The following is a 60,264-nucleotide window of genomic DNA, read 5'->3' on the forward strand; positions in this document are numbered from 1 at the left end:
AATCTGACGCTGACGGCGCCACCGCCGCTCCCTCGGAGTTAAACGCCAGGATTTACCGTGCGCCCTCCTTCTCCCACGCTTTGACATCCTTTTGCATTTGCTTCCTGACAGATGTCATTTAGGTCACGGCGGAGCGGATGCTCACTCATCTGTGAGGCTCAACACGTGGCCTGTTTAATGTCTCGCTGCCCACCGGTGTTAGCCGTTAGCCGTTAGCCGTTAGCCGTTAGCAGCGTCGGCATGCGTGCCTTATCCCCCTTGGAGAAGCGGGTCCAGCATCCACAGACAGTGGTCGCGTCTGTCACGATGTCCCGGTGGGTTCTGCTGGAGCCACCACCCTTCATGGTGAAGGCTTTTAATGCGGAGTGCTGACAGTAACGCTCATGGAGCCTGGCAGCTCGATGGCGGCGAGCACACACGCCTTTCAGCGGCGCTCCAAACGCTCCGTGCACGTATACATTTATTCAGAGGGTCTGGCCTCGTGCAGATGAAGGTAAAGTATTGGACCAATACAAACTGCAGAAGGGGCTCCGGCCACACTCGACTGGATAAAAGGGCCGTATGGAGCCGGGGACTTGGCTGTGGTTCTGGAGGTTCTGGAGGTTCTGGAAACCCAAATATGGATAAAAAGGCGGGCGGTGGATGAAGAAATGTCCACTCTGGGCCTGGATGGCACCCAGACTGAAACAGCAAAAACTCCCTTTAAACAGGAAGAAACCCCGAGTAGGCCCAGGCTCCTCCGGGGGAAAACAACCTGCTCTCCGGGATTCCCGAACAGGGAATATTTTCATGAAACCAATTAAAAGTGAGATGATCACACGTGTGTTTGTGGTGTCTTTGCTCCTCCCAGGCTTTTTTGGCAGCTTTGCTCCCAAGTCTTTCCTCGACGACGCGCGGCGATGACCCAGTCCCCGCTGGCAGCTGCTTCCCGCGCTTCTCCCAGATAATTAAGGTAGAACGACGGGACGGTTCCAGGCGCCGTCCTCCCGTTTCTCCCGGATTTGTTCTTTTGCTGACAGAATTTTAATTGACTGATTATGACTCTGAACCTGCCCCGCATTTCCATCCGCACCTGTTCACATAGCAACGGCTTCCACGCCGCACGTTTGAGACCAGGACGAGGTTCAGGCCCAGAACCCACCAGCCTGGCAGCCAATTAGCTCCCGCCTGCCTGTGGCTAGCTTCTATAGCTTGAATGGATGTTTCTAAATCGAGCCTTCAAAGATCCATTTCAGAGTTACCTCGTCTTTAAATGAAAATCCATAAAAGTGGACACTGGCCTCAACTGCTCCACTTTAAAGTAAGTCGGAGCTTAATTATGTTCCTCAAAAAAAAACCTGTTAAAGTATTTTTGGGGGGAATGAGAGAGCTTTTGAATAAATGAAAACTGGGAGGGTTGACATCAAGGCCAGGAGAGAAGGAAGCAGCTCGCAGTCGGAAGCAGCTGCGTCCTCACACGAGCGCGTCTCTTTGATGGGGTTTGCATTTTTTAAGACCTTCTCAGTCAGGGAGCCTCTGAATTCATCCCCGGGCTTTAGCCCGCTGCTGCGTGAAATGTCAGCCCAGAGCTGGCGGCCCAGGTTCCCAGGAAAACTCTGCAGCGCGGCCGGCGGGGGCTCGCGGCGCGTGCGGACCCTCTCGCGGTGGACGGCGCCACTCCCCTGTCTTTGATGCAGCTGTCCTCGGGTGTCTTGTCCTCCAGCTGCTGCTCTGATGCGACAGCTTCGTGGATGCCAGTAATCCGCCGGACGGCGAGGCCTTAATAAGAGCCTCGCTCTCATTCTCTTCTCATCTCCTCGCCGGATTTAATCCTCCCACCTGCAGCCCAACACAAGAACCACCATTTTCTAATGACTGTCGGGGAAAAGATGCAATCTTCCGCTAACGTCTGACTGGTGCTGCTCATGGTTTTTTGTCACAGGCGTCCTGATGGTCGGGTTCGATGTTTTCCTTCGACGGTGACCCAAACCGCTCCCGACTCAAGCTGTGAGGGAAGAATCGCACCATAATAAGCTGCTGATATTCGAAAGATCAGGAAATCGGCACTGAACCGCATGATGTTCTCCATGTTCGGCCTCTGGTTTCATTCATCCAGGGTTATTTTTCAGCCTTCATACATGTTTTGCATAAATAAGTTCATTTTGATTGACAGGACCTCGGACCTGATGGTGACGTTAGCTCCCTCTTCATCAGGATGTGGACGGACTGAGAAGGATTTATACGTCTGTGCACATCGGAACTGGACGTTGATATGAGCTTGTGTCCACTGAGAGACACCAAAGTGATTTATCGGACGTTTTGTACCCTCAGAAAAGAGTGTCGCCCCCTGCTGGTCAGTTACAACCCTCTGAGTTTCTCCTGCAGCCGTTGGTGTGGAATTGATTGTTTTCGTTGGTAAAATTGTAACTTCCTGCCACATTGATTCGTCGGTGATCCAGACCCATTAAATCAAGGTGTTGCCATCGGACTATGGATGTTCTTAAATCACAATAATCCAGGTTCTGCTGCTCCTAGCGAGGAGTTTGAGGGGTGATGCCCAACAGGCCAGTAAACTGAGGCAAATCAGCCTCTTAACTTCCTCCTCGGGGACTTTTGGACATCAGTGATTTGTTTTGACTCTTCTTTCATGAGTTTAAGTTCTGACTGAGTGCTGATGTGAGCGAGATGAAAAGGACCTGGTTTAAAGAGATGCGCCGCGATCGGAGACACTTTTCAGAGGGTGAAGCGCCGCGCGGACGCTAACAGGCTCATTCCCGATTCAAAAGAACGCGTCGTTCTGCGTGTAGAATTCCGATTACAGCCGAGGAAGATGAAGCGCGCCGCCGTCCTCCCAGAGGGAAACAGCCTCGTGCTTTTTTAACGGTATGCTCGACACTTCCAGGAAATATGGCCGAATTCTCATCAATCCCAGAGGAAAAGTCACATCCTTCTTCCCTGGATTGGACGTGTTTTTGTTGCAGCGGCACCAGAAAAATGACCCACCATTATTCCTGCAGGCGACGCAGTCGTTGCCATCTGTCGCAGAGTTATGCTTTATATTTTAAATCGTCCATCGCGGCTCAAAATTAAGCTCTCATATTCTTTTTCTCTTAGACAATGTTGTCAAGGAGACGCATGGAAACGGGAAACACACCGGATAAGAAGCCATGCAGGCAGTTCTATTTGGATTCTTCCTGGATTCTTCATGTTCTACAGGTGAGCGTGATGCGTCAGCGTCGGGCCTGACCTCCAGGATCTCCTCGGGATCCGGCCTGTGAGTTTTTGATCATCTAGGCCTGAGAAAGAAACGGAGCAGCTCCCCTGGAGGCGACTCCCTGCCGAGGAAGCCAAATTAGCAACTACAACTGTGATATTTGGAATTCCAAATGTGCTTCCTGGTGGTGTCGATGTCTCCAGGGCTGGGAATAATGAATACAGAGAAGTAGGCAGAAGGACACGGCTCATTTTAAGAAGGGAAAATTTAGCTTTGGGGGTTAAAAATAACAGCTTTATTTGTCCATTAGCAGTGAATTCTGCATGTTTGAAAGGAAAAGTCCCACGTAAACCTTTGAGGGTCATTCCCTCCTCGTTCCCGCTAACGTAGAGCTGCTGCTCGCCCAGCTGCTGGCACGACTCTGCTGAAGAACCCGCTCGAATGTGGCACACCAGGCTGCAACCAATCGCTTATTCAGCCAGAACAAATGGGCCCTTCCTGCAGCTGCGCCTCCCCCAACACCGCCCACGGAATGCTGAAATGAGAGGACAAACGGTGCCGCATTCTCCCAGGGATGAGGACGCACCTGAGAGGTTGAAGACAGAGCGCCGTTTGACCCTTTGACCTCCACTGGAGCCGCCGTGCAGGAGGCTCAGGTGCGTCACAGAGCCGCTTTAAATGCTTTGAATCCCTGATCACATGGTTGTGCTCCCTCCGCAGTGCATTGTGGGATGCGGAGAACATGCAGAGGGGTCAGCTAGAGGTCAGCTGGTCGGAGCAGCGGGTCGGGAAGGTCACGTAGACCCGCTGAACCCGAGAAGGTCAGAGTTCGCGAGGCGTCAGCGAGCGCCTCGTAACCCTGCGGATTAATATTTTACACAAATGAGCCTTTATGTGCGTCTGTCCTCTTCGCTCCGTCTTCCTTCTTTGGATTCGTTCCGCAGCAACATCAGATCATCGTTGTTGTTGTTGTTGTTGTTGGGATTCACAAATTATTCATGTGGAGAAAACGCGGTGAGGCATTCATCATCATCAGCAGCATATAAGAGGACAAATCTTCCACTCCACTTCTGCATTGTTGTTCTTGTACAACCATCTCTCCCTCCCTCTATCGCTCCCCCACTCTCTGCCCCCCCCCCTCTGTAATGCTCTGGAGGCTGCGAGTGGTCACATGATGCACCACACACACGGACGCCATGACAGTCGCTCTGGTTGATCCCCCCCCCCCCCCCCCCACACACACACACACAGATTCCTGTAATAAAAGTCAGAAAAACATCAACTAGATATTTTTTTTAGTCCTTTGACATTCCCTTTAATCCGATGATGGACACAATCTGTTCCTGCGACGTTCCCCTTTCCAGTGGACGATAAGGTGGGTCCCTCTTTAATATTTAATGGCGGAGGAGATAATGCGTCCCGCCGCACCGCCGCTGCTTCCTGCCGCTGCTGCAGGACGCCGTTTGTCATCAATTCCCAGCGTTCCTCACTCCGGATGCTCCGGTTCTCCATAAACACAGAGGGCGCCACCAGCTCCTCCGGTGGCGACAGTCTTTGAACCTGATCTATATTTCACCGCCTGATTCAAAGAGAATAACTTGTGTGTCTGCGGGGGCCGGTCGGCGGTCAACGCATCGATCCGTCCCACGTGGCCCTCGTTGGAATCATCCATCGACTGGCCGCGTCCGAAGATCAATAGCGACCGCTGGAATCATCAGCGCCGCTTTGGTGTTAGAGGAGGACACGCCGGAGACGCCGACGGCTGGAGACGCTCCGGTGAAGCCGCGGGCTTTGTTCTGGTTCAGATCCCGATCTGATCCGGGGCCAGTTGGCACCATCCCTGCCCTGATGTTTCTGAGCGGTCGGTTCACCAGAACACCGTCGGCTCTGCGTCTTTGATCTCTTCACGCTTCACCTCCACCCGCTTCACGGGTTCAATCTTCTGCTCCTGCATTCATCTCCGCAGACATTAGTGGGTAATAGACGGGGCTGCAGCCATTTGTGGGGCTGTTTCGTGCCCGTCTTGCACGGCCTTCGCAATCAGGACGCCTGTAGATGTTCGATTATCCACAACACGCGGGCTTCTTCGGGGCTGGCGGAGCACAGGAAGCTCCATCAGAGGGAGAGCGGCGCCGTCATTATGTGGAGAGCTCGGCGTTTCAGCGGGGAAGAGGGTGATTATGCTGCAGCCGCGTCTTAACGATGTTTACCGACTCACTGGCGGTTCCAATCCGAGACGTTTGGAGTTCGCTTTAGGTGTTTAGGAGAGGAGGACCTCCTGACAGGTGGTTCAGGTGGTTCAGGTGGCCCCTCAGCCGGCGTCCTCGTTCTCCAGTGGGGATCCGTTTGGGGTCAGGAGTAGACATGCTGCCCACAGGAAGCAGAGGAAGCCTGGAATGGTCCCGGCTGGGATCACTGCGGTGCTGATCCATTTCTTTCTTCACCCTCGCTCCGTGAATCTAGAGTTTCATCAGCCTGTTGCCATCCCTCAAATGGAGGGTGTCACACCCCCAGCGCGCCTCTTCTCACCGTTTCCTCTGTTGATCAGCTTCCTCCTGAGGGTGGAGGTGGACCGGCTCTGCAGCCGTGGATCCCGAAGCGGCACCGTCAGCTGGGGAACAACGCCGCGCCGCTCATTAGCCGCCTGTAAACACAAACGCAGCTTTATGGAGGCTTCGGGAGCCCCGCTGGTCAAGTTGTCCCTTCATCTCTGTCAAGTGTGTTTTGGCCAACGGCCGTGCTGCGCTGAGCCGATTAAAAAGGGAAATTCCTGATAATACGATACGTTTTAGTCGTCCTGGGCTTTAATTTCAGGACGTTCCAGTCACACGTTGGGCTTTTGTGTTTAATCCTTTGTTAAATTGTCCAAAATGACGGTGTGAATGTAAAGATGTGCTTCCAGGGGAGGGGTGAAGTGAACGCTTTGTAGTTCTTTAGCCCCCCACCACACACACACACACACACACACACACACACACACACACACACACACACACACACACAGATTGGTGCTGCCTCGCCAGCAGATTATTGGCGTGTGTGGGTGTTTCTGCTGGACACGGAGGTCTGTGAGTCTAGCCAGGAGCTCAGGTTGTGTTCGGAATTCAGACCCTGCAGAGGGAAATGAACCCACTACTGCTCTACACACACACACACACACACACACACACACACACACGCTGCTCATCCCCCACTCCTTCACACCCTCTTTACATCCCAAACTCACGCCTTCAAACTGAAGTTCTCAAACAGATAATGAAGAAGTAGTGGGAGCCCACAGGATGAGCGGAGCCACAGACGGAACCCCTCGTGCCTAGAACCACTCACTCACGAGGTTCTGTCACGTTCCCGCCCCACCTGTCACATTCACCGACTCAGCCGGCATATTAGACGGCGCTCCGCTTGGCAGGAGAAGAAAGGTGGAAGCCGAGGGAATCTGCCGACTGGAGGATAAATGAGCGCAGCATTAGTATGCAGAGCAGCGCCGGAGCTAAAATACATCAAGACGTTCCAACAAATGTGAGGAATGATTGGATCCGACCCGAAATGTGTCACGTTTAGCACCTTTATGTGTGAGATTTCGCAGGTCCGAGCCATTTCAGATGTAAGCGGGGGGACTTCAGGCTGTATATCAAGAAGAACCGGTTTCTTATTGTGTGTGTGGATCACCATGGAGACGACTGTCCACACAGCCTGAGTTCAGTGGCCTGACGTTACTTCCATCAGCTCTATGAGCCGTCGTGCTCGGGAGACACGTGCAGCTCTGAAGAAGGAAGGATTTCTCCCGCTTTTACAAATGTCTGCATCCCGCAGGAGCGTTTCCACACGGAGAGAAGGGTGACGCGATCCCGCCAGAGGTGCCGGCGCCGCCGCCAGACGCCCGGAACGCTGTTCTGACCAACAGTAATAGCATAAGACAGCCCAAACAGCCAGGCGCCGCCGGATTCTCCATTATCGGCCTCTCAAATCTTCCCGATGTTCAAACCAGGCGTCAATTTTCTCCCAGAAAAAGGTTTTTGATTACAGACGGATGAGGATTGTCAGATTACCTCCGGGGCTTCACTTCTCCTCTTCATTTAAATGGAGTTTCCATTACCTGCTCTTCAGATTACTGCTATTTCATCCCCAAGCGTTGGCAGAAACAGGGATCAGGCTGGAGTCTGGGATAACAAGCGTGTTGTCTTCCTTTACAGTCAGGTTTTCACTCTGGACGATTGTTCCTGCAGCCCGGGCCCCCGCCGGAGAGCCGGGTTGCTGCTCAAACAGGCTTTTTCATCCATTATAAACGTCCGTCACGCAAAAAAAAGGCTCCATCTTACTGAAGAGGCCAAAGCGAAAGAGCCCTGGGCTCGTTAGAACAAAGGTTTTTGAGAGTTTCCTTAAAATCCCCCTGAATTTAACAAGAATTTGCACCGTTTTTGTGCTGGGTCAGAAAAGTCTGGATTTCCAGGTCACCTGAACCTTGACTGCTCCTAACCAACAGGTCACCATTGGGAATTCACCTGGAAAAACCTGGTTTTTTTACAGCGTTTTCCCCGAGAGCACCTGTGAAAGTCGTCTTCTCGCCCAAATAGATCATCTCTCTAAAGTTCTCCCTCTGATCCATCCCAGAATAATCCCGTCCAGTTTCCAACGGCCTGTGCGGGTTTATTAAAGACGGGAAGACTTCCGGCATGAATAAATGATCACGTTTAGACCGTTTGAGCAGCGGCGGCCTGATCGCCAAACGTGCGGCGTCGGCGACTTCGCCTCGTCCTCGGGATGCGTCGGATTTTAATTCGTGCCTTTCCTTTCACGCCAACTCTCCCTCATTACTCCCAAACAAACGTGCGCGTCCTCCGAGGAGCCCGGCTGGCGTTTCAAAGGCTCTCCCTCCCGGCCCGTCCTATCGCTTGGATTCTGCACCGCGGGGATTTCGCTCCTCTCATTTCCTCGCCGTCGCCGCTAAACCAAAGGAAATCTGCCTGAGCCTGAACTGAGTGCCAGCCGTAATGAGATTTGAGGGACTTCAAAGTGCGTCTCCTTTGAGAGGGAGCGATGGATGGGATGAAAAATAGGCCTGAAATGCTAATGTCCCACTGTGATGATGGGGATGAGTCAGCTTCGGCGGCGGCGCGGCACAAAGGCGAGTTTGGGCTGATCAGAAGTTGGCTGGTGGGTCCGCGTGTTGCCACCGCGTCCACGTATAAAAAAGGCCGGCGGGGGGGCGTCCGCGGGAGAGGCGGACTCATTAGCATCGCCGTGCACCTGGCGGAAGACCGGCACAAAGGTATCGGAGTCCTTCACCCCTCCTGAGGTCGGCGACGGATTTCCAGGCCGTTCCTCGTCCCGTCGGGCGGGATTAGAGGGTCTGGCTGGCCAACTCTCACCTGAACGTCAAGGTCAACCGGAGCGCTGTTGCCCCGGCAACAGGGAGCCATCGACGAGGCTCTCCACTTCAACAACAGACGCGCTAATTACGTTTATACTGCATAAATTAACTTAGAGGATGTAGAGTCTGCGTCCCTGACCTCGTTGACCTCTGACCTCCCTCAGAGGAAAGAACCTTTAGATCCAAAAGTAGGTTTATGCCGGGCTCCTAAAGGTTAAAGGTCAATCTGACCCAAAGCGACACCAAACCGGGTCCCAAACCCCCGAAGCCGTCGGAGAGAGAAGGCGACAGGTTAGCGATGCTAACGGCCACGACGCAGACCACAAATATTTGTTTGCTCGTTTGTCTTCTCAGCGACCCAGAACAGCCCGCGAGCTTCAGTCAGTCCAGAACTCGGTGCCGCCGGGTTATTTTAGGTTCTCGGATCATCACCGTGAAGAACAACTGCTTCGTTTTGAGTTTTACACCCCAACAGCCATCAGCTCTTTAGACTTAAATGACTTAAATGTCAAATGGGTCGGTGCCGTCCGGGTTCTGCATTTATACTCAGCCTGGCTTGTTGCTCATTTGTGAACGTGGTTCTTCACCGTGTGGACGAGCGTCACAGATTTAACGAGGGGCGAGAGTCCAGAGCCGCGGGCGTGAAGATCCACCTGAGGTTTAAAACCCAAAATTAGTGCCACTATTGTGCCGGGCTGGAAACCCTGGAGGAGTTTACGGACCCCAAGTTCTGCCAGGGCGGAGGATGAAGGTCGGATGAAGGTCAGTCTGAATCCCTCACAGCGTGCACGGGTGTCAGTGGACACGTGCACAGCCGGGCAGCATCTTGACTGGGTCCAAAACAACGGAACCAGAGTCTGTTTCAGTCGTCTGGTGGAGTCATATTGGGTGGGAGGGGGGAGGCGGGGGAGGGAGGGGGCTCCTCGTAAATAAATAAGAGGAGCAGAAGAGGCTCCGGCCGCGCAGGAGGCTGGGTTTGCGGTGCTGACATGTGTTGTGCATGTACAGTGCGTGCTTTGCGGTGGCGCTCCTGTAGAGAGCGGTAGACGGTTTGCAGAGCTCGGGCCGCTCTACTGTACAGCCGCGGAGGGAGGAGCGAACCGAGGGGGCTTGCTTTTCGGTTCCTTCCCTCCTGTCGTTGCAGCCTGTTCAAACGCTCCTGGAAGACCGCGAAGGGGGAAAACTAGTCGTTTCCACGCGGGCAAAAACAGAGCTTGTTTGTCGGTTGGAGGTCGTTTGGAGCGGAGGGAGATAATCCGAGACCGAGAGGAGCGGCAGCCCAGCGGAGGAGCACCGGGCTCGGAGAGGAGGACCGGGGGAGCCGCTGCCGCTGCACTGCTGGAGTACCGGACCACCATCCCGCCTCATTTCTGCCCCGATATCCCACCCGAACTGGAGTCCGCGCTCGGCTGACGGTGAGTGTGATTCAGCTGAAGGTTGCGTGCGGTGCGTGCGGTTGTTGGCGGTGCTGGCGTCGGTCGCCGGAGCTCCCGTGACAGGTCAGCCGCGGCAGGAGTGAACCGCGCCGGGCTGCTGTCGCTGACGCCCCCCTTCCATTTCCAGGCCGTAGCCACGCACGGCTTCATCGTTAGGAACTGCGCACGGGCCCGAACTTGGTGTGGCGCGCGCGCGCGCGCGGTCCAGTCACGCACGCACGCACGCGAACTTCTGGTTCCATCGCGCCGTGCCAGCTGTGCAGGCGCAGCGCTGCCCTTTAATGTTCTTTAAGTGTTTGCCTCACGCGGACGTGCCTCTTTGATGACATCACGCACCTTGACGCTTGACCTCTGACCTGTTTCTTCACTCCTGGGATCCTGATCTCAGAGGAGGACTGTCTGAAAGCTCCGCTCCTGCAGGCGCAAATGTGCATTTCATTAGAGCTGTCAGGGCCGCGGATTAAATTACCGCAGATGTTGTGCAAAAATTCTTATGCCGAAGATTTTTACAGTAACGTGGAGCAAAAGATCAGAGCAAAAGATCAGAGCAAAAGATCAGAGCAAAAGATCAGCGCGTGCCTCAAATCCTGGCCGCCAGCGGCTCCTCTGATGCAGCCTGAGGACTTTAGAGCTGCCGCGTGCCCGACGGCAGGAGGCTCGTTCCAGGTCAAAGGTCGAGGCCCTTTCGTGTCACCGCGGCCACAGTTGCTGAGGAAGTTCTCAGGGTCAGGTGGATTCAAGCTGCAGGTGTGAGCTGGAGGAGAAGCTGAGGAGAAGCTGAGGAGAAGCTGTGGAGAAGCTGGAGGAGAAGCTGGGGAGAAGCTGAGGAGAAGCTGAGAGAAGCTGAGGAGAAGCTGTGGAGAGCTGGAGGAGAAGCTGTGGAGAAGCTGAGGAGAAGCTGAGGAGAAGCTGTGGAGAAGCTGAGGAGAAGCTGTGGAGAAGCTGAGGAGAAGCTGGAGGAGAAGCTGAGGAGAAGCTGAGGAGAAGCTGGAGGAGAAGCTGGAGGAGAAGCTGGAGGAGAAGCTGAGGAGAAGCTGAGGAGAAGCTGAGGAGAAACTGTGTAACTGGAGCCACTTTCCTCTGCAGAACTAAACTCTTCTGCTCAGGCTGAGGTTACTCTGCAGCTGCTCGGTCATGTTTAATTTATTCACACAAAATCGATCTCCTCTCTCCTCTCCTCTCCTCTCCTCTCTCTCCTCTCCTCTCCTCTCCTCTCCTCTCCTCTCCTCTTCTTCTGGGGCCCCTTCAGGGGGGCCTAGAAGTGACCTTCTAAAGTCCCTTCCAGCAGCGACCTCCCCAGCGGGCCTCTTTTTCAGACTCTTTCTGCTGGGGCCTCCTCTCTTCTTTAGCCTTCTTCCTCCTCCCCCCCTTCCTCCCTCCTTCCCTCATCTTCCAGCCCTCCTTTGCTCCTCGTAGTTTGGCAACGGCGCTGAATGCATAGAAATGTAGAGCATGCGCTTATATAACCTTGGCTGTGCAGCTGACGGCCACCTCTGGATCTGCTCTGCTGTGTGATGATGTCAGAGCTGCTTGCACAGGCAGAGTGCATGCTGGGTAGGCCGGTACGTCGGGAGCACTTGCCCTGGGATGTTTGCCCATTTTCAGATGTTCTTCTTAGACCTGCAGGGATGGGAAATAGCGGCACATGCCCCATATTTGTTCAGGATTAGCAGCAGTTAGCTTCACGTGCTCGCTCTCTCCCTCCCCTTCGACCTCGTTGGGCTCTTTCTGCGTGTTTTTGGCCCCAGCCCGCGTCCGCACCCACCGCCGTCGCCTTATCAGCGGCCTCCCGCCGATTGTGACGTCTCAGCCGGCGACCTGTTGCAGCAAAGGGGGCGCGACGCTCCGCCGCTGATAAGCGCGTTGTCATGGTGAAGGTGTCAGGAGATCAGAAGCTCCTGTTGTCTCCCAGATACCAGGAGTCGTTTACAGGCTAGCAAACCACAAACTGTCTAAGAGGAAGCATTCGTAACCTCACGGTCGTTAATGTGGTGGTTTCACTTTGTTGCCGCGGCTCCCAGAAACATCAGCGATAATAAAAACTCATTAAAAACAAAGTTTTATTGACCAGAGGGAAAACTGAGACTGTTAAACTGGGCGACACCTCTCACTTGGCTCTGGCCGACTACAACCGGGGCCACTCACCGCTGGCTCTTCATCAACGGGAACTCTTGGCACTGTCGCCCGGGAGGATTATTTTCACCGCAAAGCAGCGCAGCTCTCCAACGGGGAGTCGCCGCCGTCGAAAAGTGAAGCCGGTGCGCGTTTGCAGAGGAGTTAAAGTGTCCCAGACGTTTCCCGTCGTAAAGCGATGATGAGGAGCGCAGAGAGATTCTCTGGAAGACGAATACCATCACACAAAGCCGTTCCTACTTCAGCTCCTCTGAATTGGGAGGCGTAAACGTGGGGGAAAGGTCGCGCTCTCTCGCTCCCTGTTCCGGATAATGTGGGTGGAGCGGTGCCAGCGGGACCTCCACCGCTAGCGCCAAATCACTCTTCTGGGCACCAAAACCAACCGGAACGTGGATGTTTTCACCGGATTTTCCACCTCGGAGCCTGGTAGAGTCAGAAATGGCAGCCGAACTTCACCCGAGACGTCATCGGATTTCATTTTCGTTCCGATTTGGCGCTTTAAACGCGTATGCTAGTCAGAAACCCGCGTTGGAACACTGCTGTAGCTGCACCAGTGTGAGCAACTGTTAGCTGCTAGCATCTCTGCCGGCTCGCGAGCTTGTTTTGCGTCATTCGGACGGGTAAGAAATCGAGTTTTGAATTCTCGTGCAGACAAACTTGGACGTTTTGTCATACGGGATAAAAATAGCCAAACGTTTCGTCACTCTGAATATTTATTGCACATTATTGTAACAACTTAGGAGAAGTGATTTGAAGCCTGGCTCCAGCTTTAATGACTTCATTGCTCTTATTGCTCACAGCTGGTTCCTCCATTGGCAAATGCCCCAGATTCTGGTCACGTGTCCGGTTACAGCGGTCGGATAACCGACAATGTGAGAGGGTTAGCGGGCGCGTTTGTATCCTGGCAGGCAGAAGGTTTAGCTCGGCTTTTATGTCTGTTTTTGAGGTTACAGATTTCCTCACTCTAGTTGAGAAACATCTGAACAGACGGTGAGCTCCTGTTGACTGGATCTCTCCTTTTCTGCTCGGTTTCGTAAGGGAAATCCTCGACTGACTTCGCGTCTACAAATTTCCGAATTTCACTTTCTGCGCTTTTTGAAATCGCTTCCCGAAGGCGTCATAATGAAGTCATTTCCTTAAAATGGAATATTCTTCCAATTAAACGTGGAATGACAGTAAACTGTGACTCTGAATTCAGCTTCATTTCATCTGATCGTTGTGCCGTTTGCAGAGGTTTTTAGAGAGGCTATTGCTGGTCTCCTGCACCACACTGCCCCCCGTGTTGGGTGGTGGTACTGCAGGCCTCCAAGAACACGTTCAGAAACGCGACAGAAATGAATCCCGGCTCGGAGTCGAGCTTCCTGGTGCGGCGGAGCAGCTTTGGCTCCGGGGATCACACGTGGATCTACTTTTGGACGTTCTCTTCTGGTCTCGATGTGCATTCTGTCCACGGCTGCTGGTTGAAATCCGAAGCTTGTTTTCTTTCATAATATCTGTTGATGGCCTTGGCATGTTTCCGTCAATGAACGCTTTCACCTGGGCTTCCATTTACCTTGGAGAAAGCGGTTCCTGCCTGGTGGGACGCAAATCTCGGATCGAATCCAGCCCATGAGGAATGGATCTTTCCTCCACTGATGGGTAAATCCAATCCACGAAGGCTGGAATCCAGCCAGGTTTTGCATCCTACCAGGGAGAAACCGCTTTCTCAAAGGTAAATGGAACCCCAGGTGAAATTGTTTACCTGTAGGACAGGAAGTCTGGCATGAATCCAGCCCTTGAGGACTGGATTTGCCCACCCCTGCTCCTGGGCATGTTTAATAAAGGTGCAGCCCTTCCTATATCACCTCCGCAGGCTTTACCTGCTCATCGCTGCTGTTCTGCTGGATTTAACCCCTCAGATCTGAGCGAGTGTGAGTGTCTGCTGGGTGATGATATCCTGAATTTGAGGTTCAGGGCTGATGTTCCTCAGACGTTCGTGCGATATTACTCGTTCATTCGGGTGTGGAATTTTCAGGTTTACACCTGGAGGGCTGCTCCTCGGAGATTAAGCTCGCGGGTAATCTCACCTGAGCTCTGGAGACAAGAATAATCATTAATGAAACGAGCCGAGTGGCCGACGTTCAATCTCAGCCTGTCGTTAATCCGAGGAATCTACCTATTCGTGCTGGTCGCCAAGTAATAAAGAGCTACCTTCAAGGAGGCCCAAGGAACGCCCCCGCAGAGCCAAATGCCCTTTGGCAAGTGCACACTAACACACACACACACACACGTGCATTGTGAGAATTGCTGCCGTCCACACTCGTCATCCAAGACGTCTCAACTGCAGCCAATCAGCTAAAGTGTGTGTCGGGCGCCGCTCCCAGTAGATTCGCTTTCTGGCTGGATTTAAAAGAATCACGTTAGTTTATCCGGTGTGTGTTGGCTCCCGGCGGTACCTGCGCCGTTCCCTGGCGTGCGTGTGTGCGGAGTGTCTTCTGAGGGGTTCTGGCGTGGAGGAGGGGCTACAGAGAACACTTCCTGTTGGCAGTAGCTCCGGTCCATCAGCACTTAAGCCGGTTGAGGAATGACTGCGGCGCCTGCACGCCGTCAGAGGCCGGACGCCGGCAGCTGTCCTTGGTTAGCCTGCTATCGCGCGCAGCCGCGGCCCCTCCGAGCGGCACGCGTTGCATTACAGACAGCCAGTGTTTGCTCAAAAGCACGCTGTCATTTCTCTACCAAACTATTTGTTCAACCTTTAACCGTTGACTTGGGGCCCTTCCTCTTCAACACAAACAGCTTTTTTTCCGGATGTGCTCGAGGCTGTTGGTGGTGCGGAGGTGTGGGCGGCGACTTGTGTTCCCTTTGGCTGCATCCCCGACCCTGGAACTGGTTGGGAACGCTACAACCTGCCCCCCCCATCACAGATGTAGTGCTGCTCAGTGCCAAGGCTGGCAGCAACTAGCCGACTTGCTGTGTGTGTGTGTGAGTGTGTGTGTGTGTGTGTGTGTGAGGGATGTTTGACCAGGTAACATCGGTCTGACGGGACTGAGGCGAGGCGCCGCTGCACTGCTCACGTAACGTGTAGAACCGTGTAGGAGAGACATTTACCGTCTCGTTAATGGTCTGAGTCGGGGCGTGGCAGGACTGAAGGTGACCTCTGACCCCCCCTCAGGTTGTTACTGAACACGTGAGCTGCTGCATGTAGAAGCAGAAGGTTGTTTGCCTTCATTTAAAATGAAATTATACGTCACATGCGTCATTTTTAATGTGTACAGATGCAGTACAAAGATTTAAAATTCTAATGCTGTCGCTCTTGTGAGGATAAAAGATTCAGTCCTAGCAAATATTAGCAGAAGCCGCTGGCTAGGATTAGCTGTTTTTCTATTAACTTGATAAATTGATGAATTACTTGGCTGGCGTATTCACAGCCACGATCATCAGATGATTGTTATGGTATTTAGAATGTGAAATGAGCGCCATTTGGGAGACTTAGTCTGGCTGCGTGTGTTTATGCTAAAGCGCATGTGAAACGCAGCTCCGACACATTCCAGTCATAGCAGCGCACGTTTGTGCTGCCCGATTTTATTATTAGAAATGAGCACGAGCGCCTTTCCAGCCCATGAATAATTGATTATTGACCCATCTCTGTCCCGGCAGCGCTCTCGTTACGCGCACGGCACAACAAGCAAGCGCTCCGCTTCCTGTCAAATCCCACACACGGAGCGTAAAGCGACCGTCTGCCCCGGCCCAAAACGCTGCGTTCGGGCGTTCTCGCTCTCCTGGATGAGTCTGAGTCTGAGAGGGAGGAGAAGATGGCGATGGAGGGCGGACATCGGAGACGGTTCTTCTGCTGCGGAGTGGACCGGGATGATGTCCAGCCCAGCAGATCCATCTCCACACTGGTTCAGTTACAGCCCTGCGTGTGTGTGTGTGTGCGTGTGTGTGTGTCGGGATCCACTTCAGTCTTTTACGTATGCAAACCAGCACTTCTGTGACAGCGAAACACAGCGTAGTAATCTGCCGTGGAAAAGGCTGGTTTTTCCCACAGTGCCACCGGGAAGCAGCGAATAGGATTAGCGCAGAAATGAGCATTAATTGAATAAACGCACCCCTCATCTGGAACCGAATACAAATGGAGGAAATTAAGTTAATTCCAGCTTGAAATAGATGCTGGATGTGGCTGCCTATAGGTGAGAAGCACGGGTTGATGTTAGCCTAAGAGCAGATTGTGGAAAAGTAGTTCCTCAGCTGATGATGAAGATTGTGAGGATAACAAATCCCTGAGCGTTCAATATTTACAAGGTGTGGTTTTTCTGTGTGTGTGTGTGTGTGTGTGAGTTGCTCCTCCCTCTCTGACGCTGACACGTGTCCTGTGGAGGGTCAGAGTCATAAACACCAAACCGTCTTTAATGGTTCGAATATCCTGCTGTAGGATCTGGACTCTAATCTGTCACAACCATCTGCTGGATGTTGGAGCCACCGCTCGATGTCACAGGACCCTTGTGTGTGTGTGTGTGTGTGTGTGTGTGTGTGTGTGTGTGTTGGGGGGAGCATTCTGTTGCTAGAATACTCTTGAGATCTTGAGAAGGTGGAGTCGTTGCAAAAAAAAGCATCATTCCTAAGTGGATCTCCTTTCTGTGCATTTCTGAGAGAATCCCTATTCACATCTGCAGCGAAACGTGCACGTAGAGCGCCCGGCGTCGACCGGCCCGAGCGCCGTCAGGTCTGACCCCGGCCTGTGAGCAGATGCCCCTCTTATCTGCTCGGCCTGCACCCTTGCATATTTATCCCTCCGGCGCCCGAGCGCTGGCTTAGCATGTGGATTAGCTGGAGAATCGCGCGCACGGATGATCGGGGCCGGTCGAGACAAAGTGTTGAGCTTCCTCAGGTGCAGCACTGCCTGAAATCCAAGGGGGGGGAGGGGGGGGGGGGTTAGCTTACTGCGGGAGATCAATCTTGTCACGTTTCAACCGGACGCCTGAAGACGCTCCTCAAACCGTAATTTTTGAAAACAAATCCTCTCGATTTCTTTGCCCGAGAGCAGACATTCAGCAGTAAGCACGGGAAGTATCGTGTGATGGAAAGCTGATAGTTTTCCAAAAGCAGGTGGAGAGATGAGAACGATCAGCAGACGACCAAACAACCTTGAAAACTGCTTTTGGTTCATCAGAACATGAAGCGGAATCACAGTTACAGAGAAAAGTCTGTGAAGCCTGTGGTCCATGTGGGCGGGGCAGTGGACATGTGGGCGGGGCAGTGGGCGGAGTAGTGGATGTGTGGGCGGTATCATGGGCATGTGGGCGGGGCCATCATCCCTGGAGGTGCTTGGCTATTCAGCAATTTGAGTCAGAAGCTCGTAATCTTCCCAGTTTTATGAGGACTGCTCAGTCATCCCCGCACCCTCATGTTCCTGCTGTATTCCCACATGCACACGGATCATCCAGACTATGAAACCAGCTGGATTTAATCCATTCCATAAGAGAACGGGGAACAGAACAGAAACAAATAACATTCTTCAGCAGAACTGCGCTTCCGGCTCTGAAATTCTTGCAAAGTTCACGCCACAAACTCCTTTTTTGATTCCTCCAGCCAGCCTAAGCCTAAAGTTAGACACTTCATTTGGCTCCAGGATTAGACATCTAAGCCCTTAAGTGGTAATCTGGTCACATGAAAATCTAAAATCGGTTTACACGGACGAGGAGCCCTCCCTCTTCCCTGTGGGATTTTCCTCTCTTGAACTGCTGAAACTTCCCCCGTGTCATGCGTGACATGGCGCTGCGTGCATGCATCAGCGGCCGGTAGCCACTCCCGTGCCACAGGTTTCCTCGGTTTCACCGTGTTCACCGTGTTCCCGGGGACATGTGGGACTCACAGACCTCTGGTGTGATGAGACCTGTGCTGGGTCACAGACCGGAACCACATGGCGGGCGTCTGACCGGCACGGTAAGGCGCACCTCTGCAGCTTGTGTAGTCAGCTTTAGTCTTGCAGAGAGACGATCCGATGTGGACGGTAGCTACACGTACGCTATCGCCCTCGCCTATTTTTTAGCTAACTGTAAAATGCTGACAATTGTAGCGAGTTAAAGCTAAAACGCTGCAGTTTGCCCGCCTCCTCTCAGGTCCGTGTTGACGCAACAACGGCTTAAGGCTTTTATTTACAAGCCAAATGAGATGTTCCGGGGCGGAGTATATTCACACATGCGTTTCCTCAGGTGGAATTTGAAGGTGAGGCTCTGGTTTTCTGTCTCTCCCAGTGGCTGAGGCCTCCATATGGAAGCTCTGTGCTTCCAGAGTGAGAACTCCGGGAGCTCCGTTAGCCTGGTCCGGTTCCGCTCGGGGAGCGTTGAAACTCTCCTGTTTTCATAACTGCGGCGTCCCTCAGCCTCGCCAGCTGGGTCACAACCTGTGACGGGATCCGGAACAGGATCTGAGCAGTGTTGATGCCTCTTTTCTCTGCTCTTCACAACATCGCAGGTTCTAAAAGGTCGTAGGCGTTTCAGCGCTAGCACGTGTAGCTCTGACGCTACAGGAGACGAATCAGTATTAAAGTCATGATGGCAAACTTTGAGGTTAGCTGAGCTGGTTGGACAGAGGCTGTGCAGCACCCGCGAGTCTGTGGGGAAACAGGTGGGAACAGGCAAAGTCCCTGGATACCTGCGGTTCAGTTGTGCACGCCCTTGAAAAAACCTCCATTTAATTAAGCGGCAGCCCTGCTAGCCTTGGGAAAACCATTAAAAAGGAATAATAATAATAATAATTATGTTATGGAATTAGCAGCTGACATATTCATGTTTAGGCAATTAAGTCGGAAAAATAACATCAACTGACACTAATTAAAAACGCTGCGATAAGGGAGCGACAAACCCAAACTCGCAGCGCGTTCGTTCGTCGTAAAAGAAAGTTCGGCCGAGACTTTGGATTTTCGCTGTTTTCAGCTAGCTTCATATGCCGACACGCACGCGCGTACCGATCCCGACGCACACGTTCATCGCGGTAACCTCAATTTCTCTCTCTTCTCTGTTTTTGATTCCAGTAATCGGGTTTTTTCTTCACGCGGCTGCACTTCCTGTCTGGTCATAACCAGAGAATTGAGACATTTCAAGAGTGTTTGTTTCCGTTGTCTCTTTCTCTCTGTCTGACATGAAGAGCTGTTTGTTGTGTGATTTCCCCCACATGCCTTACGTGCAGGATCAACCAGCTGCAGCTGTGATGCGCTAGCGTAGAGTGAGAACCTGCGGTTTCTTTGAGAGCGCCCTCATTGACTGACAGGAAGTGGCTGTTGCTGCCTCCCAAACAGAAATGCTCCTCGTTCGCTGCTCTTTGTTACCCAACTGTTGCCTTCAGCCCCACGCTGGGATCAGTTGGAGGGGTGGGATCTGTTCAGAGCACCTTAGCCGCGCACAGCAGAAGCATTTTAATGAGCCTTATTGTTCCCTTTGTGGCTCTCGTACTTCCTTACTTCCTGGCAGGTGAGCAGGCGCCCTTCGGCTGTAGCTCCTGAAGTGTCCTGGCCCCGCCCATTTAATCAAGTAGATATGACTAGTGTGGACTTTGAGCAGCTAGGCGTCCCACAATGTAGGTCTTGCAACGTTAGCACGTGTAGCTCTGATGCTAGACCTCACAACTTCCCAGGTTCTTCCCACACATTTTCCCGATTGAATCACTTCCTCTTTGCGCGTGCAGCGTTCCCACTGCATTTGTTTATCTTTGCACCACGAACCACCTCTTATCTTCCGAGGCCCAATCACGTCGATCTCCTCTCTTATGTGGAGACGCTAAGCTGATTCTGAAACGTGATGAACTTTAAGGGACCGCCGCGGCTCCTCTCGGCTGAGTCACCGCAGGGTTCCTAGATGAAGGCAGCGGCGAGGAGGACGGCGCCCCGGGGGCGGAGGAGCCGCGTGCGGGCGGGTTTACTGGTTTAATGAGTAACGCGTTGTTGATAAGTGGGTCGCTCGTCTGAACACCAGCTGGGAGGCGGTGCGGGTGCACGGCCGGGTGATCGTGTCTCACATGCTGGTCAAAAAATCCGCAGCGGCGGTGGCGGCGGCGGCGGCGGGCTGATCTGAAAGGCCACAGGGAAGCGAGCGTGTTTACGGCGTCACCGCGGGTGTCAACAGGGTCCCACTGCCGACGCTCCGGTAATCGGGCTCCTGGAGAGGCAGCGACGCCGAGACAAAGGACCCAAATGTTTGCTGGGCAGTTTCTCCCAGCATGGGGGGGGTGGGGGGGTGGGGTGGGGTGGGGGGGAGGGGGCCATTCCAGCGCCTTTGTTTTTGAACAACAAATATTCCAGTCTTCTCTCTGCACTGCTACATGAACTTTAGAGGGCTCCAATAAAGGCTGGGGGGGGGGAGGGGGGTTGGAGCTGACACTGGCGCCCTTGTGTTTGGGCATGTGGTCGGAACCCACTTGGTCTCCTGACAGAACTCTTCATCCCAGACTCGGAAATCACTTTTAATAAAGGGGATCGTATGATGCTCGGCGGTGTGTGTTCATGGAGAAACAGGCAGGTGGACCCCCCCCCCCCCCCCAGCTCAACTGAGCGGTTCCAGGTCAGTGAACTGCTCTTCACGCCGTCTCATTAAAAGCATCATTACTGGGCCGCTCCAAACCCGCTAGAACCCGAGCTGATGCCTCGCCGGCGTCCCTCGGAGGAGGAGATTCGCTCCCCTTGTTCATCGAAGGTGCCGGATCCTCGGCGTCATCGGTGTTTTCGGTTTTATCTCTGTTGCGTAAACTGCCCACGTGCCTTTTGGCACCGAGCGTTTGGAAACTTTGCCAAGTCTGTCAAGGCTAGCGGAGCTAAAACTGTGCCAGTGTGTGTGTGTGTGTGTCCATGGTGCGTTCATGGAACCCGTCGAGCGCCGTGTTTCTGACGCGTCCAGTGACATCATCCCGACTCCTCTGTTACCAGGGTGAGTTTTGTTTTGGCAACAGAAGAAACCAGACTCAGTTCAAAAGTCTTTTATTGACTTAAATGTCTAAAATCGATAAAGTCCAGCAGTTTCGCCCCCCCTCAGTAATGTGATCTTTCACATTCGCTGATGCGTTTAGCGCCCGTATCGGCCTCAGCGCGCACGTCTGTGTTCAGTCAGCGCCAGACTGGTTCTGCGTCGCTCTTCCCCTCCGGCAGAAGCGATCCCGGAGGATCATGTGTCCACGGGAGGCCCATATTCCTCGGAACACGCTGTACTCCGCAGCGCCGCAGCCCAGCGGCTAAAAATAGAAGGTGCTGATGAGGAGGAAGAAAAACCCGAGTCGGGGTAAGAAACAGCCTCAGCAAACCGGTGTGAACCCGGAGACGGGGGCCAGATCGGGGGGGGGGGGGGGGTTCACAGCATGCTGCTAGTTAGCAGGAGGCTAACACGCTTCAGAGTTGTGGATTTGACTCGGGAGTTTGCAGGTTCTCGGGAAGGGTCCAGAATCAGGGTAGGGATCCGGTTCTGTGCGGTTCTGTGTTCTCTCCGTCCCAGACGCGAACCTGTGCGACCTGGTTTTCCTCTCACCCGTCGTCTCAGCTCCGGTGCTGCTCTCCGCCCCCGACGTTCCCTTTTTTTTTTTTTAAATTCTCCGCTGCGACCGTTCCTCACGCCTTTGGAACAACAGTGGAAAAACCCGGTGGATCCTGTGGGGAGGAGAAGGTGGCGCACACGTGCGGGGATGCGGGAGGCCGGCTGGCTGGGCTCGTTGCTTTTACAGCCTTTTACCGGGCCCTCGGCACACATCCAGAGCCGGCTCCCCCGGCGGCCGGCGGCTCTCCCGTCAACATTCCCACAATGACACATTGTGCCGCCGCTTTTACTGTCGGACCATAAAGGAATCGGAGCAGCAACTGCTGCAGCCTGGAGGTCAGGGGCAGCCTGGAGGTCAGGGGCAGCCTGGAGGTCAGCAGCAGCCTGGGGGTCAACTGCAGCCTGGAGGTCAGGGGCAGCCTGGAGGTCAGGGGCAGCCTGGGGGTCAGCAGCAGCCTGGAGGTCAGGGGCAGCCTGGAGGTCAGGGGCAGCCTGTGGGTCAGTGGCAGCCTGGAGGTCAGGGGCAGCCTGGAGGTCAACTGCAGCCTGGGGGTCAGCAGCAGCCTGGAGGTCAGGGGCAGCCTGGGGGTCAGCAGCAGCCTGGGGGTCAGCAGCAGCCTGGAGGTCAGGGGCAGCCTGGAGGTTAGCAGCAGCCTGGGGGTCAGGGGCAGCCTGGGGGTCAGCAGCAGCCTGGGGGTCAGCAGCAGCCTGGAGGTCAGGGGCAGCCTGGAGGTCAGCTGCAGCCTGAGGGTCAGCGGCAGCCTGGGGGTCAGGGGCAGCCTGGAGGTCAGGGGCAGCCTGGAGGTCAGGGGCAGCCTTCGTCCTTCCTCCCGGAGGGAACAGTCGGCTGTGGGGGCTTCCTGGATGCAACGCCGCCGGCGATTAAGGGTTAATGAAACAAACCGATCGGCGGTGCATCGGCAGCTCCGGTCGGCTCAGGCAAACCGAACAAGAGCAGCGCCCTCACACACACACACACACACACACACACACACACACACACTTACCCAGCATCCCCCAGTTTCACAATAACACCCTCATGTCTGCCTTCACACTCTTATTTACTGCCTTCCACCTTTCCTGCCGCTGTGTTTTCAGCTGCATTCCTGGGTTAATATTTATAACTGTTTTCAGTGCTGCCCCCCCCACCCCCCCCCACCCCCATAACCCCTCCCTCCCCACCCCCCCAGAGGAATTTGGCTCGTGTTCAGACGTCTTAAATCAACTGCAGGCTGCTGCTGCTGCTGCTGTGGAGCCCCGGGCCCCTTCGGGCTGCAGTTGTCACCCCACACGTTGGCGAGCGTTGGCGCAACGTTCTGCTCCCTTTTGTCCGTTTCCGTGTCGTGGGCGAGGGCGCGTCAGATCATCAGATCTGTAGCCGTGACCCCCCTCCCCTGAGACCCCCCTGCTCTCTCGCATTCGTCCATTAAACCAGTCCATCAACCAACCAGCTGATGACCTTTTAAACCAGTTGGCCCCTCCCACTGAGCGTTAATGGTCTTTTTTCATTCTGTTGCTTGAGCTCAGAAACTTAAATAACTTTAGAAAACGAACCAGGAAGCACGTGGCCGCAAAAACAACTTCCCGTGTTGACCAACTGCCAGCGCGCGCGGCGGCAGCGCGTGCACGACTCGTGCGTGCAGCAGAGTGAAGCAGGCGCTCCGGTCACGCTGCAATAATGAGGGGAAGGAGAGAAGAAGGTAGAGAATACTGAGAAGTGGAGGGGAGGGTAAGGTGAGCGAGGCGAGCACGTGTGTGCGTGTGTGTGCGTGTGGGTGCGTGTGTGTGCGTGTGTGTGCGTGTGTGCGTGTGTGTGTGTGTGTGTGTGTGTGTGGGTGAGGGAGGGGCTCCGCCGGCGTCGGATCGTGTTACAGATTCCAGCACACGTTTTTCTGAAATCTCCAAAGTTCTGAGACGCGTTTGTTTGTGGTTTTACGTAACAGCCGATTGGATTCGGTCTCCTCGTTATCGTCTCTCTTCCTCTGCATCCCGAAATGAATTAAAGCCGGAGGGGGCGTGTGTGTGTGTGTGGTGTGTGTGTGTGGGGGGGGGGGGATGAGTTGTGCAGATGTTGTCTCGCTGAGGCCTTAAAGCATCTGAGCATGACCCCCCCCCCCCCCCTACCTTTACGTGACCTCTTCTGCTCTCTGGTTCTGTCTCCATGGTACCATATCTGTCCATCGCACTGATTCAGTGAGGTGGGGGCGAAGGTGTGTGTGTGTGTGGGGGGGGGGGGGGTGTTGAGCTCAGCCCTGACTGACTCCTCTCCGAGACACCTGCTGCTCATTAGTCCAGGAACCATCTTCGCCTCGTTTCCCTGGTCTCCTGAGCTGCTTCTTCTTCTCTGAAGGAGCGATTGCTGACGTCACTTCCTGTGGTGGGGGGGGATTGGCGGGGGGGTTCAGACGGGTCTCAGACACCCAGGTGAGAAGGAGGGTCTTCAGTGAGGAACGCCGTGACGGGTCAGTAATAGATCCGTGTAGATCCCCGTGTGTGGCTGCTTTTGTTCACGGCGTGTTTGTCTCTGCTGGGGGTGTGGGTGTGTGTGTGTGTGTGGGGGGGGGGGGGGGTCTGGGCGGAGGAGCTTCGTGTGTTGAGTCTGAAGAGCTGAAGGCAAGTCGAGACAACGGCGGGTTTCATTCCTGCCGCAGAACTTGGCTTTTGTGACCCAGCTTAAATTAAACTATTTATCCCGGAGCCAAACCGCAGCAGGGTGGCGCTCATCTATAGGTGATGGGGGGGGGGGGGGGTCAACACGTGTGGAACCTGTCCCAGAGCGGAGGGTTCTGCAGCTTCAGCGGGGTACCGGTCCCGGTTCTGTCCCGCTCGGTCAGCCCCCCCCCCCCCCCCCCCCATCTGTGCGCTTTCATTGGGAAACAAAAGCGGAGCGGGCGGCTAACTGCTGGCAGATGGTCCCGGAGACGGATCCAGAGCCGTAAATAACACATCTGCGGCCACATGTGACGTCTGCGGGAGGTTCTGGAGCGCTCGGCCGGGCCGGTCGCGAGGATGAGCTCAGCCGCCAACTTTGAAGTCTTTGGTTTCCAAAAACACAGATTTAATGAGCAGTTGCTAAGTTCTGTGTGTGTGTGTGTGGTGTGTGTGTGTGTGTGTGTGTGTGTGTGTGTGTGTGTGGGGGGGGGGGGGCTGAGACGCTGTATTGTGATCATATTTCAGAGGTCAAAGTCATGAAGTCTACGCGCTTTGTGTGCACGTGTGCGTGTTTGCCTTCCAAACACCGGCAGCTCGCCCCCTGAGGGTGGCCTGTTCCACCCCTCATCGTGGGGGGGGCTGGGCCCAGCCCCCCCCCCGTCCCGTTAACCCCTCTGTCTTCGTGTCCCCCGTTGCGGTGGCTAATGCTAATGACGTGCCGGAGCAAGGATCCACTCATCGCCTCTCTCTTTCTCCCATTTCCCTTTGTTTTCCTCCCTCTCTTCGGGTCAACCCTAGCAGGGGCCCTCTGATCCCCCCCCCCGCCCCACGAGCAGGGGTGGACTAATCCTCTGACTCAAACGTGTCACTTCCTCTAAGTGGGAACCAACAGGCACTAGATTAGCGGTGGACGCTAATCGCATTGAGGCCCAGAGTGATCGCTCCTGTTCTGATCCGAGGCCAGCGTGGCTGCGGGGCCGTCCCGGCTCCGTGGACACCCAGGACATTTTGATTATGAAAACCTCCCAGCGGATTGAGGGGACACCGTCCCACCCCAACAGGAAGCCCATGTGGGAGCAACCTCGAGCGTGTCTAAACGGCTAAATGGAAGTCATCAGACGGGCATGAACCAGATTTCAGGATTCCGGAGTCTCCCTGAAGCTCCGTCTCTGTTTCGGAGACATTCGGAACGACCAGGAATGATGAGTGACCTTTTCTCTGCTTTTCCTCTGAAGTGAGACAACAAATCAGCACAGTTCCTCCAGTGTTGCCCCCCCACCCTCCCCTCCTACACCTGTCTCAGTCAGATGGCGTCCACGGAGCCCGGAATGTCCTGCCGACGGCCCCTCTTGTGATTGACACCACTGTCTCTGGGTCCAGCTGTGCGTCCTCCTGCGTCCATTGTTGGCCTCCTCTCCAGAGCAACCCCCCCCCACCCCAACAACAGCGGGATGGGGTTGGTGGCGTCGGCCGGGGCCCCTCCCCACAGGGCTCCGACCCTCTGGTTGAGATGATCTTGGCTGTCCTCCTGACAGCTGCAGCAGCCAGACAACATCTGACTGTTAACCCCCCCCCCCCAGCATACTGGGCCTCCAGGGGGGGCCCGCGGGGGGGTGAACCTGTCTGGTCGTGACAATAATCACTGTGTGACTCTCCAGAATTCTTCAGTTCATCAACATAAACTCTGGGTTTCCTGCCTCGCTGCATCCTTTCACCTGTTAGCATCCGCGTTAGCAGCAAGCTAACATGCTTTCTCATTGCTGGTGCTATAAATGCAGCGCTAGCATCAACGCTGCAGCCGTGTGTGTTGGACTCTCAGCGCGCGTGACTTGTGTCTGCCCCTTTATTGCCCCTTTATCGAACTCCATCGTCCAGATAAATGACGTGTAATTGGTGTCGCACCTCCAGCGTTAGCGCTGCTGTCGTGCTGGGCTGGTAAAAAAAAAACAAGTTTTAGAAGTGGGAAAAGTGGACTTCCTGCCTTGACGAGCTACTCGGCTGCTTTTCCGCTCAGGAATTCCTCATTGTTCTTCCTGCCCCCTGAGCATCTGGTTGCCCCTCTCCTGTGCCCGCGCAGGTCTGTGAAGGAAAAGCCCTGCAGCTAATTACGGAGGGCAGTTTTAACTGGAACAAAGACAGCTATTCATGCCACCGGGACGGCGGAGAGCCTGTCGCGGCGGCGGCGTTAGCGTAGCTCGGAGGGGTTGGCAGAAAAGAAAAGACTTGACTTTGAAGCTCACATTCTTCCACTGATACTTTAGCTTTTAGCGCTATCTTATACCATCGGGAACGACGCCCGTTTCATGCGAGTGTTCTTTTCGTCTCTTCCAGGGTGGAGGTCGGACAGAGCGTAGGGCGCAGGAGGCCCGGGGGGACCGCTAACCACACACAGACACGCGTGATCTGCCCGGTAGGTTCAGCTCTGCCCGTCCCCGTGTCTGCTCCCACGCTTTATCTGAGGGCCTTTACGCTATCTTGATTGGTCACATGGTGCTAGCTTGCGCGCTATCTGCGCTGCGTTCACCCGCTTGGCTGCGCGTCATCGTGACTGAATCCGAGCACGACCGATGTCGCGTTCAGGTGAGCGGCCGGCGTTTGTGGCTTTTCCCCTGACTCAGCAGAACATCGGCACCTCCCGCTGGTCCAGTTGTGCCGCCCCCCCTCCCCCCGCTGGCACAGCTGGAGACTAGGGAAGCGCATAATTGTGCTTTAATCCGGCTCTAACTCCCGGCAGCATTAGGGAGGCGGCAGAGGGGGATCATGCACAGCAGCTTAGGCCGAGTCAGATGGACGGAGCGGCGCCGTTTGGACAGATGCAAGAAAAGGTCTTAACAGCGGACCGGTGGGGAACCGGTGTCAGTCAGCAACCACGGGTGGACGTCCTGGGCCGTGACTCTGGTCCCTGGAGCCCTGACTCTGGTCCATAGAGCCGTGACTCTGGTCCCTGGAGCCTGACTCTGGTCCATAGAGCCGTGACTCTGGTCCCTGGAGCCCTGACTCTGGTCCATAGAGCCGTGACTCTGGTCCCTGGAGCCCTGACTCTGGTCCCTGGAGCCCTGACTCTGGTCCCTGGAGCTGTGACTCTGGTCCCTGGAGCCGTGACTCTGGTCCCTGGAGCCCTGACTCTGGTCCATAGAGCCCTGACTCTGGTCCCTGGAGCCCTGACTCTGGTCCATAGAGCCGTGACTCTGGTCCCTGGAGCCCTGACTCTGGTCCCTGGAGCCCTGACTCTGGTCCATAGAGCCCTGACTCTGGTCCATAGAGCCCTGACTCTGGTCCATAGAGCCCTGACTCTGGTCCCTGGAGCTGTGACTCTGGTCCCTGGAGCTGTGACTCTGGTCCCTGGAGCTGTGACTCTGGTCTCTGGAGCCCTGACTCTGGTCCCTGGAGCCCTGACTCTGGTCCCTGGAGCCGTGACTCTGGTCCCTAGAGCCCTGACTCTGGTCCCTGGAGCCCTGACTCTGGTCCCTGGAGCCGTGACTCTGGTCCCTGGAGCCCTGACTCTGGTCCCTGGAGCTGTGACTCTGGTCCCTAGAGCCCTGACTCTGGTCCCTGAGCTGTGACTCTGGTCCCTAGAGCCCTGACTCTGGTCCCTGGAGCCCTGACTCTGGTCCCTGGAGCTGTGACTCTGGTCCCTGAGCTGTGACTCTGGTCTCTGGAGCCCTGACTCTGGTCCCTGGAGCCCTGACTCTGGTCCCTGGAGCCGTGACTCTGGTCCCTGGAGCCGTGACTCTGGTCCCTGGAGCCCTGACTCTGGTCCATAGAGCCGTGACTCTGGTCCATAGAACCCTGACTCTGGTCCCTGGAGCCCCGACTCTGGTCCCTGGAGCCCCGACTCTGGTCCCTGGAGCCCTGACTCTGGTCCCTGGAGCCGTGACTCTGGTCCATAGAACCCCGACTCTGGTCCCTGGAGCCGTGACTCTGGTCCCTGGAGCCCTGACTCTGGTCCCTGGAGCCCTGACTCTGGTCCCTGGAGCTGCTCAGCTTATGGACCATTGTGGGAATGTTTTTGCTTTCATCTTCAAGTGCACGTTGGAGATTTGTCATCTTTAGCATTAGCGTTCTGCGGAGTGTCGGAACAGCGTGTGGGTTTAATCACAATTCCAGAGGCCTCCGGCAGCTGTGGCCCATTAGCCTGCCAGGAACCTGATAGCAGGAGAACTCGGCTGCGTCCTCCCTGCACCCTCAGCCGAAGACGGTCCGGAGAGAAGCCGCGTTGCGGCTGCGCTCGCATGTTCCGCGGTTCCTGCCTCCCTCACGGAGCCGGTGCCGCTTGCTAGCGCGCCTGATTCGGGGCTCACTCCGCAGATCCGCCTGAATTCCATGATTCCGTGATTCGTCTGCGTTCCTGAAAGTAACTCGTTTCATGCTTGAGTGAAGGGAATAATCTGCTTGGGGGGGGTGGGGGGGGTTGGTTTAAATCCTCTATTGTGCTCTTTGGGCTCCAGCTAACAGCTGGACGTTAGCGCGGATCACGTTACCCAGAATTCCCTGCCGACCACACGTTTACCTGCAGCCAGGTGGAAAAAGCTTCCAGAACCGTCTTAAGTCGCAGACCCACTTAGCGATGGCGGCGTGCGCTCCGCCGCATATGACAAACACGTGCGCGAGTTTGATGTCAGCGGTTCAGGACGGATAATTGATCCCGCTTTAAAGGCCTTCAGCGTTTTATGGGAAAACTAATGAAAAAAGCAGCTGACCACCTCCGGCCGACCTCTCCGCTGGTTCCGAACGTGCACGTGCACGCCTGCCTTTGAGGCGGAGGGATCTCTTCCAAGGTGGACGCCCCGCGTCTGATTCCGCGCTTTGATCCGGGACGCGGCGGCGGCTAAAACGACCACACACGGGCAGAAACGCCGGCCTGGCCGTCGTCCCGTTAACCAGCTCGTAAATCCCGGGGACGCGGCAGCTTCAGGTGGAGCCCAGCGGGAGGTGGGGCTGGTGTCCATGAGGAACAGTTTGGGCTCCGCTCCCACATGTCGACTCGGAACCGGTGGAAGGAGAAGAACCGAAGAGGAGCGGATCGGACTGCAGGAAGTTAATGGCCCGTTCAGCACAGGCTCCGCCCACACACGCAGACTATAGAATATATAACACAAACACATCACCTCAAAGCTAATGATCTGGATTATTGGCCCCGCCCACCTCATTAGTGTGGACCACCGTCTGTTTGAACAGCTAATGAGCTCACACACACACACACACACACACACACACACACACACACACACACACACACACACACACACACACACACAGAGTTCCTGCCCCCCCTCGTTTCCCTCCTTCCTGGTTGCCTTTATTGCTGTTTTCAGGCAACTTGTGAGATGGGGCACAAACTGCCGTGATGGGTTCGATTCCCGTCAGCGTGCAGAGGTGGGCGGAGCCTAGCGATCTCTGCGCCCGACCTTCATCCCGGCAGTGATTCGGCAGTTCCAGCTGCTAGCAGGCTAACGCCGCGGCCGCAGGAACCGGGCCGTTTGGACCCTCGCGACCTCGCCGCTGCGACTCCACGCCTCCACCTCGCGATGCAGACCTGGGGGAGGATTAGTCTGGTTACCTGGCAACAGAGCTGCGAGAGATCTGATCTCAAGGACGGAAAGAAGTGCTCCGACTGGAGTACCGGTTGTGCCATCATCATCATCCTCTTCATCTTGATCGTCATTGTGACTGACATGGAGATCACACAGCCAGGACCTGATCCAGCGTGTGTGTGTGTGTGTGTGTGTGTGTGTGTGTGTGTGTGTGTGTGTGTGTGTCATAGTGGCGTAACACGGATTCAGATGTCTAATTGCCCAGGCAGGAGGGCAGGAGGGCAGAAGGAGCCTCAGCCAGGGTTTCCTGGTGGGCGTGTCGGAGGTGTGTTCCGCTGCCGACCAATGGGCTCCGAGCAGGAAGCTGCGGTCGGGAGCATGTGTTGCTGCAGCGAGGGCGGCGAACAAAGAGCGGAGGGAGCTGTTTAGTGCCTGAGCGCGACCTTCGCCGCTCTGGATGTTTAATTCAGCGCGTTTAGCAGCGTCACCGGAGACATAAACACCCCGATGTAATTACAGATCTGAGATCAGCTCCACAATGGCGTCTCTTCAGAGAGTAAAAGAAGAGGAGCGAGGGAGTTGGTCTTTGGACACACACACACACACACACACACACACGCGCAGAAATTAATGCAGCTCTTTATTCCACACACACAATTTCCAATAAAAGAGGATCAGAATGGAGGCTTCTGATTGGCTGCCAGGTATTCTGTTGCGTAAAACTTTTCTGGCATCCTGATCAAACATTTTGTCTGTGTGTGTGTGTGTGTGTGTGTGTGTGTTTCGGGGGGGGGGATCTGCATCTGCAGCTCATGAGTGTAAAACATGATGAAATAGGCAAGAAATGCCAGAACGGGAGGGAGCAGCTCCGGCACGTTAGCGGCAGAACCGCGTCCTGATCAGGGAAGAATCTTTATTTCCCCCCCCGCCGAGTAAAAACAGTGACACGGGAGTGTCGGTGGAGGTCCGTCTTTTCCATAAATGCGGAGCATCATGCTAATCAGGTGCGTTTGGTCCTCAGTAACGAGGTGCTGATGGAATTAAGGGACGTAAAAATGGGAGCAGTTACGGCATCAAAGGAGCAATTTAATCTGATCCCATCATCGTTTTCTGCCCCCCCCCCCAACGCCGCCTGGACACGTTCTTGTCCTCTAAGGCCGAAGAACCTGGAGCGCCTGAGCCGTGAGATCGCCGATCAGACACGCCCGTGCACGTATGGCGTCACGCTCGTGTGTCACGGCTCTGTGCGCACATGCATGCGTGGAATGTATGCGAGCGATTAGGGCGTCTTTCCGCGCCGTCACGGAGATGCGTCGGTATGTGACAGTTGAGAACGGCGCCGCGAGGTCAGGGGCCGCGCAGGGGCAAGACGTGGTCGAGGTCGGGGGGGGGGGGCGACTGTCCCCCCGCCGTCCTCGCCGTTCCCAGCGCTGATGTTAACGCTGGGCTTCATCGCCACTGATAGTGGAGCCATCAGGTCAAATTTAGGAGCAGATAAGACGGCGCCGAGGAGCTGCTGCTAATTACGCCGCGGGCGGCGGCCCCGCGTGGCGGCCTGAGCAGACCTGAGCAGCCGCGGCTGTCACAGTTCCAGCGGAGTTAATTAAACGTGGTCGTAACGGTGACATGTGTCCGTTTCCCCCCGGACGCTCGGCCGGGTATTTAATAAGCGCCACCCGGGGGTTTGGGCTGGCGACAGAGGTAATTACACATCCTGCGACGCGATTAGCCGCAGCGTTTGGAGGTTAGCTAGGGGACACCCACACACGGGTTCCTCTGAGCTGAGGGAGGGGCTGCGGAACGCCTTCCATCCTCTTTCCCGGTCCCCTGAGGTGCCGTGTTATTTAAATGTCTCCCGTCTGACGCTGGCCGTGCGTGTCCGCCTCCGTGAGCAGGCGGCGGCGAGCAGCCAGCCTAGCGCTACCTCGCGTGATGGTGCACCGGCTGGGTGGTTTTTTTTAGCCTGACAGACGAGGCAGACGCAGTCAGCTATGTAGGTTATGTCTTTAGACCGCCTGTTTGGTCACCGGGAGGCCCGGGGGGCCCGATTATGACTCACCGCGCTTGGGCCCGAATCTTCTTCTTCTTCTTCTGCAGTTTTGTCTGCAGCGGCGCCGCTTGCCCCGCCTCTTATCTTCTGGGTTGACGCGCGTGAACCCGGCGTGAATCCGTCCCCCGGTGCGGACGGTTGGCGCCGGCCGCTCCCACTTCCTGTCAAATCCCCGCGTTGTTCTGCGCGTTGCCGCTCCGGGCTCGGCTCTCGTTGTCGCTCCCACCTGTTACGCGGAGGGAATTTTAATAAAGGAGAGAATTAAGTGAAAGTAGTTGCCGCGGTTGCCGGCGGCAACGGCCCCCGTAATGAATTCAGCCGGCCGTGATGAATCCAGCTTCTGACGTCTGAACCAGCAGCAGACGGGAATTTCAACGTTGGGACCCCAACATCGACCCCTCCACCGTCTTTAACGTCTCGTTCCCCGAAGAACCGAAACCTTCAGCCAAATGCAAGAGTCTGACATCAGATAAAAATGTCCCTGGAAGCTGAACCTGATCCCAGTTTTCAACCATTTAAGCGCTTTAATTCCTCTCTGTGGCGGAAGCCGACTCGGGTACGACCTTCGCCGCCTCTCGTTCGATCAATAAAACGCCGGATCGCCCGATTGTTCCCATTCCTGCGCCTCCTGTAATTCCAAACCAATCACAGGTTTGATGATCAGGCAGATTTCAAATCCGAAGTTCTGCAGGAACCAGAGATGAAGCCGGACGATCCGTTCCTCCGACCTCCGTGTGGAGGTCAGCTCTGAGCTAACGCCGGCTAACGGCGGCTCTAATGAGCCCATCAATCTGTCCAGGGAGACCAAGCAGTTCGAGGTTAAAGTGGGACGCCGCTGCTTTTAGCTGGACGTTCCCGAGGATCCAGCCGCGTTGCGCAATTTCCTCGAGCACGGAGACATCTGGGAAGGTTTACAGACGACAAAAAGGAAGAAGGTTCCCGCCCGGGATGGAGGACCAGCAGGTCTTGGCGGGGAAACGGTGGATTTCCCGGCCGGGAAAGCCGGGAAAGTCGGTTCCTGTATTGATGATCCGGAGACTCGGCTGATGGGAGCTCTGCTGGCCCGGGAGGCTGCTCTCCTAATGAGGAGCTCGCTTGTGTTGCAGGCAGCTGGTGCAGGTCTGGTGTTTGGGTTCGGGCTCCCTGTTTTGTCTTTGAGAGCTGCCGTTCGAGGGCCGGCTGCAGCGTAATCGCGCCTTTAAGGCCCCCGAACCGTGACTCACGGAGCGCTTGTGATTCCTGTGCACGGATATTTCATCACTAATCGGAGCGCTGGAGGTTGCCAGACAGTAAGTGGGGGCTGGATCCTCTAAAAAGGCTCTGAAAGGACGAGGAGAAGGTCAAGGAAGACGTTTGGGCTAATGTCGACGTGCATCCTGCTCTACTTACTTAGCATGCAGTCCTAAAAAAAACCACAATGCGCTCTTTGTTTCTGGGACCGTCGGGAGCTTGGATAAAACCCAAGGATCAACTGAAGTCTTACTCATGATCCGCCGGGAGGGGGGGGGGGTTGTGTGTTGGATGATTCCCTGTTTGCTGTAGGAGAACGGCGTCTTTTCTCACAAACTAACACCTTTAATTCGGCTAAAATCCTGAGCACGGATGCTACCAGAGGAGCAGACTGAAGGTCACGGGGGGGGCGGAGTCACCTGAAAGGACCCCTATCCCTCCTCACGCTCCTGCTGTGTACACATACCCGGAGCTGATCACATGACTGGATGACCCAGAATCCCCGGCTCTTCTGGGTCTCTCACGCTCAGGCAGCTAGCGCACATTCCCCACCGATGTCATCTTCGCCGTCTCCTCGCTGCTCCGCCGGCTTCTGTTTCTGTTGAGTTCTGGCCCGGCGGAACCGCCCCCAGAGCGCCATCTTCCTACCGTTTAAAGTCAAACATCCTGCTCAGGGTGGCAAATGTTGACTCGGCCCCGGGCAGAGTGCGCACGATAAACACAAGTCCTTTGTCTGGGCTCCTCAGAACATTCTCACGTCTGTGCGGTCGGGGCGGCTGAAACCCGACGCCTCTGTAAACACCAGAACTTCTCCACCTGCTCGTCACGGTGAAACGCTCGGGATTGGAGCCAATAGCTGAACTGGAAGCTGGACCTTTCTGAGCCGCGTGCCTGCAGGCACTGGCTCACCCTGGACCGTTTGCATTGAGTCGGCGACCCGTCTGACGACACCCGGGTCAGAACCGGTAAATGTGTTATTACAGGGTTCCGTCTCCCCCCCTGCACATCCTCTGAGAGGTTGGGGGAAATTGCTCTGCAAATAAAAATTCTTCAGCTGCTTTTCCACCGCAGGTCCAAATTTAGCTCTGCGGTTGCTGCCCCCCCCCCCCCCCCCCACCACCACCACCACCACCACAACCACCCACTGAGGGGGGTGGGGTCTGTTTGGAGGGGCGGAGCCTGTGGTGCATCTTGTTTCAGTCAGCATGTATTTATAACTCCTGTTAATCACAATTGTTATTGATCACATGCTCAACTTCAACCTCCTGCATCATTAGCAGGGCAGATTTGGAGGGGGGGGGCAGATTTATGCGCGCTAATCCCGACTGACGACATTCCGTGGCGCCGTGTTTGTGCCTATACGCTGCAACGGGACTGTATGGAGATCTATGGGCTGGCAGGTCAGTTATGCAGATATTCTATATCGGCTCCTCTTCTTCCTCGCTCTGCCGACTCGCCGCTGTCTTTGATCCCGGGCCGCCAGCGGCGGGAAGCGCGCAGGGGTCACGGGCCAGATTAACGCAGCTCGCCGTCCCCGCCGCGAGGGAGGAAGGACGCGCTCGTTGCCCGCGTTTGATTGCTTAGTGGCCTTAACCGGTGAACTTGAGCTCAGTGAACCTCCCTGACCTTTCTGTGTGCACGCATCCATGCGTGGGCGTGTCTTCCCTCCACCTGACTGCGCGCATGCTCGGAGCGACTTTGGCCGTCATCCGCATTCCGGGAAGGCCGTTAGCTGGTCTAACAGGATCTTCCTCCTCCTCAGGGGTCGGAGGGCGGGTTTAACATTATTAGCTGGATGCTAACTGTTGCTCTCCCGATTGCCGTCACCCTTCAATGTTTTCCGTTACTAGGCAACCAGGTTTGTGACCGCTGCAGTAATTAACCCGACCTGGCTCGTCACTGAGGCTCAAAGGCAGACGCGAGTGCGAAACCCGCCCACAGAAACGACCCGCTGGAGGTTACAGCAGTTCAGGCCCGAGTCTAAAGTTTATTTGACTCTTTTTTTTGGGGGGGGGGCCTTTTTAAAGCCGCTTTATTATACGTTGAGACGCAGCCGGGCGGTTTTCCGGCCGCCACGCCGGCCCACTCTCAGCTCATCCCACACCATCATTACGCAGATTCCGTCCAGCCGAGGCAGGAAAGCGCAGCGGCGAGGCGTCGGTGACGAGCCGCCGACAGCTCGCCGTGCCCTCTGCTCCTCCCCCGCTCGTGTTTGGTTTAATTTCCTCTCCGGAGGCCCGTGGCTGCTCGCTCAATTAGGGAAACGAGCACGCCGGAGTTCTCGCCAGATTTTTCAGCCTGCCGTGATTGAATGAACAAAAAAAACCCAAAAGGTTGCGACTGTCGGGTTAGAAAAACAGTTTAGTCGCTGCCGAGGCCCCGCGGATCCCGACCTTCAGACGGTTTCTTCAAAACTGGGATGGAATCGAGTGAAATTCCCAGACGGAGGTTTTTTTTCCCTGTAAAGCCCGGTTGAACCTCGTCGATAGGCGGTGCGCTGGTCCTCGTCACTGTCACGTGTCATGAAAAAAACCCAACCTTCCTGCGTCTTCACTTGACCGAGAGCGAAACGCTGGAGCCAGAACCAATAAAACGGGTCCATCTGTCCTGCAGCGGGTTTCCATTTCTCTCCGTCTGTCTTCCATCATCCCGTTTTATCCGAGGAACAACAGTCGGGCTTCGCTTTCATGGAAACAGCTGATTCGGTGGGAGCTGCACCATCGCCGCTGTTCTCCTGCTTAACTGTAGTCAGGAACAGCCGAATTAGTGTTGCTGTGTGTGTGTGTGTGTGTGTGTGTGTGTGTGTGTGTGTGTGTGTGTGTGTGATTTATTCTCGCTTACGTGAAGGCGGCTGGGACCAGGTCAGGTCCAGGACCACACAGCTGGACCTCGGCACCCCCAGAATGTCTGCCAACAACAACTCGACGCCCCCCCCCCCTCTCTCTTTCACACACACCTACACACACACACACACCACACACACACACACACACACACACACATGCGCCCTTCTCCTCTTTCATAGATTTTGCTGTGTGCAGTCAGGAGATGACTCCATTGGGGTGGGGGAGGGTGTAACTCTGGCTTGGTGGGGTTCAGGGGCCTCACCAGGCTTCATTACACCCCTGGGTAAGAAGGGGGGGGGGGGGGGGGGGTACATGTTAGAAATGACCGCGCTGTTTCTTTTGTGAGCGAGCGTGCACGTGTGTGTGTGTCTGTGTGTGTTCTGCCCGTGTTTTATTGCTCATTACGGAGGTGACAGAGACATGAAGATGAATGGAAACATGAGGAGTTGGGTGGGGGGGTGACATGTGTGTGTGTGTGTGTGTGTGTGTGTGTGTGTGTGTGTGTGTGTGTGTGTGTGTGTGTGTGTGTGATTAAAGACGTGCGCTGGTGTACAGTGTGACATGAGCTCAGTGAAAAGAGCAGATTATTTAATCCTCAATAAGCCCTTTAACAACTCCTAGTTGATTTTATGTTTTGTATTGATTTATTATTGATTATTTTATCAATTATTTCATAAATTATCATTTGTATAAAGTTGCCAATTCACGGAAATAGATGTGGGCCGTCGCATATTTCGAAGGGGTTTTCAAACGTGAAAAGAAGAACGCCACCTTCAGATGGATGAGATGCTTTTATTTTGAAAATCCAGTCCTGTCAGGAGCCTCACTGACGTCAGCCATCTTGGCGTGACCGCCGCATATGGCGGTGCCACTCATGCCAGCCCGCGCGCCCGGGCCGGTTGCCATGGCGAGGCAGCAGCTGCCGATGTCGCCCCGGCAGAGAATAAAGAATGCGTGAATGTAAAGGTCAAGCTAAAGGTCACGCACTTACCTGCCGATTTGCCCCCCGGCGCCTGCACACCGGGACCCAGGGGGCTTATGGGTAAATGTGGCGCATCCGCTTCCAGGTTTCATTCCTGCTCTTCGGTTCAGAGAAAATCCGACCGGGTTGGTGCCGACCGGGTTGGTGCGGGAGGGCTCACGTCTGCTTCTAGCGGCTCCGTTTCCTCCTCTTTGGCTCCGTTTTCCAATCGGATGAGACGGGAATTAGATGTTCGGTTTTCCCATCTGTGCTCCTCGCCGGCGGGACCTCGTGGGCCGGGCCCGTGGGGGCGCCGTTGGCCCGTGCTGTTGTAGCCGGAGCGATTTCAGCAGGATGCTAATGAGGGGAGGAAAAAAGCCGCGTTGGCGCGGAGCTCCGGGCTTCCCGGGAGTTTTCCTTGATAAATCGTTTCAAAGTCGTTATTGAAATGGGCTTTTCGGGTCGCAGCCAGCGTTTAGCAACAGCTGAGGGAACTGAACCCAGAACAAACAAGGAAAATCGTTCAGAAGGGGCAGATAAGGCCCGGTGAGGGGTGGAGACGCTCTTTGCCCCGTGCTTGTTGACAGAAATGTACAGTATCCACACGTCGCACGTGGAGCGGAGTCAGACCAGGACACGGCCCGGCTCACCGGCCCCACGTTCAGGATCCGTCGGCAGAGGTGGGCGCTGCGGATCCCCGCGGCTCCGTTAGCATCCGTTAATAATCCCGGGATAATAATGACCCCCCCCTGAGAACACGATCTCTGCACTCACACCCTCCTCCGCGCTGCTGCGCTCTGTTGCTAAAGCGCTAACTGCTCGGGCCACCTGAGGGAGAGGTCTAATGAGGTTCTCCTCAGGAGCTGGAGGCCTGGACCTTGTTGTATCGGCTCTGATCCGGTGCTGCAGCTTCACCTGCATCCGTGCAGAACCGCCAGGGGGGTTCTGCACGTACCGTTTGGCATATTTAGCGCTGGTCCGACCTCCTCCGAAGAATTCCCCCGGCGCTTCGTTCCTTCACCTTTTGAGGAGAACAGAGGAACGTGGAGTTCTGCGGCCCGGCAGCGGAGAACACAAGCGGGTCGGAACACAAGCGGGTCGACCTTAATTAATCGGGAGCTTCTCCAGGCGGCGGCGGCGCTCGCTTGAGAAGAAAAGAAGCATCTCGCGTGGTGACTCGCGCTGCCGGGCCGCTAGGAAAGTGTTTGTAGGTCCAATTAAAATATGAAAGCTGTCTCACAACAAAGGCATTAATGTGTGTGTGTGTGTGTGTGGTGTGTGTGTGTGTGTGTGTTCTCAGCGCAGCTTCTTGAATGTTTGTTTTCCCTCTGACAAGCTAAATTAGATCTTCACGCCGCTCTTTTGCGTGAGGAAACGTGCACGTATACGTGGCCGCCGCTCTGATACCGTGGTGCGTTCAAGGCCAAACCTGAGTCCCGCACACGTGATGGAACTCTTTCGTGGCTTCTCCGTCATTTTCCCCGTCACGTGGCGCGGTCCCAGAGCTGTACCCCTCAGAGATCCAGCCCGTGTCCCCTCGGTGTTGGGGGGGGTATTTTCACCTCGTTTTCAGCGATTCTTCGGGTAAATTAGCCTCTCCCCTGGTCACCATCTGAAGCTCTTATGCTGGAATCCTGGATTATTGCCTGGGATTATTGAACAGGGAAGAGGAGGGGGCGGGGCCTATCGGACAGGGACTCGTGGACTCCTCGCGCTTGTCATCTGGCCACTTGTCAGTGAGCAACAGCGGCAGGAGATTTAGACATGTTGCCCTCTGCCCCCCCCAGGTTGCCTGACCTGGTGCCATCTGTAAAGTCCGCGGCTAACGCTAGCTGCTACGCTAGCTGCTACGCCTGTGTTGTAATCCGTTTTCTTTTCTTTTCTTCCAGGCTGGAATTCTCGCCATCCTCTGCCCTCCCGAGACCGACCACTGAGACCCCCCCACCCCCACCCCACCCCGTTCAAACCGCACCAACCTCACAGGGGGTTGACTCCCCCCCCACCCCACCCACACCCTCTACCTCCACCTTCGCTCAGAGGCCCTCCCCCCTCTGGGACGGGGCTCTGTCATGTTCCACTGACCGACCCCTCCCGACCAGCGAATGACCAGTGTGCATCCGAGGGTGGGGCTTGCCTCAGTCTCTCATGATTGGCTGCTGGATGGAATTAAGGTGAATGGAACACGTTCCCAAGGAGCAGGACCCTAACCCATCAGAGGGAGAAGAGAAACGGTGAGTCTGGGGGGGGGTGGTTGTCCACTTGACTGTACAGCTGGCTCCTCCCTTCAGCCTGGCTGGTTCTCACAGCAGCTCCTCACGCCCCCGACGCTCCTCCCGCTTCAGCTGGCGAGGAGCAGCCGGTCAGACCGGTCTGAACGCAAACAAACGCGGCGCTGTTTGGGCCCCTTCTCATTAATGAAAACATAATATTAGTGGAATGGAGCCGGGGGGGGAGCTCCTCTGAGCGTCGTCTTAGAACACAATGTGAAGTTGTTGTTGAAGCTGCGGCCGACAGTCGGACAGTAGTCGCCGCCGTCTGAGGTCTCAACTAACCCGATGTGGCGTGTCGTCGCTCCAAAACACAGGAGATGCACGTCTTCCACCAGACCTGCTGGTTCTTGGGGCCTTTTTTAATCCCTGAACCTTGACACTTTATGCCGTAGCGCAATGATGCTAACGTCCATGCTAACGGCGTTGAGGAGAGATTCAGTGAAGATACGTGGCTTCCACAGCAGGATACGGCCTTTGTTCACCTGTCTGCTGTGTCCTCCCAGCATGCACCTGGGTCGGTTATCTATACCTTTGTGTTTACTCTAGAGGGAGTTCCTTATTTGACACAGGCCAACCAGCCTGACACACTTTCACGTAACCGTGACGTTGATCAAACGCAGTGATAAATCTGACACTAATTCTCTTTCTGTAGCCTGCCCGTTGGTGCTGCTAAAGGACTCCATTTTTTAAAAGGGGTCGGTGCTGTTGTGCGGCCCGGTCCGAACAGAGAACTGGGTCAGGGCCCAACAGGAAGGATGGGATCTAAGCCGCCTTTTAGCCCAGCAAAGCACAAACAGCCGGAGCGAAGGCCAGTGAAGAATTCATAATAGCTTGGCGGCTAATGTTGACAAATGCGCTGCGTTCGAGAACATCCTGTGAAACTGCCTCTCTGTGGGTATTCAGGTGGAAACACGTTTATTCTGGGGTGCCGACTCAAATACCTCTGATAAATATAAATTCCAGCCAGAGTTTTTTTCTCACAGGGGAAATTTACAGCGTCCAGAGCGGGGAAGGGGGGGTAAGGGAATATGAGCGGCGCATGAAGGCAACACTAGACGCGGGCCGTAAACATCACGTGGTCCGGTGTGAGCCGCTGTACGTTTCATCCACGGGATTTCTGGCGCCCTCCGTGCGCTTCCATGGCAACAACCCTGTTGCAATGTAGCGCCGGGTTCTCCGTGTCCCACATTACAAGCTGGCGTTAAGGCGGTCGATCTGGCGGAGCCTGGATGGATTTTCCAGCTAACACGGGCACCTGTCAGGAGATTAATGGCTCCGCTCTGCTGCGGGGGGGTGGGGGGGGGGGGGGGCGGGACAGTTGGCGTGGTGATGGATGTCACCCTTCGCCTCCACTTGTGCGCGAGTGTTCGGTGAATCTCCGCGTGTTTTGCTACACCTGCACTAAGCGGGGGCAGATTCCGCCGCAGCCCGGTCTCTCCCTCCTGCCGCTTGTGTTCAAGCCTTTGAAGTGGCGCCATGGTTACGGCGTCTCTACGTGCGGGTGACCTCCGAGCCGCCGCTGACGGGGGAATTCGGTGTCGGTTCACCACTGCAGGACCGTCTGCTTTGATTCAAACGTTAAATTTGCCCTGTTGCCCTGCGATGTGACTGTAGCGCCGCTTGTCTCCATGGTGACCGGATGCTCGATTGTTGTCCGGGGGGGGGGGCTGCTGGTCGTCGAGGACATGGCTGACTGTAGCGCGGAAAAGCTTCCCGTCCAGCCCTGTTTAGGACGACTTCCTGTATTTCCTGACTGCTGCTTTGATGTTTAGCGTGTGTTTACGGTCCAAACCGTCCGTGTGGGTTTTCTCTTGACCTTTTCCGTCAGCGGTTACGCAACAACGCAGGATCTCAGGTATGTTCCTCACAATCACCTGCGCGTCACACGTGCACCCGTCAGAAGGTGCTGGCTCGTTCTACCAGCAGAGCCAGTCCCAGTGTGGTCGGAGGGAGGCGCTAGCTTGGGTCCACAGGCTAAAGATAGCACGCGCGGCGGAGACGTCGGCGCACACAAAGGCTGTGCAGCAGCACGTCGGATCCGCCTGCGGCTCGTCGCCGATGCATATTTTTCGCCCTCGCCGTTTGATCCGGTCGCCGCTGTAAGTGCTCCGGATCTGCTCGGCTTCCGCTTGCTCTTTGTGTTTGCATTGAGACGTACGGGAATGTGCAGCCCGGACGTCTGTGCGAGGTCGGTTCAGGTTGCCGGGGGCGACGGGGACTTTAGTTTGAGCGTGGCCTTAGTTGCCGTGGAGCTTCTGGGGGGGGTGTCGTTGTTTGACTTTCCTCTCCGAGCTCAGGCGGGGAGATAAAAGCCGACCTGCAGCATCTGAGCAACCTGTTGTTGAGGGAAAGCGTTTTTCTTTCATCCTGTCCAAGCTGTGGTCCAGCTCTAGTCTAAAGGTTTAAAGCGCTGAGAGCCGGTCCGCTCACTCTGATGAGCTGGACCTGCCCCCCCCCCCCCGGAGCTGCTGGGTCCAGGAGCAGACCTGGAGGTTCTCCAGGCCGTCTGCGCTCCACTCCTGGGACTCCAGACCCGTCCAGAACACAGGAGAACCTCCCTCCTTTGCTCTCCCTTCAGATGATTTTCTGCCCCCCCCCCCTTTCATAATCCCCCCCCCTTTCATAATTCCCCCCCGGAGCAGCCAGCTCCCATCTGTGCTTCACATGCCTTTCACATGTGTCAGCGCCTGCAGGTGTTTCTCACTGCTCACACACATGATACAACTGCGCCGCCATCGGCTTCACAACTGTGGGTCGGAGATCCGCGTCGGACACCATCGGGGGTCAAATGAAGCCGCCGGGAGTCGGATCGGCTCCACTCCAACAGTCTCGGACGCCAGCCTCCGATGGGTCGGAGCCGGCTGAGGCGTTCGCGCCCTCTGGCCTTTAGAAGTCCAAATTCGGAGGCCCCTCAGCTCAAAACGCGTGTTAAAGTTTGTGCTTTCGGGCCTGGGAACCCAGCCAGGAGCAGAACAGTTCCAGATGGGATTGGGAATAACGTTCCCTATTTTCTGTCCCTCTCAGGTGGCTCAATGGCCCAAAAAGGAAGAGGAAGAACAGCCAATGTTCGATGAAGAGTATGACTGGTGAGTACAGCCCACACACACACACACACACACACACACACACACACACTCCTGTGGATGAATCGTTCCGATGGTCACGCCTCGCTAACCGTGTTTTGTCAAGATTTGCATCCCAAACACACCCGGGTCTGATTTTCCTTGGCTGACGCCCAGTCGCTCCTGCTGCAGGAGAGAGAGTGCGGCCGTTGGCGTCGCCGTGGTGATTCCTGACGGCCGCTGCATTATTCATCGCCGCTTTGTGAACGTTGCGATTGCAGTTTGTCAGCTCCGGAGACGGAGCGAGAGAGGAAAAAAAAACCCATCCAGGGGTTTGACAGGGAGAAATAAATTCTTCTGCTCCGTCTGCTTCCTTATCGGCTCGTAAGTGACGGCTCGGAATCCTCCGAGTTTAAAGACGCCAGCGGAACGGGGATTCCGGAACGCCGACGGAATCTGGTGCTCCGCGTGGATACGAGCGGCCTCCTGGGAACCAGGACCCGGACGTCTCCGTCCCTCTCCGGAAGGGCGTGTCCTCACCTGCGGATCAGGACACCAGCGTTCCGACCCGCCCGTCACATGACTCAGTTGACCCAGTTTTCCCAAACGCAGTGAAACGGAGGCCGAGCCCCCCTGGAAACATAAATAATCCCTCGTTTGACCTTTGGGGGAGGTCGTCTCGTGTTGCCGGGATTGACAGATATTGTGACATCGGGACATTTACGGGATCCACCTCATCGGATTTCACCGGTGACCTTGTCACGGCCACGCCGGCGCCGACCTGGTTTGTTTTAGAAAAAAATCCGAAAAAGCGCCAAGACATAATATTTGTCTTGTGTGTGTTGGAGGTATTGGCGGGATGGCGGCGGCGGGGGGGAGGAGGGGGCGGAGCCTGCGGGAGCCGCAGCAGTATTGATTTCCGAGCTTGAGCCGCTGCTCTTTGCTTCCTCGGCACGCCGGACCTGACACTTTTCCTCCATGAGCGTCCACTTCCTCCAGTTTTCATCCCCTTTTCTTGCCCCCCCCCCCCCCCCAACACCAGAGTGTTTTTATGAAAATCAACCCAGTCAAACCCCCCCTCTGCCCCCCCCCTTCTCTCTTTCCCACCATCCTTTTTCTTGTCGTCACCTTCCTCCTGTAATGGAGCCAAAAGGCAGAGCCCAACTGACACTGCCAGTCACAGCTCGCTGCACACACACACACAAACACACACACACACACACACACACACACAGCCGTTGGCTGTTTTCCCTCAGTACGTGTGTGTGTGTGTGTGTGTGTGTGTGTGTGTGCAGCGAGCTGACACCTCCACATTTGCATGCTGTGGGGTTCCAGGCTCCGCCCACTCCCTTTGTCAGGGTGGTGAAACCACATCAGCGCCCCCAAATTCCCCCGCAGCCTTCCACCCCCTTTTGAGTGACGGTTGTGCCGATCGTGGAAAGCCGTCCCATGTTTGTAACGCCCCCCCCCCTCCCTCTCTCCCAGGGTACATACCCAGCTACCTCGAAAAGGATGAGCCATGTGTGGTGTGTGGCGACAAGGCCACCGGTTACCATTACCGCTGCATTACCTGCGAGGGCTGCAAGGTGAGCGTGCACGCGCGACCACGAGCCCGACGGGCCGGGCGTGTTGGTGAGACGACGCCTCCTAAATTCCTCCCGTCCGTGTCCAGGGTTTCTTCCGCAGGACCATCCAGAAGAACCTCCACCCTTCCTACTCCTGTAAGTACGATGGCTGCTGCATCATCGACAAGATCACCCGCAACCAGTGTCAGCTGTGCCGCTTCAAGAAGTGCACGGCAGTGGGCATGGCCATGGACCGTGAGTGCCGCTCCCAGCTTCCTTAGCGCACATTATCAAAGCACCTCTGCTCGGGAATCTCCACGTTTCGGGATTAAAACGGCTCGTCGTTCGGCTCCTTTTAAGAGCTGTTAAACGATGCGTTTAAAGGCCCCGCCGGTGCGTTCAGGGTCACCCTGGTTTCTTTTCCTCTGCCGTCTCCCAGTGGTGCTGGACGAATCGAAGCGGGTGGCTAAACGGCGCCTTATCGAGGAGAACAGGGAGCGTCGCAAGAAGGAGGAGATGGTGAAGACGCTCCAGAACCGTCCGGAGCCGACCGGGGACGAGTGGGAGCTGATCCAGTCGGTGACCGAGGCCCACCGACACACCAACGCTCAGGGCGCCCACTGGAAACAGAAGCGCAAATTCCTGGTAAGATCCCGGCTGAACGCGGCTCCGTTTTCCGTCAGCGTTCCTCGGAATGTCTGAGGTAAACGCGGCGGGTTAAGCTAGCGTCTGATAAATGTTGCTAACTGGGAAGAACTTTGGGGGGAAAAAAGGGAACAGTTGTGCTCTATGGACTGAATTCCCAGTTTTCCATGATGGGTTGTTTGGCGGCGCCGCTATAATCTCTGTATCTGCACCTTTGAACTCCATCGGGGAGCAACGGCGGGACAATGCGGATTAAACTCGCTCTGGAATCAGGAAGGATGAAGTTTAAGTTGATCTTTTTTTTCCTCACGTTCCGACTGTACTGGCTTTGTATTCCCGGTTTCTGCTCCTGTCTTCATTCCGCTGCGCTCGCCTGCAGTTGGCAGGTTTATTCATCCTAATCCTCCGGGCTCTTCCCTATCTAGACTTAATTCCCGTCACCTCTCTCTTTTATTTTGCCTTTAATCTCCTTCCCGTCTCCGTTTAATTGTTTCCCCTCTCGCCGTTCCTCAGAGTCTGCTCCGACTCTCTGAGCAGGGCGCAGATCTGTTTTCCTGCCGCTCAGATTTATCCGGGACCGCTGCTCCGGGCCGGCCGGGCCGGCCCCCCCTTTGGAATTATCTGCGTCGTTTACACACTTTTAATCGCCCGATTAATGTTTTGACGGCACCGGTGGACCGGAGCGAATGACCTAATCAGGGGGCTTTAGGAAGGGGGGGGGGGGTGGCAAAGGTGGGTGTTACATTGTGGGAAGTGTGTGTGTGGGGGGATTCAACGTGTTTGTGCGAGTGTTGTGGAGGGAGTTGCTAGGCAACAAGGGGTGCGATGGAAAAGGGGGCCATATGGGGATAATGTAGCGTGCAGATGGAATATATTCCAACTCTTTGAAGTTCTTCCCTCTTTTGTCTCAGGCCCAGATTCGATTTTCTTCTGATAATTGTCCACACGGTATTCCCAAAAACAGGAAAACCGCTCTGGAATGCTGCTGAGTTTGTGTAAATATAAATAAAATAGGCGAGTGTGGCAGAACCCGGTGGGGATCGATGCAGGAAAATGAAAAGTGAACTGAAGTGGTTAAATCCAAACCAATCTCCGTGACTTTAGCCGATTATGGGATTGGATGAAGACCGGATTGATTTTTTTCGCCCCCCCGGGGACATCCTGCATTGATTTCTGGCCTGATACCTCCTGATATTCCCAGAACCTCCTCCAGCTGCCCCCACCAGATCCAAGAAACCTTCTCGCGTGCATCTGTATCCCCATAGATTCCCCCCTGTCCCCCGTGCACATGGCAACGTTTCAGAGGATTCCCATCACATTTAAATGGAAATCGGGCTGGGAAAGGGTGGGAAACAGGTCTCTGGAGCGTTGCGAGCTATAACCTATTAAATAGCCCAATTAGCTGAGTGGTGTCTGTGGAAGTCGGCTTCATCTGAAGGGATAAACGCTCCCGTTTGACACAGGCTCTCCTCGCTAACGGCGCTCCGGAGGCTGAAGCCGCCGAAGCCTGAACATTGGAACGAGCCCAACGGGACGAGCCTCTCGGTCCCGCGAGGACGGCTGCAGCCACAGAGACCGCGGCCCTGTATCCCGCCGCCCACTGCAAATAGACCCGCTGAGAAGTGGCTGAGTTAATGATTTGGGAAATCGGGGTCGGAACGGTGACAGCCGTTCCCAAATTTAAAGAGGCGATTGAAAAGTGAACCTGTAAGACATTAAAATAACACATTCGATGGGGGACCAGCTCCTCCTCGCCGGGGCGGCGTTAGACTCCGTCGCCGGGCGATTCTGTGGGGTAATCCCGTTTATTCCAACCCTGAACTACTCAGCGTTTGCCGAAACATCCTTGGGAAAGTCTGCTCTGCCGTTTTCAGGGGCTAAAACAAAGATTCCCGCGTGTGCGTGTGGAACACATTTGCTTCATCCATCAAGGGTTGTGTGTGTAGCTCTGACTGGTTCCTGAGTCCTGCTCACAAAGGTCAGGCGGAATTTTACGCTCCGGGATTTTAATGTTGTTTTCCAGGCCGAGTGAAGCAGAAAACCTGCTGGCAGCCGTTCAGACTGCCCAGATCTCGTATTCCTGTGTCACGGGGGCTGCGATAAACAGCTGCGCCGCCTGGATTCCTGGTTGCACAGGGAACATGTGGTTTTCCGAGGCGTTCCGTTGGCGCTCCGCAGCTTTGGAGCCGCGAACACGCAGCAGCCGCGAGGCGATCCCAGCCTGACCAGGGATGATCTCACACCTTTGTCAGAGCAAAACGCGCTCTGCTCCTATTGGTCACTTTTAAAATCACGGCGCTTTATCACAGGAAGCGAAGGCCGGCCCCCGCGCAAGCAAGCCCCGCCCCTTTCACCCAGCAGCCGGATTACAGGGTCTCGTGGTGCGGAGGGTCGGACTCCGCCGCTCTAATCCGTCCCATCAAAGGTCCAGAGTCGATTCTGGGCACATCACTGATGAGGCCGCAGCTTTTTTCTCATGTGAACTCGGAGGTTGTGGATTCACAGCGGCCGCCGCGGGCTCGCCTCCAAAATCTTCATCCTGCGCTTGTCTTGGGACACCCCCCCCGTCCCCCCTCCCCCTCCATGGGCTGTTCCTTCAGCGCAGCTTATAAAACGTCCTGGGCAGAGATCTTCCACCCCGCTGCCATCCAGATGTTCATAAACGAGCTTCTGCAGCGGCGGCTGAATCGGACCGACTCCGCGCTCATCCTCCGGCCAGCTGGGGAGACTGGGAAACACTGTGGGGATTGAGATGAAATTCCTTATTAAAATTGAAGTTCTCCCGAGGGGGATTTAGTGGGATTTAGAGGCAGAACAGGAGAATAATATTCGTAATCGTGTTTTCATTAGTGCGTAATCACCTGAAGCTAAGAACTGAGTCTCTTTATTGTGGGGATCTCCTCCTCCGCGCCGTGTGTGTCGACGCAACGCCTCCCGACCGATCCGATCTTTTCCAATTTTGTGGAAAAACGGGCCCTCCTGAACTCCGATTCACCCCCAAACCTTTTGTCAGCTGTGAATGTTGAGACGGATCGTTAGGGTCGGGATGAGGCTAATTGGCGGCGGTCACGCAGCTCCGGCGCTGATGTTTGCAGCGTCGCCGTGGAAACCGGAGACAGCCACGGTTTGGAACGAGGCCCGTCCTGTTCAAGTGTTCCGTCCGGAGCCCAGAAACCTTTTAAACCCCAGATTTGAGTTCTGCTAGACCGTGCGGACAGCTCGGAACCGGATTAAATCCTGTTCCTTTCGTCGTCTGTAATGTCGGGGGGGGGGTTTTATGTGTCCTCACGTGTCGCCCGCTTCTGTTCCGCCGCGCAGCCGGACAAGATCGGCCAGTCTCCGGTGGCGCCCACGTCAGACGGGGACAAGGTGGACCTGGAGGCCTTCAGCGAGTTCACCAAGATCATCACTCCTGCCATCACCCGCGTCGTCGACTTTGCCAAAAAACTGCCCATGTTCTCAGAGGTGAGTGCTGCTCCGCTCCGCTCCGCTCCGGAACGCCGCAGAAACCGCTTTAATATTCCAGGCAGCGAGGCAGATAATCGGGAAGTGTTTGATCATGTAAAATTGCGTTATCGTTACCCCAGTAGCACATTTGCAACATCGGGCTAACGAGCGCTAATAATCTGCCCAGCAGTGGGGAACGAGTTTGCACCAGGGTGGGATTTAATTCGGAGCAACAGCCCGTGGATTAAATCAAATATTTAATATCCATGGAAATGAGGGAGGCACAGCCTCGTCCTCTCCACCTCGGAGAGGAGCGATATTGAACGCAGGGTCTTCTCCTCACCCGGTGATGACAGCGGGATTTTCCCACTTTTCCCAACCTCTCCCTCAGCTGCCCTGCGAGGACCAGATCATCCTGCTGAAGGGCTGCTGCATGGAGATCATGTCGCTGCGCGCCGCCATGCGCTACGACCCGGAGAGCGAGACGCTGACGCTGAGCGGGGAGATGGCCGTCAAGCGGGAGCAGCTGAAGAACGGCGGGCTGGGGGTGGTGTCGGACGCCATCTTTGATTTGGGCAAGAGCCTGGCGCAGTTCAACCTGGACGACGCGGAGGTGGCGCTGCTGCAGGCCGTGCTGCTAATGAGCTCAGGTGAGGTGGCGATCGGCCAGGTGGGTGTTTCTCCCCGACCCCCCCCCCCGCTCATTCCCGTCCCTCCTCCCCTCAGACCGCTCCGGCCTGACGTGCACGGACAAGATCGAGAAGTGCCAGGAGACCTACCTGCTGGCGTTTGAGCACTACATCAACTATCGCAAGCACAACATTCCCCACTTCTGGCCCAAGCTCCTGATGAAGGTGACGGACCTGCGCATGATCGGAGCGTGCCACGCCAGCCGCTTCCTCCACATGAAGGTGGAGTGTCCCAACGAACTCTTTCCCCCGCTCTTCCTGGAGGTCTTCGAGGACCAGGAAGTGTAAGACGCAGCCGCCACCGTGGAAGGGGAGAGGAAGTTGGGGCCAAACTGGGAGTAACCAGAGGAAGGGAGGGTGGGGGGGTGGGGGAGTCATCTCAAGGGGAATCTGCGTTTCTCTGCATCTTCGTGGTACCAACAACAACAACAACAACAACAACGAGGACAACCCACCAGCAGGACCTTCACAGCACCAGGACCTTTTGTTTCCTGAACGCCCTCCCTCCTCCAGCTCTTCCTCCTCCTTTTTCCACCTGCTTTGAAATCCGTGTGGGGGCCCTTCTGTCTGAGCACGATGTCTTATCCAGTCAAAGTTGTAGCCATTTGCCAAGACACACACACACACACACACACACACACACACACACACACACACACAGCCTGTTCCACCTCAGTCCTTTCCCTTCTCTGGGAGCAGCTTCACGTCTCCAGCTTCCACGCTGGTCGGCACCTCTCAGTATTATTTAACAGCAGTAATTTAGAAAAACAGTCATGCAGGCGTGCACACACACACACACACACACACGCACTCACGCACACGCGCTGCTGGATGATATCAGACCTCTCTCATTCTTCGTTCTGCGAGTCAATCTGAGCCGTCACAGCTGTTTGTGGAGCTGCACCGTCGCTCCCGATGAAACTGGTGCTATATTTATAAAAGATATTCCAGTTTTACGAAAACTCTACGTCGTCTGAAAACCGTACAGACCGTGGCTCCATATCTACCTTCATGTGTGTCCGGCGACACACACACACGCACACACACACACACGAGGTGCTTTGTCCTCTGAATGACGATGAAGCATCGGTGAGCTCAGAGAGGGAGAACATTTCACCAGATGGAGTCGGGAGGGTCAGCGGCAGGTTAGAGGAGCACACGTGCGCACGCACACACACACACACACACACTTCCTGTCCGAACCATACACATATAGAAAAACACACATCACCTCAAAACATGAATGCCTCATTTTACTGAATGCACTGTGCGGCAGTGTTGACACGGAGCCCCGACCTGCAGGGTTCCGACAGAGTCCAGGATCCTCACGGACTCCGCTCAGCGTGGCCCCTCCGGGCCTCCATACGCATTTGCCTTTTGTTCACCATGGGCATCACTGAGAGCGGGCAAAAGGCCAAGACGGCTACCATTTACCTCAAAAAGTGGACACACACACCCCCAGGCCGGAGCAGCGAGACTGCCCCCGTGGTGTCAGGCACTACCTCACCTCTGTGGACACAGAGCCTATAGAGACACACACCGTTCAAGTTGGCGCACGTGGAGACCAGCACACGTGCACATATATGAATATATGAATATATATATTTTTTGTTTTTCCTATGTGAACACTTGTTATGGAGAAAAACACTCAGCAGACACACACACACACACACACCCTCACTGCTATCACTTGGTTAAAAGTTTAAAAAAAAACAAACACTGAAGACGGGAGGGCCGACCACCCCGGGGGTCGCGGGGTCGCCGTCCGCGGGGGCGGTACCATCACGTTGGCGTTAGCGCTTTTTTTTTTTTTTGTTACACGGGACCAAGTGGTGTGTTTTTTTTTGTTTTTAAAAAACTCTATCTGTGCAAACAAACTCACGGAATCCACAAACAGACCGGAGGCGCCGCCCGGCGGGACCACGGGGGACGCCCGGGAGAAGGGCGCCGCCGACCGCCGCCGACCCGCGGAGATGGGCGCCGTCGTCTCCCGAGGTCTCCTCCCGGTGTGGAATTTTCTGGAAGTGAAAACTGAGCGTGCGCCTCTCTAATCAGCCCCCGGAGGACTTTCCTGGACTGTGGTGGACGTCACGGGAGCAGCCCGGAACGCCCGGCCCGGCATCGATCCGATTCCAAATCAAGAAAAGAACCGATGGAGCGGCTCAGTCGGGCCCAGCAGCGTTTGTTCGGGCTGTTGAGGTTCATCCGCGTTCCACACTGGTCGGAGTGGAACTGCTGCGATTGAGGGGGGGGGGACAAAAAGCCGCGTGGTCAATTCCCAGGAAAATGAGCACTTTGCTAGTAGTAGATTGGATAAACCCGGAATTTGCACAGACTGATTGAATTTGCACTACAGCGTAGTGATTTCCTGCCAGTCGATTCTAGGAACGGTGGCAGACATTGAAAATGTTCTCACCAAATGACCGTCGGCGAGTGACCCGGTGACACAAGTCCACTCTGTTCATTCCAGGCCGGACTGCCCCCCCCCCCACCCCCCGCCCCCCGCGACGAAGACGGGAATAAAACCAAGAATTAACGTCATAATCAGCCGTCTGGGATTGATAAACTGGGAGCTGGAACGCCTCCTTTGCCCCAGTCTGGTCTGACTGGTCTGACCCCCCCTGCCAGAGCCCTTCTGGAGCTAAGCTCGGACTGCACCGCACCATTATGACAGCCCCCACCCAGCCAGGCTGGAGTTATAGTGGAGATTTTGCACTACTGCAACAGTCCTCCATTCACACCCCCCCAGTCCCAAACCTGTCCCGATGTCAGTATTAGACCAAAAGCCACATCGCCATCAACAGCTGAGCCGACCAGGGTGGAACCTGACCCCCACCAACGGAGAATTGGAGGTTTTGTAGCACTTAAACTATTACCCCCCCCCACCCCCACCCCCCAATCGTTATCATGCACTCTTCTCCGGGGTCCGGCCATAACTGCCCTCCGCCGCAGAACCACCGGATGAATGTGAGAGGACGCGGGAGCAAGAAAACAGGGCCGCGGTGTTGAGTCCCGCCCCCCCTGCCCCCCCCAGGAGGATGGGGGGGGCATCCTCGCCCAGTTCCATACCAAAAAAGATCAGGGCCACCACAGAGAGACCTCTGGATTTGTGAACGGACTGCAGACGTCCTGGATCCTGTCAGCTGACCAGCCAGTGTGTGTGTGTGTGGTGTGTGTGTGTGTGTGTGTGTGACAGAAGGGGTGAAAATGCTGCTTCTTCTGATGCGTCTGATTTAGATTTTTAAGAAAAAAAAGAAAAAGAGTGAGAAATCCCCCCCAAAAAAACAAGATGATGACTTTCAAAAAAAAGACTCCTAAACAAAATGATGGGAGATATTTTGTTTGTTTGTTTGTTTGTTTTTTTATCATTGTTTTCTTATTTTTATGATTGTTTTTCACGCTTAAACTGCTCTGTGTAAAAAAAAATAAGAAAGAAAATCGTCACTTTTGACCATGCGTGCAGTGTAACAGGAAAACCTTTCACATCATAGTTTGTGTTGCTATGCCAACCGTCTGTGCGTCTGTCCAGCCGTCCGTCCCCTTTATCAGGGGGATCTACGGCAAAACAGGATTTTATATATATATATCTAAATATATATATATATATTTAACTTCTTTTATTTAAAAAAAACAAAACAACACAACAATCAGCTCTGTGGAAAAATGCGGAGAAACGGAGAAAAAAAAAAGAACTGAAACTATCTCGTCATACCTCACACGACACGAAAAGACAAGAACCCGGCGGAGTCGGACCTGCAGGCACACGTGGAGGTTCAGGGACGCATGTGTGGGGATCTAAACAAACGTATGCGTCCAGACTATATGTGCTTGTGTGGACGCGCCGGCAGAAGGACTCCTTCCTCCAGCTGTTCGCCTGTGCATCTGATCCGTTTGGTTCTGGAGGCGGGGACGGGACGGCGGCGGCGGCGGCGAGCAGCTCCCCGGCTGAACGGCGTCCGTTCAAAATGTGAATGGGACTGAGGGACTCCGACTTTTGTAACGCTCGAGTGTTTTACGGTCTTGAATGTAGCTGACGGGAGGCGCCCGGAGCCGAGCCCGGCACCCACGACCCCTAGCTTCCACACACCAGCAGAAAGGTTAGCGGGTCACGTTACAAACAACAACAAATGCTGTGTTTTTTTTTCTCTTCTGGTTTTGTTTACATTTCATTTGGGCCGTTACCCGAGGATGTAAATAGACAGGCGGGACGCTCCCGCCCGGGCAGCAGCTTTTCCCGGCTCCATCCTGTCCTACGCTAGGAAAACCGTGTACTTCTTACATGTTTGTGTGCACGCTCTCACATGCGCATGCCATCCTCCCCCCCCCCCCCCACATTAATCATGACCCCTGTGCCTCATCTTGAGACTCCCGTGACGTGTTCACGCGTGGAGGCTAATCCAGGGGGGTTTCTACGCTATGGATGTGGGCGTGGCCACTTCGCACCCACCTCATAGTCGGAAAATTTCCCCTGGATTTCCTGTCGGCCGCATCCAGCCTCCAAACTGACTCCATCCTGGTCCGGATCGTCCCTGCATCCATGTGGAATAGTTGAAAGAGGTTAAATCCCGAGTGCAGTTTTGAGTTTAACGGGACCGGCGGCGCCGGGACCGGGGCGTGCGGTTTCAGGGCTGGCTGTGGGAGCTCATCCCGCCATCGTTATGGTCCTGGGTTCACCGTCTCATGTTCGGAACGTTGCAGGAGGGCGGAGATGGTCTCTGGTAGTTCGGTTCCCCCGATGCCAAATGTTGGGATGTCTGTGCAACCATCCCTCCAAAAAACAGAGCTGGTCTTCTTCCAGATTCGGCCTCCGTCTCCCAACCACCTGTAGACCCTCGCTCCTTTGTTGGGGGGGGGGGGTCGGGACCGCCAGGGCGGGCCGGCATTTGGCCCCGCCCTGGTTTCAGAATGAAAGAAAAGGGGGCGGCGGAGGTGTTGTGGAGATTACAGATTCTATCAGATGTGCTGTTTTTGTGTAAATCGTTCAGAAAGTGGTGTGTGTGTGCACGTGCGCGCGCGTGCGTGTGTCGCCTTCGGACCGGGCTCAGGTTTTACTGGATGCTCTCAGAAGACTCCGGCTTCAATTCTTCTCCGTCCCGAGTCCCAATTAAATGCAATTTCCCCCAGAATTCAGCGGGGCCAGGCCTCGTCCCCCCACCCCACCCCACCCCCCCCAAACATCGATTGTATCGTGCAAACGCATCGGCAGCAGCGCTCGCCGCCACCGCCCCCGCACGACTAACTGCAGCTGGACGATAGCACTTAACTAAAATGCACTTTGCCCAGACGGACCCACCAGTGTGGATTTGATGTTCGTGGTTATAAGAACTAAACATATATGCAGTATGTGTACATTTAAGAAATGAGCTTACTCTCTAATTGAACTCTAAAGTTTACCCCCCCCCCCCCCCAAAAAATAAAATAAAATAAAGCTAAAAGCTAAAGTTTACATTTATTTGCATAGTGATTGACCCTTTTTAATGGACAGGTCATCATTAGGTTTTATGTGTTACACCTGTGTGGAATCACTGGTGATGATTCTCTTTACCCCCCCCCCCACGAGAGCATCAGCCAGACCCCCTCCAGACACACACACCACTTTCTGAGACCGCGTAAAAGAAGCTATTGAAGGATTCTCTCAGGTAACAGAACATTTTCTAATAAATGATGATGAACATTAGAAGAAAACACATTGTTAGTTCTTTTTGTCCGCCTGCTTCTGTCTGTTTTGCCGATGGATTCCCGTAGAGGTTTGTTTTCCTGGGGGGTTTTAATGTACGGAAGCCCATTCCTGCTGGGAAAGACTCGTTTAAGGCGAGAAAAAGATAAATCTAAAGTGAAATTAGGAGGAGCGACGCCCCAGATGAAGGTCCGTCCACCAGCTACATTAACCCACATCCTGTTTTTCTTTATTTTTATGTAACATCTCAGAAAAAAGAAGTTTACTTTTAGCACTAAAAGATTAATCTGACCTTGGAGCGCGGTTTGGAACAATTCAAGTTTTTTTCGCCAGAGCGGGCGAAAACTCCACTTGCCTCAATTTATAACCTCCCGGGGGAAAATTGGACATAAACAAAGACTAAAATGAGGATTTGTTGTTGTAAATAATTGGATTATTTAGTATCCTGTGTAAAACCACAGCCCAAGTGACAGGAAGTATCACCAGCTGGAATTTTCCCACTTTTCTCGTGCGTAAACATAAACAGAACATCGTCAACAAACATTGTGCTATCGGATCCCGACATCATCGCCCACGTGCACGTGGACGGCTAGCGTGACAGGCTAGTGTGTTCCCACCAAAAACAGCCGTTGATGCTAATTTGACGAGCAGATTTTCGGAATAACAGCATATTTAATTGAAATAAATATGACGAACATTTGCTGAGCATGTCTGATGCATCCGAGGTGATATTTTCAGCGACGTCTAACGTCTAGGCTAACGTTGACATTCCAGTTTCCGGACGGAAACGCGAAAGTTACGGAAAATCGGTGGTTGAATGGAAATGATTTGGTCAGAAACGAGCAGTTGTGCCTCAGAAGCACTGCAGAAATGGGCTTCCTTTCACATTTGGGCTTTCATCCAAAGGTGCACGTCCTGTTGTGTGGCTCAAAAGACCATCAGCCCGCCCACGGTTAATGATATGCGGCGTTAGCTCCACCCACCCTGAGAGGGGCGGGACTCACTTTGCTCCTCCCTCAACAGACCTGCTCTGTTTCGGCTTCATCTGTGTGACTTCTCAAAGATTAGCATGGCTGCATCCAAGGCATGCCTCCGTGTGTGTGTGTGTGTGTGTGTGTGTGTGCACGTGAACGCCGCCGTCCATGTTCATGTGAGAGATTGTGCTGTAGACCCTCACGTGGTGCTGCCATCCAATCACAACGCTCCGTTTTCCCTCCAGAAGCACCTTTTCAGGCCGCCGTACGTGACAGAAGTCTGTAAAACGGAGTTTTGTCATCGGCTTTTTAAAGAATGTAACGTTGCGCTCGGAGTGGCGAGGTCACCAGAGGGGAGGTCCTGGGAAGGCTGTTCTCCGGAATGATTCTTTTTCAACTGTTAATCTTTTCTTGATGATCCGGTCGTGACATTCGGATACGTGAGCAGACCAGCGATAAACATCCAGTAGGCAGTGTAACCGTTAGCATGTTGTCTTTGTTTTAAGCTAAAAAACAGTGTTAAATATCCGCATGGATAAACTCTGAAGGACATAGCAAATTTTCGCTGTTGGACGTGAGCTCGTCCCGATTCGACGGCTTTTCCGCCGCCTAGCATGTTTGAACTTCCGGATCTTTGGGCGCCAGAGATCCAGCGGAATTATGAGTGATCAAATGTGCACGTTTGGGAGACGGAAGACACAACAAAGAGCACTTAGACCAGGACCTCAACTCTGAGTTGGTGGCTGTCTTACAGTGGGATATTTTTTATAGCGGGGTGGGAAAACTGGACAGATAAGAATGTACTCAAGATGAGCGCGTCTAGCTAGTTTAGGGATTTTTCGCTCTTTATGAGAAAAATATGCAATGCTTGTCAGGTCGAAACTGGGTTTTGAACCGATTCAGAACCGCTCAGGTTTGAAAAAGCGGCCTCAAAGGGTGCTTTCTGTCCTCCGTCTCCATTCTCCCACCCGTCCATCCATCCGTCCGTCCGTCCGTCCATCCACTGGGGGGGTCCACTCAGCTCTCCGGCCACACGCAGAACACGAGTTCGCTTGTATGCAAAAGAAAAGGAAAAAAAAAAAACAGCTCAAAAGGTTCAGGCGACTCTGTAGCAGGTCCGAACAACTCTACCAGCACCAGCAAAACCACCAACCGACCTCTTCAAGGCTTCACGTCCACCAGGGAGCATCTTCTGAACCAACTCACACTGTTTACAAAGGAACGGACTCGGCTCGGCACGCCAGAGCTTTAGCCTCAGCGGGATGAGCGGAACACCTTCTCCACCCTGGGGGCAGCCGTCGGTGCTCGGGGGTGTTTTTCCTGACACCAGGCGTTTGAAAACATCCGCTGTCGCACGTGTGATTTTCTTGTTTTTCAACCTTTTTTCTTCCCGTTCGGAGTTTATCCAACCAGCAGTGAAAACAGGTTTTCAAAAAAAAAAAAAAAAAGAGCTAAGACCACTCTGAATCTCTTCTTCAGACGTTCCTCGCAATCACTGTGAGTTCAGAGGCTGCTGGGGGAAAAAATGGGCCGTGTTCTGCAGACACTCAGGGGTCACGACCTGTCGGGTCAAGGTCAGGGTTCGTCAGAAGGTGCCAAAGACGGATGCTTTGCTTTCTTCTCTGTTGTGAAAGCTTCTCGTTATCCACGCGAACCACAGTCTAGCATAGAAGAGTTTATTTATTATCTGTCTTTATCTCTGGAAGATCATCTGAGGGCTCCAGGTCTGTTACCTCTTCTGGTCCAGGACAGAATCCAGACATGTGTTACAGGAAGAATGTTCTTAGCTGTATTAAAAAAAAAAGATTGCAAACACAGATACCTGCATCCACCTCTGGAATGTACTCGGCGGCGCCCCCTGGTGGTTGTTTCTAGTCTTTTCTAGTCCAGCTGGTCCTGGAGTCGTTCCTGTGAGTCTCCTGACTCTGACGTTTCAGAGTGTTTCCAACATTCTTCCTGTAATCTTGCGATGTCCAGACCTGTCTTGGATCAGGACCGCCCCCCCCCCCAACCACCACCTTTGTGAAGACGTTTGGTCATCGTGTCTTCGGTTTACAAAATAAATAACAAAGTAATTTTTTTTTTTTTTCTCCAAGAGTGGCCATGATGCAACGAGCCCCGTCCATCCCAACCAAAAATCCTATTTTTATGACAACTAAATGTAGGTAAACGTCATATTAGCAACGGAACAATGCTCATGGTCCATGAAGCGCACACCCCCCTTCACACCCTCCTCACCTGGACCTGTCCTTCGTGCCATGACCCTTTCTCCTGCCCCCCCCCAAACACGCAGTGGTGTCACGTCCGGTTCTTTTGGTGGGCTGCTTACGACAGGTCCAGACAATCAGCGTGTTTGTAAACCTTCGTGTGACTTTCAGTTTTTCTTTGAAAGGAGGATATTTTTACGCTAACTGTCGCTGGTCTATTTTACTAACTATTTATGTAAAAAAAAAAGGAAAATCTGTGACTAAATTTACATCTCACTGGCTCTTTTTGGCATTCAGTTTCCCAGCCGGCTTCGTTTCCGTGCTGGAGTGTTTTCATTGATGGACTAATAAAATGAACCCGTGAAAACGTTTTTCTCGTCTCCTCCTTTATGTTTTTAGAGGTCGGGCGACCTTTGGCCACTCGAGGTCGAGGCGATGCGGCATTACAGGGCATCTGCAAACTTGGAAAATGGAACAGAAATCAATTAAAAGAAACAAATTAATTAAAAGATTAATACACGACAATTAAGCTAGGAAAGCAAATGCTGTTCGACTCATTCTGCGCTAGCTAAAGAGTTAACGTCGGGAGCATTTTGTTCCAGGTTTAGGCTTTCTTTATTTTTGTTATGTAATTTTCTGGTTCAAGGTAAAACTCCCACCTCTGTCAATGACATCCAGATTTAAAAAGTCCCGGAGTGAACGCCATTAAGTTAATGACACGGTGTGATCTACTTTAGCTAAGAGGGTGCAATGTCTGGTGGCAATGTCACAATATTTACTGGAATATAAACCTGTCAGGATGCATTTTGTTTTGTCCAGAGCGGAGCAGGCGGCTCTGCCGTGTTGGTCAGCAAGCGTTGCATCATTTCCTGTCAGGACGTATCGTCCCAACTCTCTCTATGCTGATGATGGCGCCTTATTTCCCAATAAGATCCAGCTGCTTCTGCCACCAGGTTAACCTTCATGTAATGGCCAAACCAGAGAAGCTTCAGCTCCACGTTGGAGAAATTTAGATGAAGTAGCTGAGCAGCTCCTGATGGTCACCAATCCAGCGTCACTGAACCTTTTAAATGTTTTTTCCCAGTAAAGTTCTGCATCTTTATTAGCTTTCAAGGTCAACCTGAGGTCAAGCACATCTGCAGCGGCCGACCCACCAACCACACTCTCTCTGCTAGCATCTATGCTAGTGACCTGCCGAGGTGCATCCAGCAGAACGTGGAACGTTCCATCATGGGGGGGGGGGGGGGGGTTCTGTTCTCACAGCGTCCACCATGTAGGAGGAAGCTGTTGTGGGGGCTGTGATCTCACAAAGGCAGCTTTCCTGCCAACCAATCCCTCTCTGGCTGTTTGGACCTTAGCCCAACCCCCTCAGATCACCCTTTTTTTTCTCTTTCTTTTCATATGTGTCACACACGCGCGCGCACGTGCACGCACACACACGCTCTCCATGCAGTGTCATAGATGGAATTTTCCGCTCTGCAGCAGATCTGCTGTCAGCAGCGCTTCAGTTGGATCTCAGGCTCTTGTCTCTTCATGCAGCGCTCTTTTCTGAAGTCCGTACAGTCTCACGTGCACAGAAACCATAGTCACATAAAGTGCACGGTGCGCCTTCCTCATCATTATCATGTGTGTGCACGTGCGCGGCTGAAAACAACTTCACGGGGGACTAGTGGAATGCAAATCCAAGTAGGACTCCAGGGATAGCGGATGGCTGCTAATACCCCCCCGCCCCACCCAACCCGTTCTTGGCTCTCGCACACGTGCACGCCACTTTCTTCTTCTGTGGATTAGCTCCTGCAACTCTCTCTTCATTCTTCTTCTCCCGTGCCTCTAATCCTCTCAGACTTTTCCTCCTTCGTGTCCACTCCCCGCTGTGTGTTCAAATTGAGGGCAGTTCTATGTGGAGCGCGTTCTCATACAGAACAGGCCTGTTATGTAAGCACCAGCAGCCCCCCCCACCCCCACCCGCACCCACTGCCCATACGTTTCCCACGTGCTCTCAAAATCAGGTCAGGTGAGGACTTGAGCGGCGGAGGAACAGAGTTTGAGGATGAAAATATGGAAATGCTGCCTGCTTGTGTAGAAAAGCCTCAATCCGCCAGCAAACAGCCGCTGAAATGCGTCTTTTTCTCCTCAGCTACCGTAAGAGTTGGAACTTGTTATGCTCAGGGTGCCAGTTTCAGCCACGAGGAAGGGGGGGGGGCGCTCCAGCTGTAGGTGGGGGGCAGAAAACCAGATTCCTAAAGACAGTCTAAATTAAATCAACAATTTTTCTTGTGTTTTGAGGGTTTTATGGCTGCCGGAGCTCCAGATTAAACTGTAGGAACTTGTTGGTGACCATGTTGCTGTTGTGCTTTTGCAGGGCAGCAGCATTAATCTAGTGGATCGGTTTAGATCTCAGAGATTCCGCGACCGTCCCTGTTAATGTTTAAAAAGCAGAACCTAAGTTAATGTTCCGCTCTGCCTTTGGAGACCTGAACAGCAGAACTCATCTGCTCTTAATGGACTTCAACGTCCTCTTGTTTTCAAATTCCTTTCAGCACAAAGATTCCTTGGAAAAGGAAAAAAAAAAAAAAATTCAACCTCCTGGGGAGGATCTCTCTGAGAGATTCCATTACCGTCTAAGTCAACATGAAAATGTAAAACGTCTGCTTTTAAAGAGGCCAGCCTGGGAATGTGAGATATGACAAGTGAGGCATAAATAATTAGACTATGGTGCCTCGCTGTTCGTGGTGAAACATAAACTAGCAGGACAAACATTATCTCATAGGTGGAGCTAAAAACCTGTGGTTGCACGTCTGTCGCTGAGGTGTGTTGATCAAATATGT

General features: G+C 54.4%; 1 protein-coding gene and 1 long non-coding RNA gene across 3 annotated transcripts; one reads left to right on the top strand and one right to left on the bottom strand.

Moving 5' to 3' along the window:
• Window positions 1-4,348: 4,348 nt before the first annotated feature.
• Window positions 4,349-8,795, bottom strand: LOC130536536 (uncharacterized). Its single transcript, XR_008953401.1, has 3 exons — window positions 6,758-8,795; window positions 6,420-6,636; window positions 4,349-5,837 (listed from the first exon to the last, which is right to left on the bottom strand). It is a non-coding gene; the product is annotated as an uncharacterized LOC130536536 (long non-coding RNA).
• A 748-nt stretch (window positions 8,796-9,543) lies between these two features.
• On the top strand, window positions 9,544-57,807 carry LOC130536354 (thyroid hormone receptor alpha-B). Of its 2 annotated transcripts, XM_057052236.1 has the most exons (10): window positions 9,544-9,979; window positions 26,611-26,689; window positions 38,790-39,131; window positions 42,195-42,256; window positions 43,718-43,818; window positions 43,905-44,052; window positions 44,237-44,442; window positions 47,761-47,907; window positions 48,281-48,539; window positions 48,616-57,807. In XM_057052236.1, the coding sequence occupies exons 3-10, from the start codon at window positions 39,076-39,078 to the stop codon at window positions 48,864-48,866; spliced, it is 1,230 nt and encodes a 409-aa protein (XP_056908216.1). In that variant the 5' UTR covers window positions 9,544-9,979; window positions 26,611-26,689; window positions 38,790-39,075; the 3' UTR covers window positions 48,867-57,807. The 2 variants fall into 2 exon arrangements, with proteins under 2 accessions (XP_056908216.1, XP_056908225.1); XM_057052245.1 differs by lacking the exon at window positions 26,611-26,689.
• Window positions 57,808-60,264: the final 2,457 nt, after the last annotated feature.

The sequence above is a fragment of the Takifugu flavidus genome, chromosome 1 (assembly GCF_003711565.1).
Source record: "Takifugu flavidus isolate HTHZ2018 chromosome 1, ASM371156v2, whole genome shotgun sequence".
Lineage (NCBI taxonomy): Eukaryota > Metazoa > Chordata > Actinopteri > Tetraodontiformes > Tetraodontidae > Takifugu > Takifugu flavidus.

Bases quoted from the DNA above. Each gene is read 5' to 3' on its own strand.
- LOC130536354 (XM_057052236.1), top strand. From the start codon at position 39,076: ATGGAACACGTTCCCAAGGAGCAGGACCCTAACCCATCAGAGGGAGAA. The intron at 39,132-42,194 runs GTGAGTCTGGGG...TGTCCCTCTCAG, and splicing joins TCAGAGGGAGAAGAGAAACG to GTGGCTCAATGGCCCAAAAA. The intron at 43,819-43,904 runs GTGAGCGTGCAC...GTCCGTGTCCAG, and splicing joins TTACCTGCGAGGGCTGCAAG to GGTTTCTTCCGCAGGACCAT.